General features: G+C 34.1%; 6 protein-coding genes across 9 annotated transcripts; 1 reads left to right on the forward strand and 5 right to left on the reverse strand.

Moving 5' to 3' along the window:
• The first annotated feature begins 8955 nt into the window (after nucleotides 1–8955).
• On the forward strand, nucleotides 8956–11580 carry LOC146934256 (reticulon-like protein B2). The gene is made up of 5 exons (XM_085706135.1): nucleotides 8956–9276; nucleotides 9925–10105; nucleotides 10201–10342; nucleotides 11018–11087; nucleotides 11203–11580. Exons 1-5 carry the CDS (start codon nucleotides 9057–9059, stop codon nucleotides 11370–11372), a joined length of 783 nt encoding a protein of 260 aa, XP_085562261.1. The 5' UTR covers nucleotides 8956–9056; the 3' UTR covers nucleotides 11373–11580.
• A 1538-nt stretch (nucleotides 11581–13118) lies between these two features.
• Nucleotides 13119–19232, reverse strand: DAA1 (P-loop containing nucleoside triphosphate hydrolases superfamily protein). 2 transcript variants are annotated; one of them, XM_085706134.1, is made up of 15 exons: nucleotides 18852–19232; nucleotides 18638–18759; nucleotides 17862–17950; nucleotides 17734–17769; nucleotides 17525–17618; nucleotides 17187–17229; nucleotides 16980–17080; nucleotides 16585–16649; nucleotides 15963–16459; nucleotides 15791–15878; nucleotides 15527–15685; nucleotides 14726–15294; nucleotides 14105–14243; nucleotides 13739–13807; nucleotides 13119–13641 (listed from the first exon to the last, which is right to left on the reverse strand). In XM_085706134.1, the coding sequence occupies exons 1-15, from the start codon at nucleotides 19082–19084 to the stop codon at nucleotides 13366–13368; spliced, it is 2580 nt and encodes an 859-aa protein (XP_085562260.1). In that variant the 5' UTR covers nucleotides 19085–19232; the 3' UTR covers nucleotides 13119–13365. The 2 variants fall into 2 exon arrangements, with proteins under 2 accessions (XP_085562260.1, XP_085562259.1); XM_085706133.1 differs by having other exon boundaries at nucleotides 17187–17235.
• Nucleotides 19233–23807: 4575 nt separating this feature from the next.
• Nucleotides 23808–28209, reverse strand: LOC146934258 (uncharacterized). The gene is made up of 5 exons (XM_085706137.1): nucleotides 28053–28209; nucleotides 27696–27967; nucleotides 26986–27141; nucleotides 24866–24937; nucleotides 23808–24678 (listed from the first exon to the last, which is right to left on the reverse strand). The coding sequence occupies exons 2-5, from the start codon at nucleotides 27825–27827 to the stop codon at nucleotides 24010–24012; spliced, it is 1029 nt and encodes a 342-aa protein (XP_085562263.1). The 5' UTR covers nucleotides 27828–27967; nucleotides 28053–28209; the 3' UTR covers nucleotides 23808–24009.
• Nucleotides 28210–29360: 1151 nt separating this feature from the next.
• On the reverse strand, nucleotides 29361–37060 carry TRH1 (Potassium transporter family protein). The gene is made up of 9 exons (XM_085706136.1): nucleotides 36868–37060; nucleotides 35665–35908; nucleotides 35305–35553; nucleotides 35113–35163; nucleotides 34352–34612; nucleotides 34218–34270; nucleotides 33414–33528; nucleotides 31560–31814; nucleotides 29361–30971 (listed from the first exon to the last, which is right to left on the reverse strand). Exons 1-9 carry the CDS (start codon nucleotides 36913–36915, stop codon nucleotides 29869–29871), a joined length of 2379 nt encoding a protein of 792 aa, XP_085562262.1. The 5' UTR covers nucleotides 36916–37060; the 3' UTR covers nucleotides 29361–29868.
• Nucleotides 37061–39117: 2057 nt separating this feature from the next.
• On the reverse strand, nucleotides 39118–44465 carry LOC146934260 (calcium-dependent protein kinase 1-like). Of its 2 annotated transcripts, XM_085706139.1 has the most exons (9): nucleotides 43717–44465; nucleotides 43206–43349; nucleotides 42074–42226; nucleotides 41412–41527; nucleotides 40466–40633; nucleotides 39841–39968; nucleotides 39653–39752; nucleotides 39377–39444; nucleotides 39118–39274 (listed from the first exon to the last, which is right to left on the reverse strand). In XM_085706139.1, the coding sequence occupies exons 1-9, from the start codon at nucleotides 44375–44377 to the stop codon at nucleotides 39262–39264; spliced, it is 1551 nt and encodes a 516-aa protein (XP_085562265.1). In that variant the 5' UTR covers nucleotides 44378–44465; the 3' UTR covers nucleotides 39118–39261. The 2 variants fall into 2 exon arrangements, with proteins under 2 accessions (XP_085562265.1, XP_085562264.1); XM_085706138.1 differs by having other exon boundaries at nucleotides 39218–39444.
• A 2545-nt stretch (nucleotides 44466–47010) lies between these two features.
• LOC146934261 (WRKY transcription factor) lies at nucleotides 47011–50895 on the reverse strand. Of its 2 annotated transcripts, none has more exons than XM_085706140.1 (2): nucleotides 50693–50895; nucleotides 47011–49636 (listed from the first exon to the last, which is right to left on the reverse strand). In XM_085706140.1, the coding sequence occupies exon 2, from the start codon at nucleotides 49355–49357 to the stop codon at nucleotides 47330–47332; it is 2028 nt and encodes a 675-aa protein (XP_085562266.1). In that variant the 5' UTR covers nucleotides 49358–49636; nucleotides 50693–50895; the 3' UTR covers nucleotides 47011–47329. The 2 variants fall into 2 exon arrangements, with proteins under 2 accessions (XP_085562266.1, XP_085562267.1); XM_085706141.1 differs by having other exon boundaries at nucleotides 50689–50895.
• Nucleotides 50896–60488: the final 9593 nt, after the last annotated feature.

A 60488-nucleotide genomic window follows, 5' to 3' on the forward strand; every position in this document is an offset into this window, starting at 1 on the left:
ATTTAATCTTTTCAAAGGAAAAACATAAATGCTGAGCGAAATGCTTGAGTCCTCGCCGTTTGGCAAGTTTGAATTACCCCATTTCAGAGGTGAGACAAATGTTGTAGTTTGAATGCACCTTACCCTAACTAATGACGATCTTCTGGCGGAATCAAGTTGTTGATGATATCTTCAGTTGATCTCAGCAACGTCACCCGCATATCGATCCACTGGAACTTGGTGTGCTCCCAAAATATACTCGTCACGTTTTCGTCGTTCTTTAACTCCACCCAAGTGAATGATACGCTCCCCTCGTCGAGCTTTGGACGTTTATACCGAACATTTTGCACCCTTCTTGTGTCTCTTGGGTTGACTCCTTGGTTGAATTCATTCAGTTGATCCTTGAGATCTCTTAACGTTACATCAAGGCACCGAACCTTCAACCTCTGAGGTTCTCCGCCGTTGAATGTTGCATGAACGTCGATCCATCCGACCATTGTTTCAAATCTACACACATAGAAATTTAAAATAATCAATGAAAAACTCATTCAAACATTTCATCAAACACTTAATGTGCAAATTATACATAGACTCTAAAAATCATAAAAATAACCCTAAAATGTAATTGTCTAAAAAAAAAATTAACGTAAAATATAGCAAAATTATTCAAATTATATTTACTCTTAAAATAAATCATATAGTCTTACTAAAATAAAATACAAAATATAAAACACCAAATTAAAAAATAACCCTAAAATTTTTAAATTATAATATAATCATCATGCAAACATTTTAACAAAATTAATCAACTAACATCTAATCTAAAAATGATTTATAACATGTAAATCTAATTAAAAACTAAAATAAAAAATTAATTTAAAACACCAAATTAAAATATAACCAATAAACTTTAAACTATAACATAAACATCATACAAACATTTTACTCTAAAAATGAATTATACTATGTAAATCTACTCAAAAACTAAAATAAAATAAATCTACTCAAAAACTAAAAAATAAAAACATTTATAACAACTAAAATTTAAGTTAATAGCATTATAATTACTTACTTGTGATTTTGTTGAATAAATTTGGTTGGATTTGGTTGGGTTTTTTAGAGAGATTTGTGAGAGAGATTTGAGAAATTTTTTTTGAAGATGTGATGAATAATGGAGATGAGAGAGCTTCTGCCAGACTTGTAGCAGAAGATCCTCGGCAGTTAACTACCGAGGAAATCCTCGGCAGTTAACTGCAGCCGGAATTTTAATTCCTCGGCAGTTAACTGCCGAGGGGGCAAAAACGTATTTTACATGTGTGTCTCAGCCTTCTCTAATGTGTCAACAACAATTTTCTGTAAAAAGAGAAATTGGTGAGAGAGTGAGAGAAATAAGGAAGAAACAAAGTGGATTTGATGTCAGACACACCTGGATCTTAGTTGTAGGGATATTATTTTTGAGTTAGATTCTCAAACAACTTTGACTTTTATCAATGAGGAGGTCCTACATACTCACCCTGCTCGTTTGATTGGTAAAAGTCGTTCACGTTGAGAAATTGTAATGTTGGTTTTATTCATACCTTACGAGAATGTAATTCTTGTACAGATTGGCCCGCTATACTTGATGCCTCACTTACTAATGAGCTTAGGATCATCTCTACTTGTTCTTCTCCTTTGTCGAGATATTGCCTATCTAATGTTACGGGACTCAGTTCCCGTTTGTAATTTTTTGTTTGTTTTGTTTTTCTTCTGCTTTAGGTTTTCCATTTGATAAAAATATAGTTAAAAAGAGAAGAGAAATATAAAAGAGAGAAGTGAGTTATTCAAAAAAAAAAAAAAAAAGAGAGAAGTGAGTTTGCTTTTTAAGAAAGAAAAATTAAAATTCTCTAACGGAAAATCCAATATAAAAAAAACACTATAATAGGATGATCTTATATACGCCCCTAAAATTTGGTGGGAGTAGTTGTGATTATTTTAGACTATTTTTTAGTGAAAATATGATGAATTTGTCTGATTCCTCAAAGTGTGTAATTTTGCTGATATGCAATAATTTGGGGCCGTTTGTTTCAGATTTTTTTCAAAAAAAATCTATTTTTTTCTTAAAAAAATCACTTTTTTCATTTTTTAAGTGTTTGTTTAGGATTTTTAGAAAAATCATTTTATAAAAAAAAAAATCTATTTTGATCCTAAAATTAGAAGCTATTAGAATTAGGGTGCGTTTGTTTCAGCTTTAAAAAAAATAGATTTTTGAGTCAAAAGAATCTAGAGATTTTTTTTTAGAGATTTTAAAAAAAATCTGAAGTTATTTGTTTTTGCCTACTATCCATAAAAATCCATTTTTTTAAAAAATGAGTTCTAACATGTACATGTGTTATCTCCTTGTTGTTGAAAAAAAAAAGATTTTGAGAAAAGCTAATCCTAATAGCTTTTCATTTCAGGGTCAAAATAGATTTTTTTGATAAAATGATTTTTCTAAAAATCCTAAACAAACACTTAAAAATGAAAAAAGTGATTTTTTTAAGGGAAAAAATAGATTTTTTTTGAAAAAAATCTGAAACAAACGCACCCTTAGTTTTTCTCAAAGAAAAATGCTGCTTAACGCGACATGTTTTGTCCCGACTTTATCCCGACGGCTTTTTATTGGCTACCCACCCCATGTATTGTGGCCATGGCCCACTGATAATAAATGAAGACTGTATTTTATTGTTTTTGTTATAACTAAATTTTATTTCGGGAAAGCTCGGGACAATTGTATTTCGGGAGATATAGCACTTCTGTTTCTCAAAATCTATTTTTTTTCAACAACAAGGAGATAACACATGTACATGTTATAACTTTTTTTTAATGGATTTTTATGGATAGTAGGAAAACACAAATAACTTCAGATTTTTTTTTGAAATCTCTAAAAAAAAAACTCTAGATTCTTTTGATACAAAATCTATTTCTTTTTAAAGTTGAAACAAACGCACCTTTTGTCTACTCCAATGGTAATTTTGCTATTTGTACTCAGTGCTTCATTGATGACAAAGGACAATATGGTAGATTTTTTTTTGGAGGGATTTTGGTAGATAGAAGTTCAGCCATTTCATTTGAGGGGTTTTGGTAGATAAAAGTTCAGTCATTTTATTTGAGGGGTTTTGGTGGATAAAGGTTCAGTAATTTGATTGGACGTTTCTCTTTGGTCCCTCGAACGGTAGATAACTATTGGATGTGTATTTAAAGGGCCTTAGCGATATTTGGGGGATCTAACGAGAAATGTTCTTGTTGATTAGGCTTATGAACGTGGGATGGGCCTCCTAACCAAATCACTGACATTATGGCGAGAAAATTGCTATTCTCCCTTTCATTTTTGCTCTTCATCTTTTTATCTCTATTTCAATCTAAATAAGTGATTTTTCACATAGATCTAGGTTTTTTCTTCGTGATTTCGTCATCTGAGTGTGGCGGTGTGTTGTTCGTCGTCTTGTGCGGCGTTGTTTGATTTCCCGTCTTGGTGCAGTGTTCATTTGATTCATATTGAAAGATCGATTTATTCAATCAAAGATTTGTGCGTCAACGTTGCAGATCCGGAGGCATGGGTATTCCGGTCACTTTAATTTTATCATATATTTTTGTTGGCATTTTGCCGTTATATGCTATTAACTTGGATGATGTGAGTTTATTCGCAGATTCATCTTTTATGTTTTTAGCGGTGTTGAATGATGTACTCTATCGATTTGAATGAATGAATATCGTTTTGTTTTTGTCAAAAAAAAACTGCCGCTGTCTATAACTAACAATTGTGAACTGCTGCTGGAAAAAAAAATCTCCACGGCACTTAAGTGTGGCTGGCTAAATTTTCAGTTTTTTTCAACGATTATGTCTTCAAATAATACAAACAGTTGTACCCAAAGAAAAAAGTTGCTTGTTTCATGTGTATCGATGACTTCTTTTAAAGAATATCTATATCAAGCTTTTAATTGAAAAACATAAATTTGTTTGTTTCTTCAATTATATCATTCATTGTAAAGGTATTTACGGAAAATTAATACAAACATTATACAAATTGATTTTTAGAACTTTTTTTTTTAATATCCATGAAATTTGAATGGTATTTTATAAAATAAAAAGATATTGAAGTGTCTACAATTACAAATAACACTTCATTAACCTAACAATTATGTCTACAAATTGAAGTGTTTGAAGAAAGATGATATAGGATGGAGATGGTGGTGTGGTGTTGCTTAGAAAATTAAGAGCACTGAGGTCCCTTGGAGATATTGTTTTTTTCAACGACAGTCAATCACCGCTAGTTGTAGGTAGCGGCAATCAACTACCGTTGGATATAGAGGCGAAACCAGGGGTGGCAAGGGGGAGCCATGGCCATCCCATCTTAAAAAAAAATAAATAAATTTTAGACCTTAGAATTTGGTAGAATTGTAAATGATACTTTAATAAACCCCATTTTCTTGTCTAGTACATTTAACTTTGTTTCCTTTGCCAATTCCAATCATTCTTTTCTTTTTTTTGTATTTGAAAGGAATTTCAATCATTCTTTTTCATTACATATTGTTAAATTGAGAAACAAGATGGAGTTTCAGTTTCTAGCATACATCATGTCAGTTTATATTAAAAGAGAAACTAGTGCATGCATTAGTTCCGAATTATTGATGATTTCAAGTTACTCGAAAACCGTAAAATGTCATTTAAGTATTTAATGATCGACTTTATTATTATGTTGTATGCAATATGATTTATATATTTTAGTTTATTTTGATTGCGGCCACCCTAAAAATATTTGTCCGGCTCCGCCACAGGTTGGATATCGACGGTAGTTATTCCACTAGATTTAATTTTGGAAGTTTAGGGTGAGAATTAGCAAAAATGAGATGGAGGAGATATTTTTTCTTATGGTGAACTACCTGTCGCATTTCCACCGTGCAATAGCAAAAGGGTATAGCAAACGCATATTCGTTAAATGTTCCCTCTCAATTTGATGGTCGAATCTTCCACCTACTCAGTTCATTTGCCTCCTTTGTTAAAACTACCATAATACCCACTTTTAATCAAGTAATCATTTGCAAACAAAGAGAAATCACTATGGCAATTATGTCAAGCCACTTAACACATACATAAATTCATAATTGTTGTTTACAAAGGACAAATGAATCCAACTCGCAAGCAAAACGACCACAACTGATACAAATAAAAAATATGGTTCCGCAATGTGACCCTTTTGCTTCTCATGCTTGTGCTACTTTCTCTGCCTTTTGCATCTATCTCTTTGAGATTTCAATAAGGTAATCCACCATCTCTTTTGAACTTTACAAGTCACCATAAAATTCTGCTATTTTACATCGTTTTTCACTAGTTTTACGTGCTAAACCAATTTCATTAATTTCAATTATGGGATCAATAAGAAATCAAAACAAGTAGTAAAATTTTCATTTTTCTATTGTTCCTAAGATACACTAGAAACACTAATCTATCAAATTAGAATACGATAATACTAATACATAACTGTCAATCTGTCATAGATGATGTTAGTGTTCATTCTAGCTTTGCCAAGTTTATGTTTGCTCTGCATTTTGTTGATGCCTCTAAAATTCCATGTAAGTTATATTATATTATGTAATGGCAATAAAAAATTATTTGTATCTTACATTCATCCATATGTCTCTTACACGCCAGGGTAGATAATGATAGATTAGAATCCAATCAATCCATGCACCTTCCTCACTCTCTCACTAGTTCATATTCGGGAAATTGTAGCTATTCTTTTGGCAATAATAGTATTACAGAAGAAGACACCACCAATAATAGTCCCCATGAGTTTAGCTCAGTTGGTAAGGACAATGCATAATATATGCAAGGTCCAGGGTTCGAACCCCAAACACCACAAAAAAAAAAGTATTACAGAAGAAGTTTTTTTTGAGTTGAATGATAAAAAAGTCAAAAAATAAATTCGTCATTCACCAGCTGAATGTATGTAGTTGTAAGACCCTCTTCAAGTAGGAGTGATTTTTATTGTATTGATTTGTTCGGTGAATGTTGCTATCAAAGGAACATTCTTTTTCAGTGTATTAACGATTTCACTATTATTATAAAATATACAAGTGATTATAAAGATATTGCATAAAAGGCCAACTTAAGTAGGAGTATAAGATGTTAGATTTCACAGCGAACTAAAGTTTGAATCTCGGACTATAAAACAACTTTATGTTTAATGTCACACAATGTCTCGTATATGATAACATTATCTAGTGGAAGTAACATATGAAAAAAAAAGTTTTCATATGATAAATGGTGGGATCATCCACATTTGCACTTGTGATGCTACAACGGGAGAGGATCCAAGTTCAAAAGTAGCTTGTGAGGTGGAAATAAAAATAACTCAAATATTTAAGATAATATCAAATTGTAGATGTCTCCGATCATAAGGTTACCATACAGCTCTTGGGTTGATCTCAACAAATCGAAATAGCTATAAAATAAATTTGAACATGTTTTCGTCACAATCATTTCACTTTAGCGAGTATAATCATACTCCACACAACCACTTCTTGGTCATCCAAGAGGTCATTTGGTTGAAAGATCGTCCCTTTCATCTTATGGTAAGCTAATGAAAAAAAACTCCACCCGATATTCTTTGAGGTTATATCTTCATTTTGATGTTTTAGGGTGTAGTTCACCACGTCTTGTTTTTAATTTAATTCGTATTTTCCTCGTTCTACAAAAAAATATCAATGCTAATTAACAAAAAAATATCAATGCTAATTAAAAATATCAATGCTAATTAATGATGTACTATCTTTTTTGGTGGTGATCGAGGTTCGAACCCCGTGTAGTTCACCACGTCTTGTTTTTAATTTAATTCGTATTTTCCTCGTTCTACAAAAAAATATCAATGCTAATTAACAAAAAAATATCAATGCTAATTAATGATGTACTATCTTTTTTGGTGGTGATCGAGGTTCGAACCCCGGACCTTGCATATTTTATGCATTGTCCATATCAACTGAGCTAAGCTCACGCGGACTAATGACGTACTATCTAACAATGTTGTATCATGCACACATATTTTTTCCATCGTTAAATCAATAAAATCCATCAATTTTATTTGATTTAAGGAGAATGTTAACCGTTGCCCCCGGGGCATTGGTTAAGCAGCTAAAAGAGATAAAATTTTATTAAAAAATGGTGTAATAATTAATTACTCAAAAGTAACAGTTTACATTTCCAAGACAATTTTTCTACTTTTGGATTCCTTAACCAGTGCCCCGGGGCACTGGTTAACAAGACCCTTGATTTAATAATAGAAACAAATTTATACATGGTACAAATACCTATCTTATTTGTGCCCATATAAATAACTAGTCGGCTTTTGGTGTTTTTTGAGTTGCTTTTTGTTCACAATGCTAGTTTCTACTTTGGAATAACTTGCGGGCGTTTGATTTTCATCGGTTGGGTGTGTTGTCTCTCACAAACAAGCTGGACATGGGTCCAAAAATTCCTTTTATGTTTGGGTTAGAGTCTGTAAAGGCCGTGTCTAAATCTTAGGAAGTACAAAAGTAATTGGGATTAATCCTTTCCAGCTTTCACTGTATATCCTTCTAATTCTATATTGATTGCTATGATTAGGAATATTGACAGATTAAAGTTAAACGAGTTCGATTTTGGGATAAAAATAAAATGCTGATAGAGCCAATTTAGTTGAGTTCATTTATAAGGAATTTGATTTGATTGACCCATATTATGCAAGAGGTTCAGAAATAAAATTACACTACCACTCCCATATTAAATAAATTGCGAGTCTGGGTGAACTAAAATGCTAAGACTGCTATTATGGGTTTTTTTTACCTTTGTTCACTAACTAACCTTTCTACAAAGAAAAAAAACAATTTAGGCATTGTATTTGAGCTTTACCACATGTTTCTTAAAAGTTCAATATATAAACAGGGTGGCAGGGTAGGTTATCTTTATACCGACCTTTCCTTCAACTGTAAATTTGACACATGGGGTCATATCTCATCTGATTCTTTTGTCCGAATATATATGTAGTTATACTGTCTTTGTCATGATATATATGTAGTTATGTACGTACTAGTTTTTTGTTTGTCACAAAAAAAAAGAAAATGTAGCTAGTTTCTTGTTAATATCATAAATGCTATTCATTTATTCTGAAAAATCAACTCTATAGAGAAGTAATGCGACGAACCAATTATCAGTGGGCTAATTGAATTGACATTGTCGGCCCAAAGGCCCATTCAAGTGGGACCCTCATCACGCTCAATGGGGCCCACTATTGCTTTGCCTGCCCCACGACGAAGATTCTGCTATTTGTCTATTTTCCTTCCCTCACATATGCAAGTTAAATACTAGAATCTTTTATTTAATTACCGGTTAGGTCTTTAATATGTCTTTTTCTTCTTAAAATTTATCTACCGCGCTAGTTGACTCCAGCTTTCTTAAGTGCTAAGTTTATTTTATAATAATTAAAAAAATCAATCGTGTCCAAAAAAAAAAAAAAACTATAAAAATCAACAATTTTTAATTTTAATTTTAATTTGCATTCATTATTTAATCTAAATTTATTTCAGACGGGAATTTTATTAAAATCCTAGGTCCCCACAGATGACTACCCTATTAGTACTACGTGGTGAAGATCTGTGTGCCACAAATATCATTTTTTGTTTGATGAACTGCGTGTGTGACTCTGAAGCATAGATTATGGAATTTCCGCCACGCGTCCAAATTCTATGTCATTTTTAAATAAAAAATAATTTAATTTAATAAACAAATTTAATTTTTTTTAATAACGGGTTGGGCCCCTTGGCGTTAGTGAAACGAGAGATTAACATGCGTTTTCCGGGTAGGTTTACTTTTCGGAATTCAGATCCGAACCGTTAAAATATTCGAGTGATAAAAATAAACGGCCGAGATTCGATCGATCACAATCACGGTCTCTATTTAGAGATAGAAATTGAAGTGAATAATACCAGTTCTGCATTTTCACTCACACTCCATTTAGAGTTTCTTATTCCTTCGAGATTGTTCCACCGATATTATTCAGAAATCGAGTTTTAGGGTTTTGATCAACCATGGCAGATCATAACGAGCACGAAGAAGTTAAGAGTGAATCTCTTTTGGACAAGATTTCTGGTAAAATCCATGACCATGATTCTTCTTCATCTTCTTCCGATTCAGACAACAACGACAAAAAGGAGAAAAAAGTTTCATCTCCTACTTCCCTCAAGAACAAGGTTTTCAGGCTTTTCGGCAGAGAAAAACCCATTCACAATGTTCTTGGTGGTGGAAAACGTATGCGATTCTCCTTTTTCTTCTTTGAGATTTGATTCTATTTTCTGTATTGTATACTATTATGCTATGGTTTTATGTACGTTTTTGTTTTATGGATTGAGGAATTTAATTTTTGTTCTTCAGTGGTTTATTTAGTAGTTAGTTTTTACTGGGTCTAGGGTTTTAGAGGTTTAGGTCAGATCTCGTTCCTTCTGATTGTGATTCTTGTTTATTTGTTTATTATTTTGTTGTTTAACTATGAATTAAAATGATTCTGTATCATTTGCATGCCGTTTTGGGTTTAGATCTGCAATACCCTGTTCACCTGTTATGTCGTTTTCCCCCAAATTACAAGATCGAATTTCGTAGCTAGGTTTTTCCGCTGGATTTGTTTGTGTTGATAAAGATTACATTTTTACTGAAATTAATTTTGTCAAGTTTAAGTAATTGAATTACCTATCATCGTTAATGATTTACCTTATAGTCTCTTAATTTTGATTCATGCTAACATAAGATAAATATTAACTTGAAATTATCACATGGGCTTTTGAGTTTTTTGTGGTATACTATACATTCCTTTTTGCTCATATGCCATATTTGAACAATACATTGAATAATAGATTGTATTATTATTGTTTTAATAACATTGAACTGCATGTTATGCAACAGCTGCTGATGTTTTCCTATGGAGAAATAAGAAGATTTCAGCAACAACACTTGGAGTTGCCACAGCTTTATGGGTTCTTTTCGAATTGCTTGAATACCACCTCCTGACTTTGATTTCCCACTTGGCAATACTGGCTCTAGCAGTGTTGTTCTTGTGGTCAAATGCATCTACCTTCATCAACAAGTAAATTAATTGCTTTAACTAGGATTTAATTTGGCTTTTTGATATAATTCCTTTTTTGTTAGTTGATTAAGTTTTCATGTTTTGATTCTGATTAGGTCTCCACCTAAGATCCCACAAGTGCACATTCCTGAGGAACCTGTTTTACAGATTGCATCTGCTATTAGGATTGAGATCAATAGGGCTTTTGCTATATTGAGAGACATTGCATCTGGAAGGGATCTCAAACAGTTCCTCTCGGTAAGTTGATTTCTGCTTTTCATTCTTTTGTCATCATTTGTTGCTTTTCATTCTTTTGCTATATAGAAATTGGTAGTGATTAAATGGAGGTAGGTGGGATTTTCTATCCCAGGATGCAATTGACGTCTTTGTAATTTGTTGTACACTTGCATTGCTATGTGGCATCATTGCCTATTGATTACCTGGCAATTTTCTACTGAAGAAAAATGGCAGGAGGGCATGTGTCCTGCAATGTTGTAGAGTAATATTATGCTAATTTCAACTTGCATGTGGCCGTGCCTATTAATAACCTGGCAATTTTCTACTGAAGAATAATGGCAGGAGGGCATGTGCCCTCCAATTTTTTTTTTTTTTTTTGTGTCCTGCAATGTTGTAGAGTAGTATTATGCTAATTTCAACTTGCATTTCTATGTGACATCATGGCCTATTGATAACCTGGAAATTTTCTACTGAAAAATAATTGCAGAGGGCATGTGTCCCGCAATGTTGTAGATTAGTATTATGCTAATTTCAACTTGCATTTCTATGTGGCATCACGGCCTATTGATGCAGGAGGTCATGTGTCCTGCAGTTTTCTTTTTGTTTTGAAATGTGTCCTGCAGTGTTGTAGAGTGGTATTATGCTAATTTCAACTGTTTAGCTTGTATTAACTGTGAGTTTTGTTGTGTTGGTTAGGTCATTGCTGGATTATGGGTTTTGTCTATTGTTGGGAGCTGGACCAACTTCTTGACATTGTTCTACATAGGTAATGAAATGCTTCTTTAATCAATGATATTCATTTCCCTAAAAGTTCAAACTTAATTTGTTATGTATGTGTGTATATACACTAATTAATGTCTTGTATTGTGTTGTGAAAGCAGCTTTTGTTTTGCTTCACACTGTACCTGTGCTTTATGAGAAATATGAAGACCGTGTGGACTCTTTTGGTGAGAAGGCACTCCATGAGTTCAAGAAGCAGTATGCGGTGTTCGATGAAAAGGTATTGAGCAAGATTCCCAAAGGTCCTTTGAAAGACAAAAAGAAAGATTAAGTGTTGAGATGTATGTTGTAGCTGGGTTTCATCGATGCTGTTATATTCTGATTCTCATCAGTTTAAACCCTGTGATGTTATAATTTTATTTTTTTAGGGTTTCTTAGTAGACATTGTCGAAGAAATGCTTTATATGTTTTTGTGCTTACATGTAAACCTTGGATCCATCTTATATGCTTATGGTTGACTTGCTGCTTGGTTGTATTTACATCATGAATATACTACTTTCTACTTTCTGCACTTAATGTTTTCATCGGAGTAGGTGGTATTTATTTCTCCCAACATTTTCAACTTCATTCTTTTAGAAAGGTTCCCCTATCTAGTATGAATCTTATTACTATTATCTCCCAGCTAAGGCAGTCTTCCACTGCTTTGCTTCTCACTTCTTAGCTCCTGAGCACTTGGCAATTGGCAATTGGCATTCCTCTTTGTACTTTTAGTTCACTTATTTACTATTTCTGCGTATTAAAGAAATTATTTCCTAATAAATAAAGTAACTAGGACAATTTCTTCTGGATTGCTATTTCTTTTGGAGTGGGTTGGTAGTTTGAGACATAAGGCTGGTTTATACATGACTGGGAAAAACAATGACGTTACTGCGTTGAAGCCGGTGAATCAATTGTATTTCTCTTCAAGGTTTGGATTGATTATATTTTCTGCTTTTTGCAAGTAAATGTCCCCAAGTTTTGTGCACTCTATTTACTTCTATGAAATTTACTGTACGCTTACTTTTTTCTTTTATGTATATAGCAAAAATATGCGTAATCAATTGAATTAAATTTGACAACGATTAAACTACTCTACAATTGTTAAATTTGACTCAATCAAAAAACAAAAATTGTTAAATTTGACGACCCCCACAATTACAAGGTTTGCATTAAAAATTATATCGTATAACAATTTGATATTTTATGTCATTGACTAGGTGTGTTAAAATTAAAAGGAAAATGCTAACAAGTGCCCTAAGGGCATTGTTTAAGCATCTAAAAGTAACAATTTTAAATCAAATTAATATTAAGCATTTTTTAAGCGGCATTAGATGATGTGCATTGTAATACCTAAGACTTAGGGTATCTATCTTTTGGTAAGAGGTAAGAAAAATGGTTTGATTTAAAAGTGGAGATTGATTATTTGGATATTGCATTTTAGACCATCATAATTTTTTTTTTTTGAAAGAACCATCATAAATTAAAATTATGCTTTGTCTGATTTGCACAAGTGAAATAAAAGCATAAAACTATGCTTTTTCTAATTTTGCACAAGCGAAATAGTTTGTACAATGCATAAGTGTGTCTTTTATTATGAATTTTTATCAATATCTCAGATTTAATGGTAATGGTGGAATTTATTGATCTAATAGTAAAATTTTACGATGCTAGAGTATGTAAAAGAGTTGATAGTTTCACAATTCACTGTATCCATTTTATTTAACATTATTATATTGTCAAACTATTTTTGATTTGATCTTAGAAACTTAACGAAAATTACGTCATTTCAGAATCCTTTTTGTATAAATTTTCTCTAATTTCCAATGGCTCAGCGATTCAGTCTCTGGAGAAAAATTATAGACATCACTGACACAACACAGTAGGTCAATACAAATTTGAGAGTGTATTCATTTCTTCTATCAATTCCATCCAAATCGTTCTCCTAACCATACATCCCAATCAAAACTAATGATTCTAGATTTCATAAATCACCATCTTAAACTTTTAACCAAAACAATAACGATGTAAATTATAAGAATGATCAACAATCACACACTTTTACAAGATTTAAAACAAACATCATGTTGTGATTGACAACAAACATTTATAGAAAAAATTATACTACACTTGTAACTAATTATATCCGTGGCAATGGGCAAAACAGCAAAGTTATCATTGGAAAATATAGACAGAAATAACTAGTGAATTCTTCATTGCCTAAGAGGAAAATGATTTCCACACACTATTTCATTGAAAAAGAGCACATTCTTTGTCTTCTGCATTTTTCACAGGAAGTATGACAACTGCTTTTGCTTCCTAGAACCACCTTCTCCATACAGCTCATTCCATTGTGTCAGCTCACCCATTCCAGCTCCCTCGGCAGAGAAGCTTGCAGCAACCTGATTCTTGGCCTCTTTGAAATCCTGCATATTCAATGGCCTAAGGGTAATAACTCTTTCTTGTGGAACTTCTTCCTCTTTTGCTTCTTGACTATTTTTATTTTGTTCCTTTGCTTCTTGAGTATTTTTCTTTTGTTCCTTAGTAGCTTTCTGTTTCTTATCCTGTTAAGTAATATAAACAGCATATAGAAGGTCACCATAATGAAAACACATTATCAGAAGATTATACAAGATGTTAAAACATAATTTCTGGGATTACCAGGTCCTTTAACCTCTCTTGCTGAATCAACTCTCTAACTGGCCGATAAGCAGCAGTTGTGCACAAGTTCTGCATTGAAAAGTTTGACAGCAAAGATCAAGGATAATCAAAAGCACTTGTAGTACTATATTATTATAGGGCCTGTTTGGATAAACAACTTATTTGCAGCTTATAGCACAAGCGCTTATCGTGATAAGCGCTTATTATAAGTTCAAATAAGCTTTTGAAAATTGTCATAAGCTGTTTTCATAAGTTCTCCAAAACAGTCTCACAAAGCTTATGTCAGTAGACAAGCTCAAATAAACCAATCTAAACAGGCCCATAGTTATGTCCATTGAAAACATAAGAAAATATTAAACAAAAAACCTTTAAATCACTTCCGGTATATCCGTCTGTCATGGTCGCGAGTTCCTTAAAATCAATTTTTTTGTCCACCTTTTCTTTTGACAAAAGAGTCCTTAAAATCTTTTCCCTGTTCTCAACAGATGGTAGTCCTACCATAATTCTGCATTACAATAGACTCAGATGATCATATTAATTCACCCACATACACACACAAAATATAGATGGCAAGTGCACCATAATTTTTCCTTCTCCCTCAACATAAATTAAGATTAAACCTTCAATTTGATCTCTAAGCTATTAATCTCTCTCCAATTTAGTCTTTAAAATATATAAATGTAGTAATTCGTTCTTAAAATATTCTCAATACATCATGTTGATTCATGAACTTTGTATTATATTTCTATAGAGGGACACCTGATGGATTGACAATAGTTGAGGGACTATTTATTATATTTCTATATTCTCGGCCAAATAGGAGAGAGAATCTTAGTTTAGAGACTGAATTGAATATTAGATCCATAACTTAACCAGAAAGTGGGTGACAAAGATGGAATAATGTGACAAACATACTTGAAAAAAGCAGAGAAATAAAGTGGCATAATAAAATGAAGAATGGAATAAGCCAAAAGCTAATTGACACACCTCCTTTCAAATCGCCTTATAATAGCTTCATCCAAGTCAAATGGCCTATTGGTTGCTGCAAGAACAAGGATGCGCTCTCCTTGTTTTGTCGTGAGCCCGTCCCAATGGGACATAAATTCATTCTTTATTTTCCGCATGGCTTCATGCTCCCCAACTCTTGTTCGTTGCCCAAGCATGCTATCAACCTCGTCGACAAATATAATAGTTGGGGAGACTTTGGATGCAAGTGTGAATAAAGCGCGAACATTCTTCTCATCTTCACCAAACCATTTAGAAGTGATGGTAGACATGGACACATTAATGAAACTTGCTCCAGCTTCCTTTGCAATGGCCTTTGCCAGCATCGTTTTTCCAGTTCCAGGAGGCCCAAATAACAATATTCCTCGGCATGGTTTTAGAAGTCCTCCAGTGAAAAGGTCTGGCCTTCGTAGGGGAAGCATTACTAGTTCTTGAAGCGATTCTTTTGTCTCTTCTAAGGCACCAATATCAGAGAATGTAACATCAATCTCATTTGCTGGTATGACTTCAGGCCTTATTCGCTTTTCAAATTCATTATCAGGAGGAACTTCCTGCAAGTGAATATGTAAAGTACATGTTGTAGTGAAATTGACATTACATAAGACAAGATCAGAAAAAAAGAAGAGAGAGGATTCACAAAAATAGAAAACAATTTTCCTAAATCTTAAGATATGAAGTCAACACCAATACCTATCTGTCGAGTATTAAGCTTAAAGATGAAACGATAAACGAATAGATGAAATTTTGATTACAAAGAAATTTTGATTAAAAACAAAGGCTTACAGAAGCTTTTGATGGTGGAACCGGTTTTTCAACACCTGCCTTTGCCACTGAAGTTGATATTTCTGCTTCAGCCTTTTTTACTGGAGCAGCACTTTCAGCAGGAGGAGGACTTTCCGCCTTCACTGCTGGTTTCACAACAGTTTCTACCACGCTCGGAATCTTTATGTTCATGATAGAGAGAGAACAATAAATGCATATTAGTACAAGGCTGTTAGTACTTTTTTTTTCTTTCTAAACTTAATGAACATAACTAGTAGTGCAAACCTCAGATTTTAGAGCTTGATCCTCCATCTTTGATGTATCTCTTCCATTGAATTTCCCTTTACGGAATATACCCAATGCATGTGACAAACTGTTCCACAAGAATTAGTAAGGACATCAAATATACACAGACAGTTCGTGTTCATTTTCACGCAATTAACGTTGCAAGTCTCACCTATTGCAAGAAATAATTAGCTTTCCATTTCTGTATTCGAGGTCTTTGTTTTTCATCAAATGATGAGAGATTGCTGACACAATAATCTCTTCTATATAGTTACTAAGAACCATTGTGTCTTCCACACAGATGGAATCCAAGTCATCGCAATCAAGATCATTGGCTGCAAGCACTTCAGTGATATGATTCTTGTTATCCTGAACTTGAATCATCTTCATATCCTCTTCCAATTGAGACTTCCAGCTGACAAGATGTGATTCATCTTCTGGAGGTCTGATTTCTATATCGTACGGGAAGAGCAAAGTAAGTTTCTCATCCAACTCTTCGAATTCATTACCAGAATCTAGAACTCGCGAACCAAGAATCAGAATTGGTCCAGAGAGTCTCTTCAACATTTTTTGGAACATGTTATATATCTTTTGTGATCTAGATAATAACCTATCAACATCCCTCAGATATAGCACAATGGGATAGGTTTTTGACACAGAAAGTAGAACCTGCAAGTAAAACTTCCAATTATCAAATCAATATCTTTGTGGATGGATACTTCCAATTGTCTAGTTCCGAAAAACATGGGAATCCTCTGATGCTGAAATCTTTTTATGATTAAACGTAACAGTACCTTGTAAAGAGACTGTATAAGTAGTTTTTCATCAAAAGACCAGCTGGCTGTGCGCTTCAAAGGAGCTGAACGGATATATGATTAGAAAGAGAGAACAATGAAATTTCACAGATATGTCTAAGAATTAAATTAAAAAGGATTTTACAGTGCATTGGTCTAGTTCTCACTGCAGAAGATATTGCATTAAATACAAAAGAAACCAATTCTATAAAGGGAAATGTTAATTAAACAATATGAGTTTGGTTCTGTAAACATGATCAACTTTCTTTTTGTTTCATTTTATTCTCAAAATTATGCTTATTATGGTATTTGTAGCATTCCTTGATTAGGAGATCCTAAATTATAACTGAATAAGATCAATAGTCAACATCTTTTACATAAATTTTTCAAGAAACCTGGATTTGTAGGATTGCTTTGTGAAGCAAGACCGCTAATATTTGAAGTAGAAGAAGCATTCCTACGGAGCTTTGGAGGATTACAAGAGGTGTCATCCCCCCTGCAAATCAACAGACAATACCAAGTAAGAATATAAAATAAAATAGAATGAAAGTAGGTTATATTTATTCTTATAGTCAGAATACAGTTTTATCTACTCTACTTACATTGATTGTAGATCCATTCCACTGCTTTGCCTGTGCATTTTTCCTGCAACTAATTTTGCATGTGGTCAGTAATATTGATTTAAATGGGCTTTTAAAAATTGTGAACAGTATTTAAGCTAGTAATGTCCACATAAAGAGAGAAATTTAAGAGATTAACCAGTTACAAGCATCCTACATAAAAAACATTGAGCATCTCTTGACCAAATATAAGTTATCATTATTCTTCAAACCAGAACAAGGCCGAAAAAACCTGTATTAAAGATTGGCAAAGCTTTTGATAGATTATGAATCTAGCTCTAATTCACCAAGGATTTGAAGATGTAAGGAATTTGTTGTACCTTTAGGTTCCTCCCTTTGTGAAAATATTGAAAATGATCCAAATATGTCAGATAGCTTCTCCAAAGTTGATTCTGAAGTGGATCTTTTGAAAGACTATAATCAAAGGTAGCAAAATTAAGACAAAGAATAGCAGAATTCGGAACAGGGTAATTTTTGCATAATACATACATGAGAAAAAATAATAGAAGATAAAATAGGAACATCTTACAAATTCTTTGCTGCCAGAACCATATTTACCCTGAATCTGCAGCAATCATAGCAGATCAACCATTAATGTAGACATGTAACATCACAAAATAGGCAAGATTTGAATAAATCAAAACATGTGACACTCACCTTCAATGAAAAGTCAGTTAAATCCAAGAGAAGCAACTTGGCCTCAAAGTAATGAGCCAAAGCCTTGGCAAGCACCTGTTGGTAAAGTTCTTTAAGAAGAGAAAAATATAATTAGCTTCAGTAGACAATAGAAATATCAAAACATATCAATCCATGATTAAAACATTGAGATTCAAATTATGAATCAAAAAATCTATTTTTCAAATCATGAATCAAACCTTATTATAGATCATAAAATAAAAACTATTAACATATGTGATAAGAAAAACAAAAATCATATATCAAATTCAAAATACTTCCTCAAATCAAAATGACAGAAAAAAAAAACTGGCTACACAAAGTTGAGAGACAAGTTATTTCATAATTCTATTAATTTTTATCTTTATTTTCTGCTATATTTTGATCAACATACTTTCTTCTGAGTTTCTTTTAAAAACTTGGTGCTTAATGTTATAAATCAAGAATAAGCTTGACGGTATTTTTTTTTTTTCCTTCGCGAAAACTTGATATCCAGTCCAAGAACAACTAATCCGGGGACAAAGAATAAGTTTTCAGTTCGATACATAACAATTTTTTATAGACACACGAACAAGATCAATAAAAAAAAATATTTATTTTTCCATCAATTCTTCATTGTCCCAAGAAGAATTGCTTATGTCCAAAATAGTTACACGAAAATCTACTCATATCGATTAATTTAACTTTGTATGCAACTTGCATAACCATATTTGAATCCCTTATGATTGCGAAAAGAGAAGATGGTAAATGAAACTAACCAGCAGGGCCAGAGAGAAGAATAGTTCTGCTAGCAGGAGCAAGATTACGCGTATATTTAGAAACTTCAGCATGCTTTAAGTGAACATAAGCAGCACTTGTTAACAAAACCCGTGTCTGCTCACTGTTATCATCATAAAAGAAGTAAAATAAGTGATTATGAAAACAAATCAAAGGTTGATTAATTTGTTGTAATAAAAAGTAAGCATGCCTTGCCTTAGATAATAAGGGAATTTATCAAAAGTAACGTTGCTATCTCTGCCGTCAACAATAAGTCTAAGCATTTCATGTTCAATTTTATCAGCAGTAACAGCATTAGAAGAAGAGAATGAATAATTAGGACCCCATTTAGAAACATTTTGTCCAGAATTAGCTAATCCAATTCCAACTCCAACTCCTACTCCAACACCAACACTCAACGCTGATATCAGTAAACTTTTCTGTTCCATTTGAGTTGAAGAGCCCTAACTAACTGTGATATGTTGTTTTCTTTGTTAAGGCGGCGGAGGAGAATAGAGAAGGAAATGGAAATGAATCAATGTGCTCTGTTTTTTTTTTTTTTGTTTTGTTTAGTACAGTTCCCGCTTTTTGTGTGATATTTTTCCTTTGGAGTAGGAGTTTTTAAATAGGGAACAAGGTGACTCATGTATACCTTGTGCTACGTGTCACTTCTTTTGACGGCTACTTTGTCGGTTTTACAGTTTTCATTTTTTTTTCCCCTTTATTATATCTACTTTGGATTATCCTTAGACCATTTACAGTGGTTATAACATTCAACAACCTTCAACACCCACTTTTTCAATTTTCAACACTCCACATCATTTTCTCTCTCTTAATTCAACACTCATTCAATTTTTACCACTCCAATGGTTTTTTTATTCAACACTCTACCCCACCACCTTTTATTTCTTTTTTGTTTTTATAATTGTTTTTAAAATAATAAGATTCCAGAAAGCCAATAAAAAAGCCACACGTGCCATTATCTATCCACTTTTGCTTTTCTCTTTCCACCCTCTGCAGCCTCACTTGCTTCTGTCCCCACCTGTTCTGCAGCAGCCAATTCAGTCCAACCACAGCCCGCCATGTGTCCCTCTGTGGCAGATTCAACTATGTTGAAACCATTCATCCTCTCTTTCATCCACATCACCATTAAACATCACCATTGCAGCATTTTACTTGTTTAATGTTGCTTTCAACATGCCCATTAAACACCATTGTAAGTGGTCTTAGTTAGGTAAGGTCATAGAATTAGATAGCTACATGTCCCATACCTTTGTTTTTTGTGTTTTTTTCTCTTTTTCTTTTCATGTGTTTTGTTCATGTACTGTATGATTTTTATCCTCATGGTATTCTCAACTTCATAACTTTTTCAAAATTTGTTATAACTACTTCTCAAATAAGAAAAGTTTGTTATAATCATACAAAGTGAATTTGAAGCTATGAATCATAAAAAAGCATTTAAGAAAATGCAAAAATATGTGTAAATGTAGATAGTCAAACAATGTTCTAATAAAAATGGACTTAAGTGCTAATTTTTTTTTTCATCGATTAATTAAGGAGGAAAATAAAAGGATAAAGAGATTGTTTGAAACAACTTATTTATAGTTTATAATATAAGCGCTAATCATGATGAGTGTTTATAGTTTCTTAAACTTTCCATTGCAGCACTACTCAGTCTCTGACTTATCATGATTGTCGTTTATGGCCCTTCTTGCGTCCATCATTTTTCATACTGAATGTACTTCTTAGCCTTTTCTTACAAGTGGTTTAAGTTCTTTAGTGTCTCAAATTCAATCAATACTCTCGACAAACTTCGTACCTCGAAGTAACCCTTGTTTTAGTAGGCACCTCTTCATCTTGTCATCGACATCCTTTATTAGGATTGTTTCTTTGTTAAACATCTCTATGTATTCCCAAAAAGGTTCATCCTTTTTTTGGCGTATAGCTATCCTGTTTTCCACCGACTTCAGTTGTCTTCGAGAAGCAATAAAGTGGCTCGTAAAATATTGACAAAGCTTGGTCCATGAGTTGATGGATACCGTATCAAACCCTTAAACCAAGCTATACCACCTTTTTCAAGGTCAAAATAGGCATTTTACGCTTTACTTGTCTCATGACCTCTCAAAAGGAAATGATCATATCCATTGTCTTGATGTGGTCGTCCGAATCAGAGGTCCCGTCATATGAATCCAATAGTAATCGTTTCTGAAGAGAATTCATGACAGGACAGTCGTTTATCCTGCTAGTGAAGGCATTGAGATAACGACCAGAGGGTGGAGGTTTGTACTCAAACTATGACCTCTCTGACTAGGAAGATCGATGGTAGCACTAATGTCAGGATGACTAGGAATTGCTTCCATACTACATTCCCTCAGGGATGGAGGGGAGCCTCCACGACCCCCACCATTATGGTCACTTTTTCTCACGGATCTGATAGAGGATCTTCAAATCCTTGTTGGTGATCGGGGGTGGACATTTCCCCACGTCTTTGAGATTTGGGCCTAAAAGGCCTAGACGGACGATAATAATGTGGATCCGGAACGATGAATCTCAACAGAATGGAGAATAATATCTCTTATGGGTAAATGATTGCATGTTGACAACCATGATTGTCATCTAGGACCAACGAGAGTTCGTATCGTACATTCTCAACATGTGATAGGCGCTCGCCTTGCTCTACAATGACTTGGGTGTTGAGACTATTGCTCGACGGTCTTCAACATGTCTCGAAGGAGGTTGTTAGTCTCTTAACCACCGTCGAAAGGTATAATAAGTTGTATCTCTTTGATTCGATGAGGTGTCTCTTGGTTCTAATGTTGATATGTTGCAGCCTCTAGAGACGATGACAACACTACAATGTCTTCAACTTGTTGGAGTTATGGAATACTAATAACGACACTTACCACACGTTGTCTAGTGTAGGCCATTAACCTTAGAACAAAAGAGTGGTGAGATCGTTAAATATGTTTCCAATAGACAACACCAAGAATTCTAATCGAACCTACCAACGATTGATTGACTGCTCCATAGAAGAGGGTGGTGTACCTGCAAACACTCTGACAATAAAGTAGGTAACAACCGTGTGAGCTTTTTACGATTAGAAATAGTGTACTCAGAGTTTTAAGACTCAAAATTCTAATTGTACGATTGTTTCGTATGATATACATTTCATATGAATTGGTTGTATAAAATGGAATGAAATAAAATAAGATGTAATAAGATAGTCAATTTTAAAAATTGGATTTTATCTCATTTCATTTCACTCTATTTTATACTATACCACTAACCCATTAATGTTTTTTTATATATGTACTTGTTGTATACAATACTACTCCCACTAGTCGAAATTTCTTGATCCAACCCTCTTTATAATTGTTGTAGATCGATTCATGGGACAATAAAATCTTGGATTTTCAACAGCGAGGGATGGAAAAATGCTCTTCTCTCATCAAAAATTGCTCGCTTGCAACCAAATTTCCGAAAATATCTCCACGTGATTTAAGTCACGCTGCATGAGTTAACTCACGCAGATTATAAACCTAGCGTGAGTTAACTCACGCTGGGTTTCAGTGTGAATTTTCAACGTGACTTAAGCCACGTTGCGTAAGTTAAGTTACGCTGAGTTGATACATGCGTGACTTAACTTACATCAGAGGTATTTTCGAAAGTTTGGTTGAGAGTGAGTAAATCTTGTTGGGAGAAGAGCATTTTTCCTAGGGATGGAAAGACCAGAGCAGTAGAAATCAAAATGTGCCTTCCGTGGCCCAATTGGCAAGTTGGAAGAAAATGTAACAAACCATACCCATTGGAAAGAAAATGAAGCATTGTAACTTGTAAAGTTAGCAGCTATCCAGGCACAGTTTCCTATACTAAAGTCTAAAATACATGCAAGTGGCACAAACACAAATCAACTTACGTCAGAATCATACTTGCATAGCACGTGACATGGAATGCTGCAGCAAAATTATTGGCTGCAACTCTGCAATTGCACGGGATGGCCACGCCAATTACTAGACAACAGATTCCTTGTAGTCGCACTTTGGTTTGATCCCATACCAAAGCTGAAAGGTCACAATTTTTTGCTTTGAAGATTACTATCTGACATCTTCTGTTTGCAACTTCACATTTCCCATTTAAAAGCTTTTCATATCATAATCTATTAGAATTTGGAAATCATAGGCATGCAAGTCGATCTTCTGTAGAACTTGAATGAAGTTTTATCACCACACACATGGACATGGTTGTAATTGCCATTCTGATTACCTCACTCTTATTTTTCTTCAAAAATAAATGAACCGTTCAAGGTATACATAGAGTTTATCTCCACATATGCAAGAATCCTCTCTTTCAAAAAGTAAAAACATGTAAAATACAATCGGTAGATATGTAGGTTTCTTATTCATTTGGTTTAAGGTTTGACTATTGAATAAAAAACATATACGTTGGAAAAGTTCAATATCTTAAATAAATTTAAGGTACTTTGAAGATTTAGTCTGTACGTCTTGGTTTACCAGAATAACAAGGGTAAAAATACTGCCTATATAGACAGTAAATGATGATAATATTACCTTACCTTAACTATTTATACAAAAAAAATCGATCTTAAAGATATGATAACAATATATTAATAATAATACTGCACAAAACAGATTCCTGTGATACATATGTCAGTATATGATCTTGACAAAAAAAAAAAAAAAAATGTCAGTGTGTGATTTTTAAAACCAGAATTTCCTGATTCTCTAATCCCAATCGTAATTTAAAAAACTGCTAAAATTGTTACTTCGATCGTTAAAGTTTCTCACTAAATTATATTATCTCCATCCTTTTTTTGACATATATTATCTCCATTTTAAATATACGATATTTTCGATAAACTTTTTTGTCCCTTTATCAATTAATTACTATTTCTGTCATTCATCGGAGCAGTTGTTAATTATTTTGTATCCTTTTCTGTAATAAATACCAAATATATGATATGAAGATAAAATTCCTAGTTCAAATTCTAAAATATTTAACACAGTAACTGTCTGCTATAGAAATACTCTGAAGATTCATTCTGAAACGGCCATACCAAGAATTCGCTTGTATATATAGCAGTGTTACTCAATGAATCTTCGTATCATAGGAAAGAAAATAGTGGCTCTAATAATACCGCATATTCATCAGATATAGACAAAGTAGGTCCCTGAGTTTAATAATAATATACAGTTGTAAGAATCCATTACAAATACATTGGTTTGGTCATTGTACCTTAACAATTAGGCACTGTTCTAGCATGAATTTGCTACCGAAGACGTTGATCCAAAGCATTGCTATCTACAAAAATAGGCTACTACCTGCTTACTAAAGAATCATCATAAGTTTAAAGAAGCTATTTCATCAAATCTAAAAAGACAAAGCCATTCCAAAGACTATGCAACAACATTGATGGCAATAAATTCCTTGACCGTGTAAATATCACACCCATCACCATCCCAAGAAATATAAGTGGCAGCATCCTCTGTATGTTAAAATGTGCAAGCGCAAACGCAACTGAACTTACCAGTATTGCACACCACACAGGCATGTATTTGGTAAGTGACGGGAGTAGAAAACCGCGGAAAACTATTTCCTCCCACACAGGAGCGCAGACCGATACTACAATTGCATACAACAACATTGCCACAGGATCCCTTGCTTTTATTGATTGTTCAACACTTGAAAGGGTGACCTGTGTCGATGGCAGGATGGGTAGTAGGTCAAGGTTGAACTGAGAGAGCCGATTGACAAGAGGAAACATGAGACAACCCATGACAACATCAAAATGCCATTTTCCTTCCGGGCTAAACTTGAACCAGTCGGGTGGAAGGGGACGGAATCGTGAAAGACAACGAACAAGAATTGCAATTCCAGCTAGTCCTTCAGTTACATCAGTGACAAGGCTAAATAGGGCCTGCCCTCTAAATGTCAAAGAATCCTTGCTAAAGCCAGTTATATGGGCTGCAAAAGGAATCATCCAAGATCCTATAAACCAAAATGCCAATGTCCAAAGAAGCATAACCTGCATCAAAGATTGCACGAATTACAGCCTCAGGTTGAGCGTTTATTGTTCAGGATTTCAACTCTGCTCAATTGGGATACATTCCATGATTGCCACATGTACCCTAAATTTTAACTGCGAGGAATTGATAAACAAAAGCGAAACTTTTCATAATTATACTTTGATGAAACTTTAGAGAAACACTTACTTTTAATATGGTCGTTGCACTCCATGGTACAACCCATCGATTACCAATCCTGTTGAATACTTCATTTGCAGCCTGCAAGGAAATCAAGCCATTGGGTAAACAAACTCGTACAAGAAAAACAACAACAACAACAACAACCAAGCCTTATCCCACTAAGTGGGGTCGGCTCTCGTACGAGAAAAACATTTAAAGTATAAATTTTATCTGAGATTAACTATATGGCATTAATAATACTGCTCCATCAACCATTGACAAAGCGATGCAAATAAATTCTAAAACTTGATATATTTTTAACTGAGAAGGAAGATGATGCAGGTACAGTAAATTCAATAACGCGGAATTTGAAGATCAAATCATCTAAATATTTTATTTCAGTTTCAAATCTATTACAAAGTCAATTATTTCATGTAATAACATAACAAGAGTAGTCATTTAGGGATAATTATTTCTTATGTTTCAGTCCTTAAGGTAATCTACGAATTTGATAGGACCAGCTGGTAATTGACAAGGAAGAAGGGGAAATTCACCATAAAACAGAAATAGGAATCCTTTGTTGATGGGTCTCGATTAATGGTGACACATACACTCTTAGGGATGGTCCAAGAGCTCTCCAATTCTCTAACTTTTAACTACTGTCAGACTCTGCCTGATTTCCTATTATAGACATCACACGTTGACCTTTTTAACTAACAGCTAACTGAAGATTTTATCTATCAGAATTTTTACATTGCCAAGTCTTGGGGTTGTATTTGGGCAATGATACCAGCTACTGAAATTGTTTTAGCCTATGTTTGAATTGATAGAAGGAAATGGAAAGCAATGATACTGAATTCATTGTTAGGATTATGAAAATAGGAATATATCAAATGAACCCCGATGGATCGCATTTCACCCAATACCCCTATTTTTCTTCTATGTAATGGAAACAATTTTTATTCACTACATCATAAAAAATACCAAACAATCAAAAGGTAACTTCATATCCATTCCTTCCATTCTATTACATCCTTCCACTTCATTCTACTAACCATTAACAAATCCAAACGCTCTACCTTAGTATCCATGTCTACCTTGTGGGTTTAGTAATACAAGACACTATGGGATTTCGGTTTATTTCTATATCTTAAAGGAAAAGTTATAGTAGGTCAATTTTAACAGCTGCAATGCTTTTTTAAATAGAATGATCACTTGTATGTATACAGAAAATCGCATTCATCTTGGTTGTGTGATGATGCAACCAAAATCTGTGGTAATGCCTAGGCTTCTTTTCTGCTCATCTTTGATTTGTCCTAAAATCAAAATCAAAATTCTGATAATGCAGGTACCATTCTTAACACCCAAACAGTCATCAATCTGACCCTAAGACCCTCTATTATCATTTGCAAGTCACTCTAACCCTCGCATACATCCATTGAACCTTCAATTAGTCTATAATCTGGATTCAATCCATCTATATTATATCATTAATCCATCCGAGTATCATATGTCTCAAATCCCACTTCAATCCTACATTGAAAGAACATTGAACTAAATAAATATAATAAAACAAATGTCCAATTGGGAATGGCAAAATCTACATGCTCATTTTATTCCAATAATTCTTCAATGCCTAAATACAAACATATATTTACTTTTAAGCATGTACAGTTACAATCAAACATGAGAAAGGAAACCACTTTCAGTTAATATATTGCTTCCTAGAGAGTTCAATTTCCAGCACTTCCTATGATTGACTGCAGTCGCACATGGATTGATAAAATATGTTCACGGACTTCCTATACTGCAAATACCTAATAATAGAGAAGTGTTTCTTTTGATATTATGTCATTTGACTATACAGCAGATATTATCGGGGAACTACATAGCTCATATTTTAGAATACCATCCTAAATGTATTCGTCATTAATGAAGAAACAAAATGCAATGCAAAACCGTTATAAATTAGTGTGAGTGAGTCTTGCTTTGAATTTATCACCATCAAAACTGATGGCAGGGGCAGAAATATGCATATTTCAATTTTATTCAGAAGAGCACCTATTCATTGATAACGAATATTTAAATTGCCATCCGCATAGAAAACAAAAAACCATTAGTTTTTATGTAAGCAAAAGATGTACGACCTTAGGAATGATTGACTTCCAGTCTCTTTTGACAACATTATGGTCCCTTGATTCAGATTGCACCAATTCCTCATGAAAACAGTGGTCTATAATTTCTGGTTTGGGGGTTTCTGAAGAATTATGCTCTTCATGCCTAAAGCACAGAATACTCAATTTCTGCAATCAAAACACCAAAGCAAAAAAGTTGAGCACAATCACTTAAACACATACTTATGAAACTGTTTATCTACCAGGATAAGCATTTGTGAAAGTTTGGGAGAAATTATGAAAACAGCTTATGACATGTTCATAAGTTGTTTTCAGCTTATTTCCACAAGCTCTCTAGGATAACTTAAGAAAATAACTTATAGCTTTATACAAAAACAGCTTGACTTTATTTTATCTTTTGTTACAGAAATAGCTTATAATAAGCGCTTATGTTGTAAGCTGCAAATTAAGTTGTTTATCCAACTATGGCCCAGTATCCTAAAAATACTAAGATGCTACACCATTTTCACCTATAACAAAACTAGTAAATTAATAAAGAACTTAAACTTGATAAATTTAAGAACTTTATCCAACCCTTTTCTTTTTACTCAGCAATTTTATTAAAATAAACAAATACAAATTAAAAAGCAATCCTCCATAACACAAATATAAAAAAACATAAAAATAAAAATAAAAAGTTGTTGGAAGTTGTTGCAGAATACATAAATAAAAAGCATACTTACGTTGTTTGAAGGATTGAAACGAGAATTTGGGATCCGAAACGAGGTGGTAGGAAAAGGACGAAGTGTCGGGAGACGAGGAAAAGGCTTAATTGGACGAGCAAATAGAGAATGAGAAGAAGACGAAGTAAACATTTATGAATCGATGATTAACTAAAACCTTCTCTATAATCAGTGATTAATTACATCAAGGATATGGATTTAAAGGATTTGAAGATGATTGCTCTTCTTCTAATGCTTCTAGTTTCTTCCATACAGAGAGAAAGAGGACAACACTATCTATCTTTGCATCTTTTTTTTTCTAAAATACTACTACTGTACTTGAAAACTAATTAGCAATTTATAAATCAAATAAAATACCTAGCTTTGTCCTGTTATGTAGATTTTGTGTTTCGATTTCTAACCCAGAAAATAGAGGATAGGTTTTGGAAAAGGAAAGGGAAAACCAGGACATTCACTCTATCTGGTTGATTTGATTGATATCATGAACAAGACAATTGGCCAAATCCCAAGGGTTAGGGGTAGGGTGCTGTTGAATTGTGTAAAAGCATCTAACTTGGGGGGTAGGTAAATGATTCCATTCCATCACCGCAAACCAATTTATCACCTCAATTATTTTATACACATAAAATAAATCTACTAAAAAATATTTATATTTAATACGTAAATAATTTTACATATGGTTTGATTAAAATATAATAAGAAATAATCTACCAGAAAATATATAATAAGAAATATACCGAGAATGCGTATCATCAATTCAATAATTTCATTTTTTTTCTATAATAATAAACTAAATAATTTCTCTTTATATGAAGAAAAAAAAATTATTGCATTTGGAGGTAATAATTTAAATATTTTGTAAGATTTTCGATTACAAAAATAAAACTACCACTACTGTACAAGATTACTGCCAAACTAAAAAAAATTAGATTTAAAGACGTAACTTTTTTTTTTTTTACAAAAATCTAACATATAATACTAACTTCTATTTACATAATGATAGTATGTGTCCTTTAAGTACAACTTAGTTAATAATTGTAAAGACATGTCGGGATTGTGATTCGAAGTTTCGAACCTCATATTTTCTTATTTCCTATATTTAAGATGTATAGTAATCACTACACTATTTGGAAGAAAGAAAAAAGTTTATAAAAATTTACCAAGTTTGGGATAGTTAACTGTGATTTGTCAAGAAATATAAATATTTATTATCTATTTTTAAAATTTTAAGTATATGTTACATGCTCTAATTTACTCCCAGATCTTCAACTTTTCTCTTTGAAGTACTTGCATATATAACTCCATGCAATCACGACTAAGTTCAATCCATATATATGAATATGAGAGACTCGATATCAGAATGCACTCCTTTAAAGTGCTGCAGTAGAAGGCCTCACACATCAATCTCCAAACTACATAGCTGCTTTGTTTCCCTTGTTTTAAACCTAATCATTCGTCCATCTAAGGAACCAAATGTTGCACGTAATATTGACACTTTTCGACTACTAACTAAAGGAAACAAACTTAGTATAATGTCTATATTTTTGTGGAACTGATCTCATAAAGTCCAGCTAAACAATAGGATAGAATGTTTGAGAGTACAGAATAAATAAAAGATGAATTTTAAAGTTGGCAACATAAATAAATAAATCAATAGAACAAAAATTCAAATCCACCATCTAGATGCAGCTGGGACAAATGACAGGTCTATCTATATTCATGTATAATTTCCATTCTTTCTGAGTACAGATCATTTCCTTGTTTTGCTGACGCCGGATGATTACAAAAATGAGCAAAGAAATTTCCGTACAAGTACAAAGACAGCATTAGATGCAAAATATTTTAACAAAACTAGACTTAAGACAGGCGTGACTCTAAGTGTAATTTGGGAAGCTCAAACACAATAACAGGTAAAGGAACCCCAACATAACTTCTAATCCAACAAATTAGTAATTCACATAACTTGTCAGCGCCATCATAAAGTCAAAAAATCTTGGCAATTTAGATGCAGCTCTTTTTCTTCCAACATGCCAAGAGGACATTCTTGAATGAGATCCATACCAGTTGAATATACCAAAGTAGCATAATCTATCTGATTGTGTAAACCCAGGTAGCATTTTTTCTCGCTTGCATACATCACATCCCCAGTCACGATATTTTCAGCATCTAAATGCTACACATGGTAATTCATTCCTACCTTAATCAGACAAGTCTGGGGAATATTTAGTCCAACAGCAGGGGAGCGACAATTTTTTCGAAGAAAAGAGTAAAGGTTTACAGCAAACTTCTTCACAAACGAAGAGTTCCACTTGGCCTTTACATGAGAATGACCTATTACATATGCTGCTCCAGCACGTTTGGCTTCCACAAGTTCCATGAGTTCTTCTTTAACACGGGGATCTCTATATATTGTATTTAGAACCTCAAATCTAATCCGCCGTCTAGTGTTGAGTTCAGGTAATTCCTGCTCATACGTGGCCTGCAGCTTCTTCAATGTCGGAGATTTACTGCTAGTAACAGTCAAAGCACCAGGATTATTACTACTGTCGCCTTCTTCAACACCATGAGATTCTGACATTCGCAGTCTTGTTCCAAATTTCCCAGACGTCCTAACGACCGCCATACGCCCATCCGCAGATCCATCTAGGTTTCCAGAACAACCTTCAGCTTCCAATTGAATGAACTCTGCTATGCTCATCACCAGTTCATTTTCAAAATCAATTTCATGGCTATAAGCATCTTTGTAACCATTTCGAACAATGCATCGATACAACCGATATGATTTCGGACCAATTCGGCCAATGAGATAGCGTTCTGCATGGGGCACAGAAGGCACAGGCACAGTCTTAACACAAACAAAAACAACCACCTGGTAGAAAGCTGGCAGATTTGTCAAGAAATGAGTAAAACTGGCAGGGACTCCAGAAGCCAATTCAGTATAGATAAGGCCCATTCCTGGAACCCTAACAATCCCAAGACTAGGACCCAATGTAAGGATCTCCCTCATTGAAGCTTTGTTATGCATATCAAAGAAATACTTTTTTTTAGAACCATAATGCCACACATACATAACAACCATGAAGACTATGGAGAGCACAATTGGAACCCATCCACCTTTTGGGATTTTCATGCAATAAGATGAAAGAAAGAGGGCCTCTATCGAACCAAAGAATAAGAGAAATGCCATAGAAACTATAAGACTTTGATGCCATACTAGGTTAATGACGAGTGAAGTCAACCATGTGGTCACAAACGCCACAATCAGACATGAAATCCCTGCAATTAGATGATGACATTAGCAATCATTAGCTGAAATATGATAGTGAAGTGATAAAGTGATCCAGAAATTAGAAGAAAAAAATCTATCATGATCATTGGACCATCTACAATCTTCATGCATAATCAGCCATTTTAAAAGAATTTAATTTTCATCCACTGTTGGTGTATCTCTTTTACGCTAGCACAAGTAACATCCAAAATGTTCTGCCATATCGTTCAAAGAGTTTGGACTCTTTAGGCACCTTTTATCAGTAAACTCTTTTAATGATGTGATAACATGTTATAGATGATACTGTAAGAAAGCCTTAACCGGATAGTCAATCAAAATTATGGCATTATGCTAATTCTGATTTCTAATAATTTTAGTACTATTTCTAAATAGATGGCATGTTATGCTTCAGTGAGTGAGTTACAATCTCATCAGTGGATGAAGACTCAATCATATTTCAAAATCACATAATATATAAAAGAATGCAGTTGTCGTAAAAAATAATATAAAACTAAATAGCCAAAAACATAAAACAAAAGAATAAAGACCCATGAACTGTTAATAGGCATTTTAAATACCATTGTAACACAGCTTACCATACGCATATCCTATATGGCTTGTGTCTCCAAACCCAACTGTCACAGCCAGGCTGATTATCATAAGAACCCAGTTTATCTCTGGTATAAATGTCTGACCATTGAGCCACCTTCTGGAATGTACTGCTTTAATACGAGGGAAACATTCAAATGCATTACATTGTTGGACAATTGAGAATGTCGAAGAGATGACAGCCTGACTTGCAACTATTGCTGCCAAAGAGGCCACCACAAATACCGGCCAAAAGAGGACATCTACAAAATGACAAAAACATCACTGCATTCACATTGAAAACATATTGCAGGACATTGTCAGCTCAACTATTTAGCTTTAGTATTACTAGAGTTATATTTCTTGCATAGTAGTGACTAAAATGCTAACAGGTTATGTTATTCCACTGATGGCATACAGCATCTAGCACACAAAATGTTGATAGGTTAGTTAGTTGAAGAGTGAGTTAAACTAGTTACTTGGACGTTAGTTACAGAGAGGGAGCATAAGCTATAAAATGAGGGGGGGATTAGAGGGGGCTCAATTTGTATTGAGTGGGAAATGATGGGAGAAGTCCGGATCTCTCGAAGCATCTGTCCAAGAAATTTACATCATTCATATTCTAAGTGCTGCAACAACATTGATGCAGCAGTTGGATTAGGGTTCTAAAAAAAACTCGTTTTCTTTCTGATTCAGTTCGTATCAAAAGCTAAGGAAAGGAAAATATAGGGATTGTTTGGGTGGTTCTTTTAATGAAAACAATTGCTAGAAAGAGCACAAGGAGAGATGGAAGGTTTAAAACAACAGCTAACTGGCTAGACGTTATCTCAATACTTATGCCCACCAACTACAATGGACCAAGCAATCAAGCATAACCCACCGAGCCTTTGATATATTGAAAATTTGTATCAATAATCAGGACTTGCAATTTTTTTGCCAAAATATTGCAAATATAATAATCTACAATAATTTCATAAGAACTTATGCTCAAAATATATGATATTTCCCCCACTAATTTTATCAAAAAAATGTATTCCATCAGGAACAAGTATACAAAACAATTAAAGTTTAAGTAACATCACATAGAATGTTGCTACTAGCCTACTACATGGAACCCATTCCTAAGATCAATTACATTCAACTGAAAGTTTCGGTATCAGTTAGAAAAGAATAGTGATCATACTGAGTAGGTTTTCCAAATCGATCAATCATGCACACAGTCTAATTCATAGATCATTACAACAATAAAAAACCTTAACCAATAAATGATAGATATCAACTGTTCAAAACAGGACTTCATAATATAATTATAATAATATTATAATAATTGATAGAATTGTTAGAATATGTACTAGAAACTGACTTAATGTATAAGGGTATAAGAATGTAAAAAGGTTATGTCTCGGTAAAAATAACATGATATGAAGAAAAGAAAAAAGCAGTAATAGTAATACATCAATCCCAAATATAATTCGCCATTGAAACAATCCTATTAGATAAGAAAATATTAATGGTTAAAATTATCTATCAAATCTCTCCCATATAAATTGGTTGAGCATTGCCAAAACTTGAATGTAATAGCGCTCAATGCCGGCATCAGTTCATAACTATAAAATTGGGATTCGGTGAGTTGAAAACTAATCCTTCAAATTCACAGTATTAATAAGATACAGAATATAGGATGCTTTGAAAAATCTAAAATTATCACTAGGTTCAATACTCTCCCACTCAAAAATTCCAGAGACATCTGAAGCATTCAATGTTGATTTTTCCAAATGCAGACAATGTTGTTCCATGTCTTTAAGAAATCAACAACATGACCTATCAGACCATTTTTATTCATTGTATTTACATTAGCTGACCTGGAATAGAAGCATAGAAGCTTATAGGTACCGCCGATAAATTCTTTGATAGAAAAGCAGCCTGCCCCATGTACTGAAGAATTAGACATGGGTAAATGACACAAGAAAATGCAACCTGCAAGGTAACAAGGATACAATACGGGATAAGACAACCATTTTTCAAATTAATGTAAAAGATAAGGCATTCTAATTAAAATGAGGAATCACGATTATACGCGAAGATCATGGATGAAGGTGAATTATATATGGCACTTTCTTAAACTGGTAAGTCAACTCAACATTTGATTTCATGTATTCCACTTTAGCCTGAGAGTTGATGACAACAAATCAATAATTGCATTCTAAATCAACTACCGACAGTCTCACTGTTGCTTTTCTTGCAGTGCTTGTGATTTGTATAGACATCTACTCTAAAATAAGGTTTTACTTCTATGGTACTTAATTACTAATATATAGTGTGTAATACAAATTAGTATGTATCACTGAATCAGCTGCTATTCTGCTAATATTAGTTTAATTATCTGTGGTAACTTCCCATCTTAAGTTCCAGTTCCTTCATAGTTTCAAACCGCAATTTAATTCTTTCACATATAACTAACAGACACATCTAACATGTCAAGGTCTGAAAAGTATATCATAACTAGGTATAAACACCAAGTCACGAACAAAATGAAATTTTCATCACCCTAAAAGAAACCCCACAGTCAAATAATGCTAATCAATCTTGGGTATCAATTTGTAGGCTACACATTCATGAACTGAACATCACCATTAAAATGAAATTGAAATCCTAACTGCACCTACCCTTACAGGCGCTTGTTTGTAGTAACCAAGGTCGGTAAACATAGCTTCAGTCCCTGAAGTTATGCAAGAAAAACATAATGTATATGGTAAGAATAACACTCAAGCAGAAGATGAAATTTAAAAGAGACACAGACCTGTAACACACAAAAATACCCCTCCAAGATTAGCCCAACCATCTTTTCCTGTAACGCAAAAGAATTTGTATATATAATATGGAGAAAAGGCCTGATATATTCTTGGATTCCACTTGATGACATTGTAAATGCCAATCATGAAAATGGACAGTAACCATAGGATGATTATAGGAGGAAACATGAAGGCAACCGTGTGGGAGCCACGGTGTTGCAGAACAAAGAGTCCAACCAGTAGAACACAAGAAATAAGAGGAACCATACCTGCATAGTGATACAAGTGTAAGTTTTAATGGAAAACTACCTGTAGTTTTAATGGAAAACTACATAGGTATGAAACATTAAAAACTGTGGGGAGAAATTTAGTGTATCGAATTTCAGAATCAACATCCTAGTGATTTTGTTTATACCGAAGAATACTGGAAACAAAGCTTTACTGAACTTTTTGGAAACAACTCTTCAAGTTCAAGTCACAAAGCAGAACCTACCCAATAAACTATTGATATTTTCTTTGAATCAATCCATGCACCAGACAGTGGGCTTGGGGTATAAGAGGAGAAATATTATAGGTTATAGATTGTAACAAAAGTCATACAACGTTGCATTTTCTGGAATTACCTTCCATTATATTAGCTTAAAACCAAGGTATCTCCTTTTCTGTAGTCTTCGTTGATATATTAACTCATTGATTTATTCTGTTTTGCTTATTTAAGCTTTGAACATTGGAAACTGTACGATGGAAGAATAGCATTTTTTCTACTTACTGTTATTTTTAATCTTTGCTTCAATTTTCAACCCTTCAACAGATGATAGAACTGCAAAACAAAATTCTGATCAATAGAGATACTGATAGAGCTAATACGTGGTAAACAAAATTACAAAGTAAAACATCAACCATATAAGTTTCTACCAGACAAAACTGACAAGTTTGTGAAGAGAAAAAGATGTTGCCTTACCTGAGATAGCAGGCATGAGTGCACCAACACAAATTACCATGCAAGCACCAAGTAAAACAAAAATAAGCAAAACAATTTTTGTGTTCTTATGTTTTTCAATGAATCTTTTCAAAGATGATGGTGGTAAATTTCTATTTGAGTAACCAGGTTTGCGATATGTAGATAACTCCTCATCAGATGCTTGATGATTAGGAAGCAAGCAGAATTTTGCATTTCTGCAAAGGTGTGAATACAAAGCAACAGTTCCCCCTGCACAAGTTGAATGCTTAGCACTACTACACTTGATACATCTAATAAGGGGAAAGATCTTTGAAAGGGGAGGGGACAGGGGATCGAAACTCACAGAATAATAATCCTTACCTTCGCCGTTATCATCTGCATTCAACATGAAAACAACATATTTCAACAGAGAAATAAGAGAGAGAGTCCAAAAAATCAAAGAAAATGCGCCAAATATTGCTTCCTCATTTTGAACATGTTTCAGTCTTCCAGAAAATATACTTTGATAGACATATAGAGGGGAGAGGCTGATGTCACCAAACAGAAAGCCCAAACTCTGGTATGTCAAAAAGAAAAGTGTTTTACATTGAGATTTACGCTCCACCTGTCAATAGAAAGAAATCATACATTATAGTACACTTACATAGATGAAACAGACTTAACTTTAATAAAGCAGACTTCAGGGGAAAGAGGAAAGGCATATAAACAACTAAAGTAAAGCACGAAGTGTATGTTTGGGTCCATTTTTGTAGCAGCCAAAATTGATTTTGGAGGTATAAAATAGATTTTGACTTGTTTGGATGGTTTCGAGTAGAATTGATTTTGCCTGCAGATTCTTGAAGCTAGAATTATGAACTTTGGACTCTACAAATGATTTTTAGTCCAATGTTGCTAACTAGATGCTATACCGCTATTTCATAGCAGATTTTGAACAAAACCTATTGTTCCGCAATACACTATTTAGTAAAAAAAATATTGTGAAATCAAGTCTATAGTGTTGCATTGTGAAACTTGAACAAACCTCTATTTTCCGTGATCAGCAATCGATAACATTGTCTTAACCTTGTTCAACTCACTTTCAGATGAATGTACCAAAACATAAATCATTTTACATTCGGCTCACTTTCAGTCAGAATCAAATCATTCATAACCAATTTTTGTCCCAAGAATACCACAAAGATAGACTATAGAGGTACTCAAATGCTTCCTTTTTTCCCCCTCTACATGCATAGAACTTCGATAAGTTGCACATTTTTCATTTATATTTGTTCAAGTTTCAACTTACAAAGCATATGATCTTCGCATTGCAAAACTCTATCATGTTTTCATTCAAGTGATCCATGAGGATCAAGTTTGAAACAAACAACGGATCTTAATTCCGTTTCAGTAATTGTTCAAGAATTAAAGAAAATTATACTTAATCGAAAGTTACTGTGTCAAACATTGATTGATTCATTGATAAGGTTTTGAATCAAAGCAGTGAAAATCGAAATCTAGAAAGGAGAAAAAGAATCTATATGGTTATGTTAGGGTTAGAATTGTGTGAGAAAAAGAAAAACGTACCGTTGAGGATGATGAACCTCGTTGTCTATTCCCATCGCTTGAGCTCATAGCGAAGAAAAAACAGAGCAATAATTTTTTTTTGCGGGGGGGGGGGGGGGGGGGGGGTTTCAGAGAGAGAGAGAGAGAGAGAGCGTTGAAATGAATCAGTTTAACATCGTCGTGCTCGTTTCATTTCAAAAAGGAGTAATCCACTGTTTCTTCTCCAATTGCAAATTCGCCTTTGTAGAATGCTGTTACAAATTCTCACAATTTTTTTTTTACTAAAACAAATGAAATGAAATTCAACAATATAGTGCATTTAAATAATAATAATAATAAAATATTGTTCTATTCTTTTAGAAAAGTTTGTTAAATGAACAATTGGATAATTTTCTTACAAAAAAATATGATCACCAGTACAGTCTATTTAAGAGTTGATTGATCCAAATCTTGCGGGTCTAAATAATTTTTTTTTTTACTTTCGCACCGGTTTCCGACCCACCAAAGGTGGACGACTAATCTGGCCCATGTGTAGAGGCATGCGCACTAGCCAAGCGTTGTTCCCCCTGAAAATCAAACTCGGTATTCCCCGGGTACGTCCTTGGAAGAAGCTCCTTGCCACTGGAGCTCAAGCAACTTGGTTTGGGTCTAAATAATTTTGTCTAACAATATTGTGGGTCTTAATAATTGGTTGCATGTTATTTTTTATTTATTTTGTAGAGGATTTTTTTGAAGTACAATAGTCATTTTAGTCCATTAATGTGCAACGAATAGTCATAATAATACATCAATGTATTGTAATTTTAAAATAGTCTTTAATTGTGCAATTCGTTAGTCAAAATAGTCTCTAATATTAAAATGTTTCATTAATATTGTCATATCAGTCATGTACCAAAAAAAAAGAAAATATTGTCATATCAGTCATTCAATATACTTATTTATTGTCATATCGATCCTTATAAATATTTATTTATTGTCATTTCAGCCCTTATATAAAAAAAGTTATTATGAGTATTGAGATATTATATTAGCGTCAGAGATCATTTTGACTAGCAGAGTGCACAATCAACATTATTTTAAAATTTGATACATTAAGAGACTATTGTGACTACTTATTACACATTCAGAGAGTAAAGTGATTATTACTATTTTTTTTAGTTAATACATTTGGATAGCTTTGTTTGATGGCTTGGATAAACTTTTTTTCGAAAACAGTATATTTGTTAGAATTTTACCCTTTAAAATAATTAAATGGAGAATTGTGAATCTCGACTCTACTACATATTGCAATGTTGTTAGATTCGTTTATGATAGCATTTCCTTTTCATATAAATAACGTCATTAATCATACCTCTGTCTTTATCAAGATGCAGAAGCATGTATGGAATTTATTATAGGAGGTGCATAAATCATAATGATATTGTTGACGCTGAATATGCATAAGCATAGGGATTTCCCACTTTTATATTTGTTTACCTTTGACAAATGAATCTAACAGTGCCACTGTCCCAGTGGCTAACAGCTCGGCGCACCTTTTCACCGTTCTGAAAACGACACTCTCAAGGCAAATGCTCACACGTGCTGGACTGCGTGTTGCACGTGCTCAAGTTATTCACCAACTTCATTTCATGTGGAAATTGACCATTTCTGTTTCAGATCTTCACAAGGAACAAAACAAAATGGGAAGGCTATGGTAATAACTCCTTCAATCCCAACTTTTATTTTATTTTATAATTAAAAAAATGCTAGCAACACTCAAGAGTTTATTAGATTAGATTAAGCTGATCACTACAAGAGTTTATTAGATTATTTTTAATCAAAAGAAAGTTTATTAGATTACAAAAACTGTTTTACATTGTCTCATTGCCATATTAGTGAATGAATACTATGTTTGCATATATATCCATATTCTCACATCACAATGTACGTCATGATTGGTATATTAGTGAATAGAGGAACACCAAGATCCAGCCTGAATAAAATAATGGTAGCTGCATGAATATTTGATGTGTGGAACGTGGGTTCGAACCTGCAATTTCACACTTCTCCACACTTAAGTGTGTGTTTCTCGCCACTAAGCTTATTTGATCCAAAAAAAACTGGAGTACCATTTACTCACCAAAAAAAAATATTGTATCATTTTCTTTTGACCTCACTAGGGAAAATGGTATTGACCTGTTCTTCTTCCAGAATTTGTACATATTTGTGTCTACTGTCTACTCAAGCAGTAAAAATTAACTCAGTTCAGCTAGAACTGAAAATATCAGATATAAATGCCCAATCTCTGCAACCAAATAACACGCAAAAGAAAACCCCCAAAATTATGCTACACAAAAGTGCTCCCTTGAAACTACAGGTGCGTAAACTCTGCTGAATGCAATTCACTCCATGTTACTAAAACAGCTTATGTAGAGCTTATTTGCGACGCCTGTGGGTTATATCTGGGTTGCCTTTCCTCATCATAGCTACAAACTCATTGCAATTCACTCCATGTTACTAAAACAGCTTATGTAGAGCTTATTTGCGACGCCTGTGGGTTATATCTGGGTTGCCTTTCCTCATCATAGCTACAAACTCATCATAGTTAATTCTTGCATCCTGCATATACAATAGAAGAAATATAATTAATTTATTTTCTGAACAAGAATAGAAATATAAAATTAATTGCTTGATTAGTGTGTTGGTGGAGTTAGTTGGTGATTCAAACAATATAAAGATAAACTTGAGAGAGAGAGAGAGAGAGAGAGAGAGAGAGAGCGAGAGAGAGAGAGAGAGAGAGAGGGGGGGTAACAAGGAAGCAACGTACGTTGTCTGTATCAACTTCGGCAATGATCTCCTTTATTGTGTTCTCGTCACCCATATTATACTTCTTAAGGGCAGATTCCAACTCTTCCTTTGTGATGTACCTTCAAAACCAGAAGAAAACATGTTAAATCATCATCTACTGCGATAATGTTGTTAAACTATAAGTTCTGAACGAAAAATTAATAATACCCGCTCTTATCTTGGTCAAAATACTCAAAGGCTTTGTATAGGTGATCCTCTCTTTCCATTCTATTCATATGCATTGTAGCGGTTATAAACTCAATATAATCAATGGTTCCATTACCGTCCACGTCAGCCTGAAAACCAAATAATTATGATCTTAAAATCAAGAGAAGTAGTAACCAAGTGATCAAATTTCATGCAGCTTTAAAGATACTATTTACATCGTCATAATTGTTACATATGCAGAGATGCAAATTTATTTGAAAATAAAGGGAATAAATAATTTACACAGTCAAGTTCTTTATAAGCATGAAACAAGATTTGGATGCCAGTGATTATCAACAAGACAGGATGCAAAAGGTGAGAAAGTTGTATTTGCGTCATATAAGACTTCATGCAAGTGAAAAACTAAGTCTTGGACACATAATTAGAAACAAAGACAAAAGATAAGATTGCACAGAATGAGCTTAGTGTTTCAGGTCAAAATGTAGAAGAAACAAGATGAAATAAATGTTAAGTAACCTTTAAACACAAACACTAGTTATCAAGACATGTAGACCACAATACATCTTCAGGAAGAACCAATAACCTATCTTATGGTATACCCAAAGAAGAAAAGAAATAGTCTTACCGCTTCCATCAACTGCCTTACTTCAGACTCTGACATTTTACTACCGAGTTTAGGGAGACCAGCTTTCAACTCTTCAAAAGTGATTGTTCCACTATTGTCTGTATCCATGGATTTGAACATTTCTTTCAAGCCAATAATTTCTTCTTCAGAAAGATTTTCGGCGATAACCTGTGATAAATAAAATACTTATGAGATGTCTTTTTATGCTAGATAGGCTGTGTAAGAAACCAAATCCTTCAACAAATCTTAATCATATTATAAAACTATATAATCTACTACTTCTGTTACACTATGTTGGAGAACAAGTAAGTATTACAAATAGGCCGATAATATCTTGTACTTGCAATAATTCAAATATTTTGAGATTCTTGTAATTATTGCTTTTAGTGTATTTAAGATAGTTTCAGCTTTGTAGCCTGGACACATGGATTTTAGGGTCTGTTTTGGATGATTTATTTGAACTTATCTAATGACATGAACACCTGTGAGGCTGTTGGGGAAAGGTTATGGAAACTAACTATGACATGTCCATAAGTTGTTTTCCGCTTATTTTCAAAAGCTCTCCAAGATGGCTTATAAAAACAGCTTTTAGCATATATGAACACAATTTGACTTTATTTTATCTTTTGTTACAAAAATAGCTTGTATATAAGCACTTGTATGATAAGTGCTTAATTGAGCTGTTTATCCAAACAAGGTCTTAATCATTTATTGATTTATCCTTAACACACTTCATGGTTAGGTTGCCCAATAAGGAATAAATTCTCTAGCAGCCAAAGCTGAAATTATTTAACAGGAAGAACAGAATTCAATTTCTTGATCTAGTTCAGTTATGAATGCCTTATACCTTTTATTTATTTATTTATAGTGGTAGTGTGTAGATATTTTACTTGAAGATTGATTATGACGTTCATGACAACAAAAATTATTATATAAGATGGTTTACCTTTAGAGCTACTTTCTTTAGCTTGTTCATTGCTCGGAACTGTTTCATTCTGCTCAAAACAGCAATATCGAGAGGCTTGTCAGATGCATCTCCATCTACTCTTATCCAAGGATGATCTGGAGCATATAAAACATGTTGTTATGACTGGTTGACTAAAAATGTTAGTAGAAGAATAAACTCATGCATACTATACTTTATATAAAATGACAAATGCATTAGGTGCAAAGTCATCTTATCACAGGGTTGTAAAAGAGCAACAAAAAAGAGCACATTGTACACGAGGATGGAAAAAAATCTAAGTTCAGGAGTAAGCAGGAACCATACTTGTTTGTCCTAACCCACCTAACTTTCTTTGCTCTTTTTCTTTTTTCTTGTGAGTAGAATTTAAGTGTTTCTAGGTGTTCAAATAAATTTCCATCCTCTTTCTCTTATTGAAGGAGTCGAATCAAATACAGCTGTTTTGAATATCCATACCCTATTTCAGTTCATTATCTCAGCCTCACTGAATCGTAGTGTAATACTAATACCCTACATGATCAGAATCTTTCCAGGTAAGCAATCAATGCCAGAATTTCCCTCAGTGCCAACATGATCAAAATAAAAGATAAACCACTTTTGGATAAAACAAATCACTTTTGGTATACTAGAAGAATTAGACTTACTGAGTACTTCAACTGCTGATATCCGTTCTTTAGCGTCATCTCGTAGCATCTTCTTGACCAGATCTTTGGCACTACTTGATATAGAAGGCCAAGGATCCGACGCAAAATCAATATGTCCACGAAGAATAGCATCAAAGATACCCTGTTCATTTTCTTCACATCATAGATAAAAATGGGTGTGAGAAACATTGGGAAGTTTCAAAAGCATGTGAATCAAGGTAGAAGGAAAAAAAAACTTGCATGCTTAACAAAAATGTATTTGATGCAATCACTGCAGCTAATAAACTTAAACATCAAATAAATATAGCATGATTGAGATTTCAATTTCCCTATTTGCCAAAGTCATAATGTTATGATGATATAGAATAAAGGGAAATTGGAGTAGTTAATGTAGTTATAAGTTAGAGTTAGTTTGGTATTCGGATTAGTTATAGAGTATGTGTATAGGCTTAGAGAGTATCTGCGAATATTGCAATTGTGAATAGAGTATTCTCTATCGTGAAGGGGAAACCCCTTGAGAAGAGATTCTCTCATATTCTATCGTATTTCTTAATAAAATCGGTATTTCTTTGGAAGAAAAATGCTTTGTAGTACGAGACGAGAGTGGACGAATGCATCACCACCGTTGCTTTATTCCACATGCGCCGTGTTTTCCGGCCAGCACTTTGACTTTTTATGGTTAGCATTATTTGATTGGGTAATTAATATATTCACGTGTTTCCGACGAAAAAGGTGTCGAGCCAAATAGCATTGCTGTTCTTTGGAATTCAATTCTTGGGTTCCTAACACACAATGTGAGTCAACCGATCACTATCCAACAGCTTTAAATCGGTTGACTGCAATGACTGCCAAAATTATTAACTGCAATTAGTCTGTAGACCGAATCACCAATAAAATCTCATATTGAAGCTTACGAGGTACACAACATTCGTTTTTCGTCCGACCAACCAACAACTAAAACTTTGGAGATACTTGGTTCAACACACCAACAAACAAGTCTACACTACAATTATTAGCATCCTACATTCCATGCAACTATATATGCTACAATGCATGTTATCAATATAAAAAAATATGTATAATAATTGAGGCTGTGAGCATTTACTTAGAAAGGAAAGGAAGGAGACTTTACCTGCCCAGAAGGGGGGGACACCAGAAAGCAGAATGTATAATATAATTCCGGCACTCCAAATATCAGTTTCAGGCCCATAACTTTTACGCAGCACTTCAGGAGCAACATAATAGGCACTCCCAACAAGATCTTTAAACACATCTCCTGCTCCCATAAATCAAAATAAAACTAATAACTGTTAGGTTTTTCTATTTAAACCAACCCGCTCTTACAAAACCAGTTTGACAGTGATGAATGCCTTGCCTCCCACAGTCCCACTTATTATAAATATATTTTTCAGGTCATATCTTATCTAAGGAGAGACTCTCAACACATCATCTCACGTGCAGAGACATCTGAAGCGTGAACCTAATCAAGGATAGACTCTGATATCATCTTAGCTTTTTACAAGACTGGGCCTTAAGCAAGTAACAAACAACTAACAAATTAACTCTTCTATTAATCACATTTTACAAGTCATGAATCCAAAAATGAACAAACACGAATGTAAGCAAATACAAATGAAAATAACCTGGTTTGAAAAAGACAGAGAGACCAAAATCCGTGGCCTTAAGAGGCGAATTTTCTTCTTTACCAAGAAACAAGAAATTCTCAGGTTTCAAGTCCCTGTGCATAACTCCCATAGTATGACAATTATGAACAACGGTAACAATCTGACGACAAAGATTAGCAGCAGCACGTTCAGAGTAATGTCCTTTGAGAATAATCCGATCAAAAAGTTCCCCACCAGCACAAAGCTCCATAACAAGATTAACAGAGTGTTTATCTTCATAGGCACCTTTGAGTTCAACAATGTTACGGTGACCAGTGAGATGATGCATGATCTGAACCTCACGGCGAACATCATCAATATCGTCACGGTTGATGAGTTTACGTGTAGCGATTGATTTACAAGCGAATTGTTCTTTGGTGACTTTGTGGGTTACTAAATATGTAACGCCGAATTGGCCTCGGCCGAGTTCGCGGCCGAAGATAAAGATGGAGCGAACGTCTTCCATTGGACGGTTGAGGATACGGCCCAGTGTGGCGGTGGGTAAGGGTGGTTGAGGGGGTGAGGGAGTGGAGTTTTGTGGGAGGATTGTGGGGGCGTTTTTGGGTGGAGGATCGGAATGGGTGGTGGTGGTAGTGGTGTTGATTCCGGCGCCGGCGCCGGTGCTGCAATTGCCACCCATTGAGTTGAAGTCAATGGAGAGGAGTGAAATGTCGGAGAAAGAGGGAAGAAAAAGTGCGTGTAGTGTCTTGCGACTAGGTTGCCGGCGTACAACAAGGACTGAATTGTACTTTTTTATGTCTAAATTAATTAACCGAAAATGTACTTTTTTATGTCTAAATAACTGAACAGATTTTTGGTGTTATTTTTGGTGTTATTTTTAAAACTAATTATGATTAATTGTTTTTATTTCAACAAGGATTTTCAGGCAAAATTCATTAGATTTAACAATAAAATTCTATACGTTTTGGTTTAGTTTTAAAAATATGACCAAATTCAAATTAATGCGGTTTATTTTATATCAATTTTTCATATCAAAATTACAAATTATAATATTTTATTAATATTATAAAAACGTATAAAATAATGTTTGATGCAAATTATAAAGACATATAAAATAATATGTTTGATGCAAATTATACTATATATTATCTTTAAAAATAATATTATGCTATGATATTCATTGATTATGTTTCAAACATATGAAATAGTTTCCTAAAAAAAAACATGAAATAGTCAAAAGAAATAGATTGGATTAAACTAATTTTTTAAGGAAGATTGAATTAAACTAATAAATAGTATTAAAACTATCGGATATTAAATTAATGCAAATATATCATAGTAATAAAGAATTAAAAAGTATTAAAATATACATCTATGTAGTAATTGGTTTGGTTTTGTTTTGAAAAATAATTACAAAATCTAATACAATCTGAACGATTTTCATAAAAGAACGTCCAAACACATGCAATAAAATTCAATTTTTGTGCAATTTTGATTTTTTCTAAATCGGTTTACATTTTTTAATTTTAATTGATTTGGAGTTGAACACTCACATGGCTAAAAGAATGAGTTATAATTATTGGAAAAATCAATAAAAATTAATTAAAATATTTGTTTTAAAAAAGGAAAATGAATTAGTTACTTATTTTAATTAGCAAAATAATTAACTCGTTCTTTTTAGTTTCCTCGTTCCTGTAAGTTTTTTTTTTTCCATAAATTCAAGAGTTTTTTTTTTAATAGATAAATAAATACATGAGTTATATATTTGAAGTAAGGCTGTATACGATTATTATTAAAAAGATGCGTGAACTTGCGAAAATTCTTAACAGTAGAATATTACATTTCCAGTTGTACAAAATGTGTTAGCTTATTGGTAAAACTAGACTAGATAACTTTAAAGACAAATTCTACAACGGTTCTTGTAAAAAGAAAATTTACGACGGTTCTTGTAAAAAGAAAACAAACAATGACAATTTTTTTTTAAGGAAAAAACAATGACAATTGTAAAACAGTATTAGCATCTTATTACTACTAATTTTCCCTTAAAACTTTTTATAAACAAAATATGACATTTGTGTGTAAGTTATGATTGGTGAATTGGATTGTTACAAGTTTTTGATAACAAAGTAGAAATGGTGCCTGGCCTGCATCAAGAGGAGATTGTAAAGAAGGTGAGAAGCTGAATCAGAAAGCAACGCCTTTATCTCTAATGATGTGCAATCCCATGTCATTTGTCAATTAAGCCATGCAATGGTGGTGCAAAGGAATAGATCATCAAGTTGGCCCCCTCCTCTATAAACCACACTCTCAAGTTAATCATCGACTCTATTAATAATTCAAACTAGTCCTTATCTTTGTCAAAAAAAATTCAGTTAAATTTCTGTCTTTATGTTTTTCCCACATGATGGAAACTAGTTTAAAATATTAATATAAAGTCATGAACTAATTTAAAAGTGGTTTACATTAACCAATATGGTTTACTCGGACAAAAACCAAATGAGAGGTGTACATCTTTGTTCTTAGTAGTGACCTTCATACACAAACTTATTCTGCGTTTTTAAGAATACATCAAATAAAACAATTTCAGCTATCAACCCCAAACTATTTATCTACTCTATAATATTATTAATTTGATAGCATGACTTCTTTTATAGCGTGTAGCTTTTAAAGTATATAAATAATGTTAGGTAGCCTTTTCTTGTGAAATTGAAGTCTGAAATTAATTATTAATAGAACTAAATGGCTCTACTGGAAGAAAACTGCTACAGCAAACTACAATTGTGAAGGCATTGTTGTTTCTCATTTCATGTTGATGAAATCGAAAAGCCAATGGAAAATAAAACTCGGTTTTCTTTGGTGCAATTGCTATTAGCTCAATTATAGAGATAGAGATGGGTTCTTTGCGACACTTCAATTATTTGTGTGAATAAAGATTTTTTGCGAGAAAAAAACAAAAGTGCAGAATAATATCCATATACAAGAACATGTAAATCAATTACAGTTCACACAAATATGTAGTTCTTGTCATGCTCATCAAAATTCCAGCAACACTTATTTTGCCTCTTGAACTGTCTCCACGCATTCACCCAAATAAACAATCTTAAGAGATTGAAAAAACTACAAACAAATTATCATCTTTGAAGAAATTAAAAACGAAAACAATGAATATACAAAATAAACATCACAATCTTTATGAACGGTCTCTATGATAACAGTATTAATAACCAAATGGCAGCAACCTCAGTCCGAATATATAGCCTGTCGAATGGTTGTCAAGCTAGTGCACAAAATTATTATAATAACAAATTACAATTCAGGAAGGCTTTATTATTGAAATTATTAAATAGAATACATGGCACACTACAGTCCTTACAGGTAGCAACATGTATTCACAACCTGCTAGACATTTCATCAGATCTAATAATATTTACACAGGAACTAGGGAATGGAAAAAGAACATCACCAACTACCTAACAAAGTACAATGTCCCTACGTTAAATTGTCAAACGACTTGTGCATTCCATAGAATAACACTAATCATCCAAAATCTAACGTCAAAGGGATATCAAAGTAATATGCTAAGAAAATATGTTAAATAAAGAAACCATAACAACAGAAACGATAACTAGCTTTAAATCCAACTCTGGGGCATGACATTGTAACCTTTGATTGGCATGGATGGATCAATATTAGCTATACCTTTCCTGGTGCTTGTAACACTACCGGAACCCGCAGTCAGCATTGCCATCAGACTTCCACCATGCACCCTGCCTTCAGGAACAGCAACTGACATAGGAAAGTGACCACCTTCGTCAGCTGAGGCACGAGCACTTGCAAGTTCAAGTTGGTTCAACGGAGCAGCTGCAGTACCACTCCCTGTTTTCATCATAGCAACTTCCATGTCTCTGTCAAAGAGTGACTGCCTTAGTTGATCTGGCTTGCTAGAACGAGGATCCGGAAGAGATCCCAAAGAGAGACCTCCATGAACCCTTCTATCATGCACTAGTCCACTATGAAGTGCACACAGACCTGTTTTCCCCCTTGCAAAAGAAGTGCAAGCACCATCTGGCTGGATGCCATATTCTGACCCAGGATGGCCCCACGAGCATCTCTTGCCTCCCCCATGTGCCTTGCAGAAGTCAGTGCTACCTTGTGCACTCTTTCCACACCCTTCAGACTTGCATCTCTTGCCACCCCCGTGGCGGACACAGTGATCAGTCCTTCCTCTGGCACTCTTTGTGCAGCCTGCTACAGCACACCTCTTTCCACCACCATGTGCCACACAAAAGTTGGTACCTCCATGAACACTTTTAGTGCAAATTCCACCTCCCTGGTAGGTACAACGTTTACCCCCACCATGGCCCTTACAAAAGGGGGTGCTCCCCTCAGCACCCTTAGTGCACCCTGGTGCTGTACACCGTTTCCCCCCACCATGTGCTTTGCAAAACATGGTGCTCCCCTGTGCCCCTTTTGTACACCCAGCAACTTGGCATCGACGTCCTCCTCCATGTGAGATGCAAAGACCTGATAGACCTTCTGCACTCTTGGTACAATTTTCTCTCTGGCACCTCTTGCCACCACCATGTCGGATACACAGTCCAGATTTCCCTCTGGCAGCTCTAGAACAACCATCATGGCTGCATCTTCGGCCACCACCATGGGCAATACAGAAATCTGTCCGTCCTTCTGCACTCTTAGTGCAACCAAGGTATTCACATCGCCTGCCTCCTCCATGGGCCTTGCAGTACACGGTACGACCCTCAGCTCCTTTGTGGCAGCCAGGTTTCTGACATCTCCTACCACCACCATGAGATATACAACGTCCAGAGGCACCTCTAGCTCCCTTTCCACATCCCTCAACTTGACATATCTTGGAATTACCATGGCGATGTGGTGGCTGCTGCTGATGTGTTAGCCCGGAAATACAGGTGACTGAACTTTTTGGTCCAGTTGAGGAGTGGTCCAGAACAATGGTACTATGATCAAACTGTTTTGGAGCCTGATTTAAAAGGAAACTGGTCTCTGTATTTGATGATGCCTTCAAAGATGGCAGAACAACCCCCGGCATCCAACTGCATGACGTTGATCCCTCATCTGCATTTTGTGTCCCACTAAATACTGATGTCATCTCCATATTCAATTGAAGAGGTGATGGATTTAGATGAACACTTGTAATATCTGACTCGCAGGGTCTGGTGGAAAGGCTCAGTTCCAAATCAAACTTTGACGCCTTCATGTTGGAATCAACTGATTTCTTAAGGCTATGTACCTTTTCACAGCCGAGATTAAGAGTGAAGTCCAGTCCAATATCCATAGATGACTCCTCATCGACATCTTTGCCTGAAGACATAGCCGTGCAAGCCACGGCTGAACTTCCCTTGCTGTCTGATGAGCTGGTTGAACGCCCAAGCCCAAGTGACAAGGAAGAGCCAACCGTCTGATCCATACATCCATCAATTAAATCCCACTTCCTTTTTAATCCCCTAGAGGAAGGCTTAAGGGAGGGGATCGAAGAACCAGGGGAATCAAGTCGCAACATAGTATCTGTACCGTAATAATCAACTCCACTTCCTTCAACTTGCATAGAGCTGCCCAAAATCTTGAATGCATTTGCAGAATTATTAACAGGAAATCCCAAGTGCCCGAACCTTGATTCCATAAAACAACTGCAGGAAAAAAATATCTAATCCTATTTACGAAATTTCAACAGAATAGCCTGCCTGACTTCTGAGCAAAAAAAAGAAAAGTATATCTACAAAGTTAGGGTTAGATGTGTCCACAAGAGTATAATGCACCCCCGCTGACGAAACCCGAGGTATCACGGCGATCCATCTAATATATAAGGATTAAAATGAGATTGAGTTTATCTGTTGTTGTAATTGAAAATTAACCCAATAACATCCGACTCCTTCCAAAACCCACAGGGGAAGGAATCATCCTGTTAACAATAGACAATGGTCAGAACTGGAATTTCAGCCAGAATAAAATCAGCATAAATTTGAATTAAAATGTTAGTGAGTAATTCATGGAAAAATAATATAAATCCAAATCAAAAAAAACATTTAGTTGAAAATGTTTTCCATGCAAGTTAAAATCTGAGATAAAACATAAAGAGCACTGATTAATGTATCCATACACTAATGACATATTAACAAATGAACAAAGCATCACAGGCCAACTTTAACAATAGTTTGTAACAGATCAAAGGGAACGTAATATAGATTCATACCCACAATTCCAAAATCAATTTTAACAGAATCTGGAAGGAAAAAATTAACAATTCTTCACAAATTTGAACACCACAACCCAAATTCCAGAGGATGAAATTTGTATTCAAAGACACTTGAACGAAGAGCTAAAAAGCAAAAACCAGAGAGATAATTGAACTCAAAGTGAACCAACACTTGAAAAAACCATAAATTAAACAATCAATCATAAGTAACTAAAATTGATTAAAACCAACGAAAAATATAGAACAAGTTATCACAACTAACAGTTAACTTAAATAACATCAACAAAAAGCTATAAAATAAAAATTGAAGCATATCATAAGGAAATAGTAGAGAAAATAGAAGCACGGAGGATTATAAAACAAAACAAAATAGAAGCACGGAGGTTGAAATATGCTAAATTCGATCGCATATCGTAGAAACTGAAGATAATTAAGGAAGAATCAATTTGAGGTAGAAAAAATTCTCTGTATTTGAATTGCAAGAGAAAGAGGAAGGGGAACAAATATATCAATTCTCAATTCAATTTTAACTATTACAAATTTAATAATATTCAAAAACTCATAATTTTCAATGAAAACCAAAATCCCGTTATCACAGAGCAGCTGAGAAGATGAACAAGATATAATTAACGAAAGAAAATTGAAATAAAATGATAATTGACTTGCTTGCAGGTGACGACGAGATTGAAGGAGGAATGAAATTGAAAGAAAAATAGAAAGAATTGAAATTGAAAATTGGAGATGAAAGGGAGAATTACCTACCTATTGTTTCGATTCGATTCGGAAATTATGATTATGAGAAGCGGCAGTTAATTAGGGTTATTGGAATCGGAAAAGGGATTGTGTGAGTGTGAGAGAGAGATAGAGAAAGATACCGACAAAGAAGAGAAGAGAAGAGAAGAGAACGGTGAAGGAAAAAAGAGAGAGGTTGGCAGCAACAAGATGAAGAGGCGCGCGTGTTTACTATTAGGACTCTGTGCCTAAGCAATACCCAAATTTAATACCACCCTTTCTAGGGTTACATTTACTTTTTCTTTTTCCATTTTTTTCCTCCTACTTTTTTCCTTTTTCTTTAAAAAAAACTAATAAAAAATTAATTCAAAATTTCTTTTATTTTATAATAGGGAAAAAATATCTGACTAAAAGAATTCATTCCTTAAAAAAAAATCATAAAATTCAGTAAAAAAATTGATTAGTAAAACTTATGTATATCTCTCCTCAACATTAAAAGTTTATCGTTTTGAGATAAGTTAGATTTTTTATTTGTTATCATCCGTACAAGATGAATGTAGAAAATGTGTATGCATACAGATGTTGTAACAAAGATAAGATGCCAAAAATGTAGAAAATGACACGACACGGTGAAATTTTTCATGATTTAGTTTTATTTGTTGTAACTTTTTTTGTTTTAATATTTTGATTTCTTTCATTTTTGCACACCTAACTAGTAAAAATGGTATAGAGGCAAGATGTTTATATAAAAAAATCTAATTTTTTTTCTTAATAAACAATGTTTTATGGATTGAAATTTTTATTGTAAATATAATGAAAATACTTAAAAATTAAAAATATAAAACAAAAGTAAATTAATTGAAATGAGATACCAATAATTTCAAGTTTGTGTTAAAACAACATTAGGTTTGTCTTGTAAGGAATATTACCCTGTTTCTTGTATTACCCTTGTGACATTGTCACCAATCTCTACCATAATAAGTCATTATTTAATATTTCAAGACATTTTCCCTATTACTGTCAATTTGGAGAAAATCTTTGTGGATCCAAATGGAGAAGTTCATGCACACCACATGGAGAAGAAAAAAAACATTTTAGTGGCAACTCACCTAAGTCATTGTTACGTTTGATATTTTGTTAGTTCTTCCACCGATTGAAATCTTAATGATTCGTGTGAGTGATGTGTCTAACATCGGTCATAACACCTCATATGAAAATTGATATCTTTAGATTTTAACGGTAAATAGTTTATCTTTAGAAGGCGGTTGTTTCATACGTAACCTTTATTGCGTGATTTAGGTGAAACGATTTCAAAATATCAATTATTAGTTCTCAATTCTCTACAAAAAGTTGTATTTTATATATTGATATGTAAGCGTCTTGAGTAACTTTTTATAACCTTTCATTTAAGGAAATAGTCCCCTTGTTTCTAATCTCTCGTGGTTCACGAAGGAATATGTTAACTATTTGAAAGCACCAATATTCCACAAAACTTGTTTTTTCATTGCTAGCTAGCATAACCTTCAAATATTTTTCATTGTCTACTATTTTCTTTATGATGAAGTGATTTCCATTCATGTGTTCATTTATATAACTTGCATTCATTCTCTACTTACTTAGGTTATATGTACACACACTCAGGCAAATTTTTCCGGTACTCAAACCTTTTCAAGTCACCTTTATGTTTATAATGATCTTTTGCTAAACCATTTTGTGTCACATGCATATCCCTTTTCATCGGTGACAAACTGCAATACAAACCAAATAGACATGAAGTTTTTAATTATATTTACCTTCTATGTGGTTAAGTAGAAGCGTTAAACTACTTATCTCAAATTTAAACATAACAGAAAACTAACGGAAGGGACCACTTTGGTAAACGGAGAGATACTTAAGGGACCAAATTGAGACAGTTTAAAGTTAAGGGACCAAAATGAAATTCAAAGATAAGTTAAGGGACCAAAGCATGTATTAAGCCTTTTCAAAATTATCAAGCCAGTCAAGGGAAATATCAAATCTATAAAATGCTCTAAAAGTTATAGATAGTTGTGATTTAAGAAGCATAGACACATCGGTTATTCTTTTGTTTTGGAAATAAAGAAGGGTTAAGATCTTATTAATTGGAGGAAAATATGATTGAAGTAAATACAACTAAGTTGTTGGCTGTTATTGCTTCTGGTGGTGGGCCGTGAAGGTGTTTACGATGAGTTAACGGAAGGAAGCGTTGAGAGTTGACAGAGGTTGTTTAGTAATGAGTCTGACATGGATTATTAATCCACTTGTCAAAATTTTAGTGCAAAACAGTTTGAACAGTACCTAAGGAGCTGTTTATGAGTTTTGTCCCCAACGGACAAAACTTACCTACAATTCCATATGTCCTGTTTAAACTGTTCCCAATAAAATATTGACAAGTGGATTATTTAGTCTAATCAATTAAATGTCCGTCAATTCTTACACGCGTATGTTAACCACACAACAACGTAATAAGTTATTTCTTCATCTAATTGACGCTTATGCTTTCCGGAATTTATGACCAACCACCGTGCCGGAATATCAACCAAGAGCAACCAGTTCTCTTCCACCACAATCGAACTACCAAATACTCTTTTCTGCCACAATCAAACAACCAAATACTCTTTTCTGCATTGTTTTTTAACTTGCTCGATTAGTTCTTTGTGTTTTTTGCAATAGACAATGGGTTCTTAATCTCAAATTTAGACAATGTTTCACAATAAACTTAAGTGGATGGAATCGCCCTTAGCAGAACGAATAACCATCAAAAGACATGGTAAAACTGGTACTTGTTCTTCTTTACCCGCATTTATCGAAAACGGGTCATTTATGCCATGTTAAGGATCCGATTCAATCTATCAGCATAGGCGATAAAACATGACGATTTTCATTACCATTGATCGTGATACACAATAATGAAGAAAGGCCATTATAATTTTCAAAATTGTCAAGCCAGTCAAGGGAAATATGAAATCTATAAAATGCTCTAAAAGTTATAGATAGTTGTGATTTAAGAAGCATAGACACATCGGTTATTCTTTTGTTTTGGAAATAAAGAAGGGTTAAGATCTTATTAATTGGAGGAAAATATGATTGAAGTAAATACAACTAAGCTGTTGGCTGTTATTGCTTCTGGTGGTGGGCCGTGAAGGTGTTTACGATGAGTTAACGGAAGGAAGCGTTGAGAGTTGACAGAGGTTGTTTAGTAATGAGTACATGGATTATTAATCCACTTGTCAAAATTTTAGTGGAAAACAGTTTGAACAGTACCTAAGGAACTGTTTATAAGTTTTGTCCCCAACGGACAAAACTTACCTACAATTCCATATGTCCTGTTTAAAATGTTCCCAATAAAATATTGACAAGTGGATTATTTAGTCTAATCAATTAAATGTCCGTCAATTCTTACACGCGTATGTTAACCACACAACAACGTAATAAGTTATTTCTTCATCTAATTGACGCTTATGCTTTCCGGAATTTATGACCAACCACCGTGCCGGAATATCAACCAAGAGCAACCAGTTCTCTTCCACCACAATCGAACTACCAAATACTCTTTTCTGCCACAATCAAACCACCAAATACTCTTTTCTGCATTGTTTTTTAACTTGCTCGATTAGTTCTTTGTGTTTTTTGCAATAGACAATGGGTTCTTAATCTCAAATTTAGACAATGTTTCACAATAAACTTAAGTGGATGGAATCGCCCTTAGCAGAACGAATAACCATCAAAAGACATGGTAAAACTGATACTTGTTCTTCTTTACCCGCATTTATCGAAAACGGATCATTTATGCCATGTTAAGGATCCGATTCAATCTATCAGCATAGGCGATAAAACATGACGATTTTCATTACCATTGATCGTGATACACAATAATGAAGAAAGGCCATTATAATTTTCAAAATTATCAAGCCAGTCAAGGGAAATATCAAATCTATAAAATGCTCTAAAAGTTATAGATAGTTGTGATTTAAGAAGCATAGACACATCGGTTATTCTTTTGTTTTAGAAATAAAGAAGGGTTAAGATCTTATTAATTGGAGGAAAATATGATTGAAGTAAATACAACTAAGTTGTTGGCTGTTATTGCTTCTGGTGGTGGGCCGTGAAGGTGTTTACGATGAGTTAACGGAAGGAAGCGTTGAGAGTTGACAGAGGTTGTTTAGTAATGAGTCTGACATGGATTATTAATCCACTTGTCAAAATTTTAGTGCAAAACAGTTTGAACAGTACCTAAGGAGCTGTTTATAAGTTTTGTCCCCAACGGACAAAACTTACCTACAATTCCTTATGTCCTGTTTAAACTGTTCCCAATAAAATATTGACAAGTGGATTATTTAGTCTAATCAATTAAATGTCCATCAATTCTTACACGCGTATGTTAACCACACAACAACGTAATAAGTTATTTCTTCATCTAATTGACGCTTTGTTAGCCAATATATTTTACTAGCTGTAATAAATGTGGTCAAAGTATAGTTGACCTAGATTTAAAGAAGATTCGAACAGAGTGTTGTATTGAAAGCAAATATGGGTTCGAAGATGGTAGAAGACTTCGATAAAGCAGTTTTCGAAGGTGGTTATCAACGGTTATTCTTTAAGTCAGTTTGTATTTTAAGTTTGTTTTCAAATAAGTAAAACTGTCGACTTGTGGCAGTTGTAGTTTGAATTTCAAAGAAGTGTAGTTATTTCTAGATTTAGTATAAATAGTAGTTTTTCATAGGAAAAACGGGTCACAATTCCATCATACAAACTTACACTCAAAGTATCCGTATGGAAGCGAGAAACGAGTCACAAGTTGCAATGTATGAATCTGTGTACCAACTCTTATTTAATCAATGCAATTTACCCTTTTTTCTTTAAGTGTTCTTGCACTTTACTTTGTTAAGTTCGATTGAGTTCAAGTGGATTGAATTCGATTGTTTTTATTGTATTTCTTATATTTTCGACACCAAAACACAGAATTTCTAACAACAAGAACAAACACAATATGTCCTAAGATTTACTGGTTGATCTTGCAAGTTACCATGTGTAAACCAGCGGTTGTTTACGAAAATCCAACGTAAACAAATTGGCACGCCCAGTGGGACTGTTTGTGTTTTTTGTTTATAGTTTTTGTTAGAGTTTCTTTTAATTCTGGTTTGTTTTGTTGTGTATGCAATTAAGAAACAAGAAATTGCTTCTTAATATGACACGCGCTAACAACCAAAAGAAAACAAATCCAACATCTTCAAATGAAGATGTGGATCAAGTGACGGTTGAAGATGATGTTTCATCCCCAGGGAATGTTAGAACATCACAGGCTGTTCCGATTAGTAATACAGTCACTCAAACATCATCTCAGGCCATGCCTTCGATGGCCACAGTAATTTCTCAAGCCATACCTTCGATGTTTACCCAAACTTCCCATGATTATCCAAATAATACTTCTATTCAAGGAGTTTGGGATCATAGATCAATGCCATATGGTATGCCATCATCATTGATGCAAGGCTTACAAACTAGTGGTAATATGTTTTCAGAGAATTTAAATGTATCATTACCACAACTTTTTGGTCCTGGGATATCTACAACATATAGAAGTTCCCAACAAAATTTAACCAACGCTTCTATGGCTGCCATTAGGCAAACTATGGAAGAAACTAATCATGATATGGTTAATATGATGACCCAACAAATTGGTACTGTCATAAATCCTTTAATTCGAGACACCAATACTAGTTATCAACGGTTGTCTGATCAAATGGAAAGAATTGCCAATTTCTTTGGCGCTCCACCAATCCAAAATACCCAATTGCCTCAAAATCGAAATTTGAGGGCAATTGAAATAATTGCTGATGAACCAGTGGTTCGAAATCATGAAAATATTGTCCAACCACAAGTAGTACAACCACAAGTTCAGGCAGAACCTGAAAGACAACCCATTTTGGTTAACAGAAACCAAGATGCCAATCAAGTGGTTTTACAAGCCCGTCGAAACAATTTCGATGGTCAGAATAATATAGCGGGTATTGTCGAGGCTTTGTTAGCCCAAAATGGTTTGAATATGGGTTTACATAGACCAAATTTTGTGTCTCCTTTGTCTGAGTATGTTTTAGACACTGAATTGCCTAGAAATTGGAAAATTTCGAAGTTTACCAAATTTGCTGGAGAAACTAATGAATCTACTGTCGAACACATTGCTAGGTTTCTCATGGAAGCAGGAAATATTGCAGAAAATGAAAATTTGAGAATGAAATATTTCCCAAGTTCTTTGACAAAAAATGCTTTTACTTGGTTTACAACTTTACCTCCTCACTCAATTTATAGTTGGAACCAATTAGAAAAAGCCTTTCATGAACAATTTTACATGGGTCAATCTAAGATTAGTTTGAAAGAATTGGCCAGTGTTCGACGTAAAAGTCATGAGACAATCGATGATTATCTCAATAGGTTTCGTCTCCTTAAGGCTAGATGTTTTACTTCTGTTCCAGAATATGAATTGGTCGAAATGGCTGCTGGTGGCCTCGATTATTCTGTTCGAAAGAAATTAGATACCCAGTACCTAAGAGACATGGCCCAATTGGCAGACAGAGTTCGACAAGTTGAAAGACTTAAAGCTGAAAAAACTAGAACTCATAACAAATTTCCTAAAAAGGAAAAAATTGCCTATATAGAAACAGGAGATAGTGAATCCGAATTCGATTGGGGTTTAGATATCATTGAAGACAATGATATAAACCTAGCAGAGTCCATGTTTGCTGATGTTTCTGCCAATGTGGCAGAATCCATGTTTGCTGGTATTTCTATCAATATGGTGGAAATTTCAGATAATATTGATACAGAAATGGTTACTGAGGACCATCAAATTGAAGAGCCAGTGGTTACTGAAGATCAATTGGCCAAGGAAATGGAGAAAGCATATCCAAAGGCTGAAGAAGATTTGGTTGATTTTTTAAACCGATGTAAAATATCTAACACCAATGCTATGCTTTGTCCTCGATGCAGTGCAGTGTTCGATAAAGAAGCTGCAAAAGCAGTTGAAGGATATCAACCTCAAACAAAACGTAAAGGAGGGTGGTTCGAGAACCGTTCTAAATTTGGCTTTAACAAAAGAGGTGTTCCTTACAAGATGAAAACTTCAGAGAAGTATCAAGTGAAGAATCATAAGAAGGCGTTCGTTCCTTCATCGAAGTCTCCTATTGATACTTGGGTTTTCTCTAGGGGCAAGAAAACTGGTCATTCTGCGCCTCCAGCACCACCAACAAAATGGGTAAAAAGAGCTGTCAAAGTTCCGGACCAACCGGAGAGTTCTAATCCTAACAAGTATGCTTACAAAAATAACTATAAAGGTAAGAATCCTATGACTAGAACTCAATGGCGCCGTTTTCAACGCCAGAAAAAGGAAGGAGTTTTGAAAGATGTCACTAATGATGACAAAAGTAAGGGAAAACAACCAATAGTTTTCGAAATGGTTAAAAAACCAGCTACTGAAAGAATTTTCCCGCCATTATCTTCTGCTTTAAACATCCCCAAAGGGGATGATGATATTCTAACTTCTACTTTTTCAGATTCTGAACCAAGTCTTGACATTATATGTGTGGTTTCTGTACTACCAATTGAATATGCGTATGATGTATCTTCGAAGACCAATCATGATGATGAATGTGATTTCACTGAGGAAATGGCTCGTCATAGGCCTCTGTGTTATTATGTTATGAATAATGGCTGCATCGAAGATCAACATGCAGTGTTCGAGAAACCTGATGATAGCATGAAGCTTCATTTAAAGCCTTTGTTTATTCAAGCTAAGTTAAATGGTGTTGGAATTAACAAAGTGTTAGTAGATGGTGGTGCTACTGTTAATCTCCTACCACAATCTTTTCTAAGGAAACTTGGTATTTCTGAATGTGATTTGAAACCACATAATGTAGTGCTCACTAATTATGAGGGCTCTACTGGACAATCTCTTGGTGCTATCGAACTAGAATTGGTAGTAGGAAGCATAACCAGAGCAACTGTGTTTTTGGTAGTTCCTTCTAAAGCCAATTTCAATGCATTATTAGGAAGGGAATGGATCCATGCTGTAGGTGCAGTTCCTTCTACAATGCATCAAAGGATTGTGATTTGGAGGAAAGATGGTTTGGTAGAGAATATTGAGGCTGATCAGAGTTATTATTTCAAAGCTGAAGTTGATAATCAAGATATCAACAAAAAGAACTTTGACAAACAGCTTCAATATATTGCACCATTCATGGAAAATGATGCATCAAGTTCTATGACTAAAGAAGAAAAATTCTTTGTAAAACTTGCACCAGAATGGGGTTTTCGTTGGAAAACTGCATTCGATGATGACTTCGTAGTGGTGAACAATGAAGATTGCCATGAGAAGATACCTGTAAAGGAAAAAGATTTGCTGAAGACAAGAAGTACTTCGTACAAGAGGGTTACTGATGACCAAGAATATTCAGCAAATGGAATCTCACCAACTGGGTGGGATATCAATAATTGATCGATGGTTGAGCCCAGCATATGGGAAAAGATTACGGCTTATGTAGCCGAGAAAAACTTCGATTTGGCTGAAACAGCCAAAGAAGAAGAGGTCTTCGATGCTTCAGTAGAAAATAATTCTGATGACCTCATTGATGATAAAAAATTAGACTGTATTTATGATGATGAACCTTTGGGTTTTGAAGAAGATCCAATAGGATCTACAATAAAAATGAAGGCCCAAGATCCTCTTGAAGAAGTGGATATAGGAGATGGTTCTGTAAAAAGACCAACATACATAAGTTCAAAGATTCCTAAGAGCTTCAGAGATCGAATTGTGGCGCTGTTGAAAAATTACAAGGATTGCTTTGCTTGGGATTATCATGAAATGCCTGGTTTGAGTAGAAAGGTAGTAGAGTTGCAATTGCCAATCAGGACAGACAAGAAACCAGTGAAGCAAATTCCAAGAAGGTTTGCACCAGAGATTCTACCAAAAATAAAAGAAGAGATCGAAAGACTCCTCAAATGTGGCTTCATCAGACCTGCAAGGTATGTTGATTGGTTAGCTAATGTAGTTCCTGTTAAAAAGAAAAATGGAAGTATAAGAGTTTGTATTGATTTTAGAGATTTAAATCTCGCCACTCCTAAAGATGAATATCCTATGCCAGTAGCAGAAATGTTGGTAGATTCTGCAGCAGGTTTCGAATATTTGAGTATGCTTGATGGTTATTCAGGTTATAATCAAATATTTATTGCTGAAGAAGATGTTTCTAAAACAGCATTTCGATGCCCAGGGGCATTAGGATGTTATGAGTGGATAGTAATGTCATTTGGTCTTAAAAATGCTGGTGCTATATATCAAAGAGCAATGAATTCAATGTTTCGTGATTTTATTGAAGATTTTATGCAAATTTACATTGATGATATTGTTGTGAAATCATCTTCTGAAAACAAACACTTAGAACATTTACGTTTATCATTCGAAAGGATGAGACAATATGGATTAAAAATGAATCCATTAAAATGTGCGTTTGGTGTTTGTGCAGGTGATTTTTTAGGATTTGTTGTCCATAAAAAGGGCATCGAAATCAATCAAAATAAGACTAAAGCTATAATGGAGGCTAAAGCACCCTCTACCAAAAAAGAGTTGCAGTCTTTATTAGGCAAAATAAATTTCCTCAGAAGATTTATATCTAATCTAAGTGGCAGAGCGCAAGCATTCTCGTCATTACTTCGATTAAAGAAAGAGGAAATTTTTAGATGGGAGCCTGAACACCAAAAGGCATTTGAAGACATAAAGTCATATTTATCTAATCCTCCTATTCTTTCACCTTTGTTG

Source organism: Medicago sativa, chromosome 4 (genome assembly GCF_051527215.1).
Source record: "Medicago sativa cultivar Bolivia chromosome 4, Bolivia_mono, whole genome shotgun sequence".
In the NCBI taxonomy this organism is placed as follows: Eukaryota; Viridiplantae; Streptophyta; class Magnoliopsida; order Fabales; family Fabaceae; genus Medicago; species Medicago sativa.

Bases quoted from the DNA above. Each gene is read 5' to 3' on its own strand.
- LOC146934256 (XM_085706135.1), top strand. From the start codon at position 9,057: ATGGCAGATCATAACGAGCACGAAGAAGTTAAGAGTGAATCTCTTTTG. The intron at 10,106-10,200 runs GTAAATTAATTG...GATTCTGATTAG, and splicing joins GCATCTACCTTCATCAACAA to GTCTCCACCTAAGATCCCAC. The intron at 11,088-11,202 runs GTAATGAAATGC...TTGTGAAAGCAG, and splicing joins CTTGACATTGTTCTACATAG to CTTTTGTTTTGCTTCACACT.
- LOC146934261 (XM_085706140.1), bottom strand. From the start codon at position 49,357: ATGGAATCAAGGTTCGGGCACTTGGGATTTCCTGTTAATAATTCTGCA.
- LOC146934260 (XM_085706139.1), bottom strand. From the start codon at position 44,377: ATGGGTGGCAATTGCAGCACCGGCGCCGGCGCCGGAATCAACACCACT. The intron at 39,969-40,465 runs GTAAGACTATTT...TTTGGTTTTCAG, and splicing joins TAAGGCAGTTGATGGAAGCG to GCTGACGTGGACGGTAATGG. The intron at 39,753-39,840 runs GTATTATTAATT...CTGGTTTTGAAG, and splicing joins TTTGACCAAGATAAGAGCGG to GTACATCACAAAGGAAGAGT.
- LOC146934258 (XM_085706137.1), bottom strand. From the start codon at position 27,827: ATGTTTACTTCGTCTTCTTCTCATTCTCTATTTGCTCGTCCAATTAAG. The intron at 27,142-27,695 runs GTAAGTATGCTT...TTTTGATTGCAG, and splicing joins GTTTCAATCCTTCAAACAAC to AAATTGAGTATTCTGTGCTT. The intron at 24,938-26,985 runs GTCGTACATCTT...ATTTCCTTGCAG, and splicing joins GGAAGTCAATCATTCCTAAG to GCTGCAAATGAAGTATTCAA.
- TRH1 (XM_085706136.1), bottom strand. From the start codon at position 36,915: ATGAGCTCAAGCGATGGGAATAGACAACGAGGTTCATCATCCTCAACG. The intron at 35,909-36,867 runs GTACGTTTTTCT...TTCTATTGACAG, and splicing joins GAGGTTCATCATCCTCAACG to GTGGAGCGTAAATCTCAATG. The intron at 34,613-35,112 runs GTAAGTAGAAAA...ATCACTATGCAG, and splicing joins AGCAAAGATTAAAAATAACA to GTATGGTTCCTCTTATTTCT.
- DAA1 (XM_085706133.1), bottom strand. From the start codon at position 19,084: ATGGAACAGAAAAGTTTACTGATATCAGCGTTGAGTGTTGGTGTTGGA. The intron at 17,951-18,637 runs GTTAGTTTCATT...CTCTTCTTAAAG, and splicing joins TCTTCTCTCTGGCCCTGCTG to AACTTTACCAACAGGTGCTT. The intron at 13,808-14,104 runs GTTTTTTGTTTA...TTTTCAATGCAG, and splicing joins ATACCGGAAGTGATTTAAAG to AACTTGTGCACAACTGCTGC.